The sequence below is a fragment of the Malaclemys terrapin genome, chromosome 2 (genome assembly GCF_027887155.1).
Source record: "Malaclemys terrapin pileata isolate rMalTer1 chromosome 2, rMalTer1.hap1, whole genome shotgun sequence".
Taxonomy (NCBI): domain Eukaryota; kingdom Metazoa; phylum Chordata; order Testudines; family Emydidae; genus Malaclemys; species Malaclemys terrapin.
Window position 1 is genome coordinate 246475078 of NC_071506.1, and position 53375 is coordinate 246528452.

General features: G+C 43.4%; 2 protein-coding genes across 5 annotated transcripts; one reads left to right on the top strand and one right to left on the bottom strand.

The window, feature by feature from the left end:
* Nucleotides 1–1089: 1089 nt before the first annotated feature.
* Nucleotides 1090–38356, top strand: PTER (phosphotriesterase related). 4 transcript variants are annotated; one of them, XM_054020591.1, is made up of 5 exons: nucleotides 1090–1231; nucleotides 25846–26327; nucleotides 28768–29033; nucleotides 32654–32794; nucleotides 34081–34234. In XM_054020591.1, the coding sequence occupies exons 2-5, from the start codon at nucleotides 25896–25898 to the stop codon at nucleotides 34232–34234; spliced, it is 993 nt and encodes a 330-aa protein (XP_053876566.1). In that variant the 5' UTR covers nucleotides 1090–1231; nucleotides 25846–25895. The 4 variants fall into 4 exon arrangements, with proteins under 4 accessions (XP_053876566.1, XP_053876567.1, XP_053876564.1 ...); XM_054020589.1 differs by lacking the exon at nucleotides 34081–34234 and adding an exon at nucleotides 36926–38356 and having other exon boundaries at nucleotides 1095–1231; XM_054020590.1 differs by lacking the exons at nucleotides 1090–1231; nucleotides 34081–34234 and adding exons at nucleotides 7566–7601; nucleotides 36926–38356.
* On the bottom strand, nucleotides 37929–48438 carry C1QL3 (complement C1q like 3). Its single transcript, XM_054020593.1, has 3 exons — nucleotides 46755–48438; nucleotides 40308–40937; nucleotides 37929–38330 (listed from the first exon to the last, which is right to left on the bottom strand). Exons 1-2 carry the CDS (start codon nucleotides 47340–47342, stop codon nucleotides 40758–40760), a joined length of 768 nt encoding a protein of 255 aa, XP_053876568.1. The 5' UTR covers nucleotides 47343–48438; the 3' UTR covers nucleotides 37929–38330; nucleotides 40308–40757.
* Between the last annotated feature and the right edge of the window lie 4937 nt (nucleotides 48439–53375).

Genomic DNA, 53375 nt, shown 5'->3' on the forward strand with positions numbered 1-53375 from the left:
CTCTACTAACTCTGCCCAGCTCTTGTTCCCAGCCATGTCCTTAAAACATCTCCTTTTGGGCATTCCCTCCCCCATATACTTCTTCATTACCTTTCAGAAAAGGTGAAAATTAAGGAAAATTATCTATGAAGCAAGCGCCATATCATAGAATCACATAGATGTAGGACTGGAAGGGATTTCAATAGGTCATCTGTCCGGAAGGTCCCTCCCGTGGCTTGCCTTCTAAAGGAGAGCAACAAAAACCGTTAAAGATCTAAAAAACGTGACCTATGAGGAAAGATTGAAAAAATTGTGTCTGTTTAGTCTAGAAAAGAGAGGCCTAAGGGGAAACATGAGAACAGTTTTCAAGTACATAAAAGGTTGTTACAAGGAGGAGGGAGAAAAGTTGTTTTCATTAACCTCTGAGGCTAGGACAAGAAGCAATGGCCTTAAATTGCAAGGGTGGTTTTGCATCCAAAGAAGTGGGCTGTAGTCCACGAAAGCTTATGCTCTAATAAATTTGTTAGTCTCTAAGGTGCCACAAGTACTCCGGTTCTTTTTGTGGATACAGACTAACACGGCTGCTACTCTGAAGGGTGGTTTAGGTTGCATATTAGAAAAAACTTCCTGTCAGAGTAGTTAAGCACTGGCACAAATTACAGAGGAAGGTTGTGGAATCTCCATCACTGAAAATTTTTAAGACAAACACCTGCCAGGAAGGGTTTAGTTATTACATAGTCCTGCCGTGAGTGCAGGGGATCAGACTGGAAGACCTCTGGAGGTCCCTTCCAGACCTACATGTCTATGATTCCCATGCCCTGCAAGGGGCTGCAATCCATTGTCACAAGGCTGGTAGCACCATACCCAGGGTGACACATCAGGAAGAGGCAGAGACACAATGTCTTCGCCCACAGGGCCCAGTCAGCAGGCACACTGAATTCAGGGGCAGAGAAGCGGCCCCAGGCAGCGCAGTGCCACTACAGGGCGCAGGGCACCCAGTGCAGTGGGCTCTCCATGCGCTACTGCTACGCCCGGGGCACATGAAGTGCGAGCACCCTGCACGGGGCGGCTGCGGGTGGGGACACCCGGCCTTGGCGGCTGTCCAGCCACCGTCACCAGCCGGGCCGCTCCGCAGCCGCCCCTGCCCAGGGCCTCCAGCTGCGGGGCGGGTGCGCGGACGGGGAAGCCACGCCCGGGCGGGGAAGCGGGACAGAAAGTCGGCGAGCGGACTGGCGCAGGAGCCCGCGCTGAGGTAAGCGGCGGTGGAGGGCGGGTGAGCGCCCCCCAGGAAGTAGAGGGCCCCGGTGTCTGCGTGGCCGCCCGCCCGTCAGCGGGAGCCAGCTCGGGGGGCGGCTGTCGGAGCAGCCCGCCCCTCCCGCCGGGCAGCGAGGGGGTCGGCCCAGGACAACTTCGTCCGCCATGGGCGGGAGCCGGTGCTGAGGCCCGGACTCGGGTGGTTCCGGTGTCGGGCCGTGGGTGCCTTGCGGCGGCCAGCGCCACCCAGTCGGAAGAGGGCTGAGCTCCGGTTTTGTTTTTTAAGTCCCGGTGTCTGCGTGGCCGCTCGCCCGTCAGCGGGAGCCAGCTCGGGGTGGGGGGCTGTGGGAGCAGCCCGCCCCTCCCGCCGGGCAGCGAGGGGGGTGGGCCCGGGACAGCACGGTTAGAGTTACCATATTTCAGCAAGCAAAAAAGAGGAGGGGAGGAGCCCTGCCCTAGCCCCGCCCCCATCCTGCCCTAGCCCTGCCCCTGCCCCACCCACTTCCCCCTCTCAGAACCCCCCAACCCTCCACCCGCTCCTTGTCCCCTGACTGCCCCCTCCTGGGACCCCTGCCCCTAACTGCCCCCCAGGACTCCACCCCCTACCTAAGCCTCCCTGCCTCTTGTCCCCTGACTGCCCCCTCCTGAGACCCTCCCCCAATCCTAACTGGCCCCTGGAACCCTACTCCCTACCTGTACCCTGGCTGCCCCAACCCTTATCCACACCCCCCAACCCCAGACAGACCCCTGGGACTCCCACGCCCCATCCAACCACTCCCCACCCCCTGACAGCCCCCCCCCGAACTCCCGACCCATCTAAACCTCTCTGCTCCCTGTCCCCTGACTGCTCCAATCCCTCTCCCCACTCCTGCCCCCTGACAGCCCCCCCCAGAACTCCTAAACACCCCCCCCGCTCCTTGTCCCCTGACTGCGCCCTCCTGGGACCCCTGCTCCTAACTGCCCTCCAGAACCCCACCCCCTACCTAAGCCTTCCTGTTCCTTGTCCCCTAACTGCCCCCTCCTAAGACTCCCCCCACCCTAACTGCCCCCCCGGACCCTACCCCCTACCTGTACCCTGACTGCCCAAAACCTTATCCACCCCCCCCGAAAGCCCCTCCGAACTCCCAACCCCCCCGTCTCTTGACTGCCCCCTCCAGAACCTCCCTGCCCCTTCTCCGACCTCTTGGCCCCCTTGTTGTTGGCCTTCACCTAATGTCTCTGTGAGCTTGCTCAGGCCTGAGCCATCCCGGCACGCTGGGCAGCAGTGGGGGAGGAGCTCCAGACTGCCGGAGGCGATCTCTGAATGCAGGGAGGGATGGAGCGGTGATCTCTGCTGCAGGGGGGAGGAGGGGTCTCTCTGGCTGTCGGAGCCCCATGTAAGTGGCACCATCCGGCCGGCTGCCCTGTTAGCCGCGCGTGCTCTGCATGGGGGGGGGAAGTCCGGACATTTACAAATTCCCCCCGGACGCTATTTTTAGCTCAAAAAGCCGGACATGTCTGGGGGAATCCGTACGAATGGTAACCCTAAGCATGGTTCACTAATTCCCTTAAACGGCTTGTTTCTTAACACGTCAAAGTCCAACGTCACGCACCTTCTTATGCCAGAATGAGAGGTATTTCCCATTAGCCCGGGTGTCATGCCGCACACAGTGAGTCAGTAGCAAACCGGAGATTAGCAATCAGGAGTTTGGCCTGCTCTACACTGGGGGGGTCGATATAAGGTACGCAACTTCAGCTACAGGAATAGCGTAGCTGAAGTCGACATATCTTATTTCGACTTACCTCCCGTCCTTGCGGCACAGGATCGATGGCCGCGGCTCCCCTGTCGACTCCACTACCGCCGCTCGCCCTGGTGGAGTTCCGGAGTCGACGGGTGTGCGTTAGATCGATCACTACCCGCCGATCCAGATCTGGACGTACACCGAGATCCCACTCCTGTGCTTGGACCACAGCCTGCAGAGTAACAGTTCCCTGCATGAAGTTTATTAATGTGTATATCCCTCTAACTGTGGGGAGGAAGCTAAGGGTACGTCTTCACTACCCACCGGATCGGCAGGTAGTGATTGATCTATTGGGGATCAATTTATCGCGTCTAGTGTAGTGTAGACGCGATAAATCGATCCCTAATCGCTCTGCCGTCAACTCCGGAACTCCACCGCGGCGAGAGGCAGAAGCAGAGCAGACGGGGGAGCGGCAGCCGTTGATCCCGCACCATGAGGACGGGAGGTAAGTCGAATTAAGATACGTCGACTTCAGCTACGCTATTCTCGTAGCTGAAGTTGTGTTATCTTAGGTTGATTTCCCCCCTCCAGTGTAGACCAGGCCTAAGGAGGACACAGAAGGATCGGGCATGTCTGATAGGCTAACGGGAAATACCTCTTGTTCTAGCATAAGAAGGTGCCTGCCAGTTGGACTTTGACGTGTTAAGAAACAAGCCATTTAAGGGAATTAGTGAACCATGCTGGGAGTACACAGAAGGATTGGAAATGACTGGAGCAGTAGAAGCCAAACACACAAACCAAAACTAATTGGCCAGGAGAGACGCAGCTCTGTTGGAGAGTGGAGTACATAGGTGTTTGAGGAACTGAAAAGGGTACTAACTGCAACCTGGGAGTTGGCATATGTGAGTACCTCTCTGCCCAGGAAATCAATGACAATGGGGTGGTAGCAGTGTTGTGACAGAATGAGAAATGGTGGTTGAATTATTGTGAAACCAATCAGAGGGAATTGCTGCACTGTGTGATCAAAGCGACTCACTGTCCTTAGGGTTTTGACACTTTGCTACTCATGCAGCACTGGCCCGCTAAGCATCAGGAAGGAATGCCCCCTCTCTAGTAGCTATTCAACTTTGGCACAGAGAAGCAGATAGTTTTTACAACCTAGGGCTGGTCCACACTAAGCCCCCAGTTCGACTTAAGATACGCAACTTCAGCTACGTAAATAACGTAGCTGAAGTCGAAGTATAGTAGTTCGAACTTAAAGGTACTTACCGTGGGTCCACACACGGCAGGCAAACTCCCCCATCGACTCCGCCTACTCCTCTCGCATAGCAGGATTACCGGCGTCGACGGCGAGCACTTCTGGGATCGATTTATCGTGTCTAGATAAGACACAATAAATCGATCCCAGAAGATCGATTGCTTGCCGCCGAACCAGCGGGTAAGTATAGATGTACCCCTAGACTTCCAGGTCAAGCAGTAGTCTGGTTGATAACCTGGGCAAGGCACCCCTGCTAATGTCATCAGGTTTGCAAGGCCATTATGCAGTTAAATTACAGTCAGCATACAAAGATCTGGATTATTATTCTGCTGTAACTCCCATGTGGAGATGACAAGCCAAGGAGCAGAGGTGAAAGTTCTGTGGGTCCCATTAAATAGTCTGGAATTAAAAAAAAAAATCTCAATATCGCGATAAGAGTGTGTCTAGACCATTAAATGGATAGTGTAGCATCTGGTAGCTCCCAGCTTCCCACAGTGGTGAGGGCATCTCCCAACTTTCCTATAGGAGGTTACTTTGGAAGCAGAAGACAGTTCTTCAGAGTCCCAAGGACTCTGCAGTGGAGGTGATCGGTAATGGCCACATTATAATGTGCGACCCTTATTGACATGCATGGCTATCAACATAGGTAAGTAAGCCATCTCAGCGGGGAACTCAGGTAAGGAGGGCTGGGCCTAGCTGGTACATGAATGCAAGCTCTTAAAGGAAACCTTAGGTGTTATGGGAAGTAGTGTTCTTCCTCTTTTATTAGGGCCTTTCCTGCAACTCAACCATACGCTCGAGCATATCAGTTTGATGCTCCAGCAGACGGAGCATTGCCTCTTGCCGTCTGTCTGCAAGCTGACGCCACCTATCGTCTTCAACCCGCCACCTCTCCTCTCGTTCATATTGGGCTTTTCTCCTCTCCGACATTGACTGCCTCCACGCATTCTGCTGTGCTCTATCAGCGTGGGAGGACATCTGCAGCTCCGTGAACATATCGTCCCTCGTCCTACGTTTTCTCTTTCTAATGTTCACGAGCCTCTGCGAAGGAGAAACATTTGCAGCTGGTGGAGGAGAAGGGAGAGGTGGTTAAAAAAGACACATTTTAGAGAACAATGGGTACACTCTTTCATTACAAGGTCGCATATTTCGGCTTGCAGGCAGCCATGGTAGGCCACAGTGTTTTGGCTTTTTTAACCTTCTTAACATGCGGGAAAGGTTGCAAACAGCAGCGCATTTCCCATATCAAGGATGAATTGGGTTGTCCATTTAAAATGGGGTTTCAATGTAAAAGGAGGGGGCTGCGGTTTCCCGGTTAACATGCGGCACAAACACAAGTAAACCACCCCCCCACACACACACACACGATTCTCTGGGATGATCACTTCACCCCTCCCCCCACCGCGTGGTTAACAGCGGGGAACATTTCTGGTCAGAAGAGCAGGAACGGGCGCCTCTGAATGTCCCCTTAATAAAATCACCCCATTTCAACCAGGAGAGCTTTCTGGAGATGTCCCTGGAGGATTTCCGCTCCATCCCCATACACGTTAACAGACCTTTCCAGTAGATGTACTGGCCGCGATTGCCAGGGCAAAGTAATCATTAAACACGCTTGCTTTTTTTTGGTAATGTTTACAAATATTTACAAAGTTACACTCACCAGAGGTCTCCTGTGTGCCCTGAGGGTCTTGGGTGAGTTCGGGGGTTACTGGTTCCAGGTCCAGGGTCACAAACATATCCTGGCTGTTGGGGAAACTGGTTTCTCCGCTTCCTTGCTGCTGTGAGCTACCTACAGTACCTCCATCGTCATCTTCCTCGTTCCCCGAACCGTCTTCCCTGTGTGTTTCTCCAGTGAGAGAGTCATAGCACACAGTTGGGGTAGTGGTGGCTGCACCCCCTAGGATCGCATGCAGCTCCGCGTAGTAGCGGCAAGTTTGCGGCTCTGCCCCGGACCTTCCGTTTGCTTCTCTGGCTTTGTGGTAAGCTTGCCGTAGCTCCTTAATTTTCACGCGGCACTGCTGTGTGTCCCTGTTATGGCCTCGGTCCTTCATGGCCTTGGAGATCTTTTCTAATACTTTTCCATTTCTTTTACTGCTACGGAGTTCAGCTATCACTGCTTCATCTCCCCATATGGCGAGCAGATCTCGTACCTCCCGTTCGGTCCATGCTGGAGCTCTTTTGCGATCCTGGGACTCCATCACGGTTACCTGTGCTGATGAGCTCTGCGTGGTCACCTGTGCTCTCCACGCTGGGCAAACAGGAAATGAAATTCAAACATTCGCGGGTCTTTTCCTGTCTACCTGGTCAGTGCATCTGAGTTGAGAGTGCTGTCCAGAGCGGTCACAATGAAGCACTGTGGGATAGCTCCCGGAGGCCAATAACGTCAAATTCCGTCCACACTACCCCAATTCCGACCCGCAAAGGCCGGTTTTATCGCTAATCCCCTCGTCGGAGGTGGTGTAAAGAAACCGGTTTAAAGGACCCTTTAAGTCGAAAGAAAGGGCTTCGTTGTGTGGACGTGTCCAGGCTTAATTCGGTTTAATGCTGCTAAAGTTGACCTAAACCCGTAGTGTAGACCAGGCCTAAGTGAATATCCCAGCATGGTTTTGGGGCAGTCTGCTGTTGAAAATATCATCTTTTGGATAGAAGCAAGGTTCTGGCTATTTGTGGTCATTAAAGATTCTCATGGCACCTCTTGCAAGAGGAGGGATCTTAGCCTGGGCTGAATTTCTGTTGGACAATTGTATTCTGCCTATCTAAAATTACCCCAGTAGTTTGTTACATATGGCATTCTTTATTTTCTGTCCTCATCTGTTCTGTGGTGTTAAAAGGTTGCAGCCTTCTGCCTGTGGGGTGGTTGTATTTGAGTGATGGATGAAGTGATCCCTGTAATATGCATTTTTGTATTATTCTGTCAGGTACTTTGGGATCATGGAATTAAAGACACTACATAAATGTCAGTTATTATTATTAACGCCTCTCTTGCATTTGGGGATTTAAACAGGCATAATGTTCTCCCTAGTGTCACCATTGTCATATTCACTTTTGTTGTTATAATCAGAGATGGCAACAATGGCATTCAGATGCTTAATTACATTTCATAAAGGTGACTAGTGCTAATTTATAACAAAATTTAGTGCCCAATGCAACAGAAATTAGCATTACTGCTTCCTTCATTGTTAAAAAGCAATCAATTTCCAGACCTGTTGAGACACTTGCTTATAAGGTACCTAAAACCAGAGTACACTGGAGGTACAGAATACTGAGTGAGTAGTGTACTATAAAGGGATTGGTGTCTCCAGACCGCATGAGTATTTTTTCTCCTTTGATTTAGGACTAAGATGGTATCCATACAATAGGGCAAGATCAAATACCAGTCAGAACACAAGGTAGGTATTTTGTAGTCTAAGAGGGGCAGGTTTTATCAGTTGATCCCAGATGTTGGGGGTCTAACAGAGTCCCACCTCTTTAGGATTAAACCAGAGGGGGGGGGAAGTTTCCCCACTTTTCCTTGCTCATAGTTTCAAGCTCAGCCAAATCTCAAGAGATAAGCATGTGAAAAATCACTCCTAATGCTACTCCCACATTTCACTCTCTTTGGGAGTTTAATACATAGGGCTTGTCTACACTACCGGCCGGATCGATGGGCTGTGATCGATCCAGCGGGAATTGATTTATCATGTCTAGTATAGATGCGATAAATTGACCGCTAAGACCGCTGATCACTCTAATGGCACCTTTGATACTCCACCTCGACAAGAAGCCAAGGGGAATCGACGGGAGAGTGTCTCCCATTGACACACCATAGTGAAGACACTGCAGTGAGTAGATCTAAGTACATCAACTTCAGCTACATTATTCACATAGCTGAAGTTGCGTAATTTAGATCGATCCTCCCCGTAGTGTAGACTAGCCCATAGGGTGGCATTTCTCAGCCAATTTCTCTGGAGAAAGTGGACCAAAGAACCAAGCTGTTTCCTGGTCTCAGCCCTGCTAAGGACTTATAAGGAACTGTGACTTCCTACTTCTGCTTTTTCAGAATCTGATCCCTTATATGGAAGTATAAGGAGAGGGTCCTTTCAGTTTCCCCAGCTGTTTCTGTTCTCTTCTGACTATCTCTGCAGTGACTCAGGGGTTCTCAGGACAAATTTTTTGGTGGCCTCAGAGTGCGGCCACCAACTCTTGCTGGTGGCCGCTCTCACACTTCTTCCTACAATACTTAATTAGCTTTAGGAAAAACTAATAAATATGTACATATACATGTCCAAATTATTGTAATTTATTTATTGCTAGCTAATAAGTCTGTTGTGAAAAGTAATATTAACAAGCATACAAGTATTGCTTTTCATAGCAGATCTACTCAGCCCTGTCAAGCCTGGGGACAAATTAAGCCGTGGATGGGGGATCGAGGGAGGCAGCGGGAGCCAAGGGCAATGGGGGTGGGTGGGGGGCTGGAGCCCAAAACCCTGTGGCCAGAGTCTGCTGCCCTGCTGCTGCGCTACCTCAGGGCTGAAGTCCAAAGCCTGAACCCCACTGCCTCTGGGAACTTGGGAAACTCACCGGTTGCCTGGTTCTCGAGTATTGTGCCCCAGGTGTCTCCACAGGGGGAGCAGGGCCCAACCACTGCTGGTGGCCTCAGCAATCAACACCAAGGCAGTGCATCCAGGAGCAACAGGGAGGGGCTGCTACTTTGCCCCTCCCTTCCACCCCCCATAACATCCCAGGAGGCTTTGGCCGCAAGCGGTGGCCGCATTTGAGAAAAGCTGGACTAGAGACAGCTGAGGCAGTATTCTAAAATGAAAGGCAGTTAATGTTTTCTTGCCATGGTCTGTATACCCTATGACAGATGGGAAGCTGAAAACTCTCCACTATCAATTAAAACTCTGGTGTAGATCTTGACAGCTGTAACCTTCCCTTACTGAAAGAGGTGGCTACATGTTATTCAGGTAGGCCTGAAGAGCAAGAGGTTCTAAAGAACCTTAGTCGGTCACAGAAAATTAACACTGCCTAGGACACAGAGGTTGTGCTACTGTACTCTTGGAAAAATACTTGCCTGTGTCATGAGATGTTCAATTCTTAACTTACCTTCCTCCCGCCCCCCATTTTCTTCCTGTCTCAAAGTTTTGGCCACCACAGTTCTTCTGTACTGCTTTTCTTTTCCATCCTGGAGTTCAGGTGTCCAAGCAAAGTGCAGTAACATCCGGTGATATGAAACTAAGGAGTAATAGTAAGTTTCCTTGGCCAGTTCTTGCATGAATACTGATGGATCAGGGATTCAACAATAACTGGAAAGAGGCCTGAAGACATGGGAAAGCAGGTGGCAGCCTGATCAGGCCAGCCTCTTGTTGTTTAGAAGCAGTGGTATTATTAGCTGTTATTATTAGTACTATTTATACTCCTGGTGCACCAATCAAAATTACTGAACCAGTACCAGGGCATTGTACAAGCGTGGGAAGGTAGATGTAATCCTTTCCCAGAAAAAGCTTAAAACCTAAGGCCCAGATCTGGCAAACTGTTCCATGTTGGTGAACCTCTGCACCTGTGTGGATCCCTATTGACAGCAGTGGAGCTATGCACAGACACAGGGCCTCCTCATGTGAAAAAGCTTACAGGAATAGGGTATAAGAAAGTGAATAATCATAGAATGGTAGGACTGGAAGGGATCTTGAGAGGTCATCTAGTCCAGTCCCCTGCACTCATGGCAGGACAAAGGATTAGCTAGACCATCCCTGACAGGCATTTCTCTAATCTGCTCTTAAAAATCCCCAATAATGGAGATTCCACAACCTCCCTAGGCAATTTATTCCAGTGCTTAACTGCCCTGATAGTTAGGAAGTTTTTCCTAATGTTCAACCTAAACTGCCGTTGCTGCAACTTAAGCCCATTGCTTCTTGTCCTAGCCTCAAAGGTTAAGGAGAACAGTTTTTCTCCCTCCTCCTTTTAACAGCCTTTGATGTACTTGAAAACTGTTATCATGTCCCCTCTCAGTCTTCTCTTCTCCAGACTAAACAAATCCAATTTTTTCAATCTTCCGTCGTAGGTCATGTTTTCTAGACCTTTAATAATTTTTGTTCTTCTTCTCTGGACTTTCTCCAGTTTGTCCACATCTTTCCTGAAATGTGGCACCCAGAACTGGACACAGTACTCCAGTTGAGGCCTAATCAGCGCAGAGTAGAGCAGAAAAATTACTTCTCATGTCTTGCTTACAATACTCCTGATAATATATCCCTGAATGATGTTTGCTTTTTTTGCAACAGTGTTACATTGTTGACTCATATTTGGCTTGTGATTCACTATGACCTCCAGATCCCTTTCCGCAGTACTCACTCCTAGGCAGTCATTTCCCACTTTGTATGTGTGCAGCTGATTGTTCCTTCCTAAGTGGAATATTTTGCATTTTTCATTATTGAATTTCTTCCTATTTACTTCAGACCATTTCTACAGTTTGTCCAGGTCATTTTGAATTTTAATCCTATCCTCTAGGCGCTTACAACCCCTCCCAGCTTGGTATCGTCCACAAACTTTATAAGTGTACTTTCTATGCCAGTATCTACATCACTGATGAAGATATTGAACAGAACTGGACCCAGAACGGATCCTTGTGGGACCCCACTTGACTGAACCACTGTTAACAACTCTCTGAGAACGGTTTTCCATCCAGTTATGCACCCACCCTATAATAGCTCTATCTAGGTAATATTTCCCTAGTTTCTTTATGAGAAGCAGGGGCAGATTAATAAATTTGCCGCCCCTAGGCCGTCAAAAAATTGCCGCCCCTCCGCCTCTCCCCCCCCCCCCCCCGCCAGCTCACCTCCGCTCCCCCGCGGCAAGCCGGGGAAGGAGGGGGGAGAAGGGGAGTTGTGGCGCGCTCGGGGGATGGCAGCAGTGGAGCAGGGGTGAGCTGGGGCAGGAAGTGGTTCCCTGCCCCCCCAAGAGTTACTCCCCGTGCCCGCCGGCCCCAGCTCACCTCCGCTATCCCCCGAACGCGCCGCTACTCGCTTCTCCCCATTACATGTTTTGAAGATCTAGAAACCCTGAAAATATTAGAGCCATGACCTGTGAAATGGATCTATGCCCCTTCTGGCTGGTAAAAGGCTGTGAAGACCAACTATGCCAACCATTAACTGTCCCATCTCCAACCTCCCATTCATGGACAAAGTAACTGAGAAAATAGTAACCATCAAGCTCCAGTGTCAGCCAACATTCCAGATGCCTGTTACCAAGGTTTCGGATCAGGGTACAACATAGTGGCGCTAAAAGACAACCTTCTTATGGCTGTGAACACAGGCTGCTGAACCTATCTGCAGCCTTTGACAAAGTGTACCCTAAGGTATTATTAACATGCCTACATGACGTAGCAGTTGTAGATGGCCCAACACAATATTGGCTCCAATCTTTCCTCTCCAGCAGAACTGAGGGAGTGGTGGTGGATAACTGCTCCTTCTCTCCAAAAGGATCCATAGTATTCCTTCTTCTCTTCAGTACCTATATGAGACTGAGGGAGAGCTAGCAAGATGCCCTTGGCCCAGCTGCCAGTGGAATGCTGATGATACTCAGCTATATATCCTGTTCTAAGCTGATGCAACCACTGCCACTACTGACGTGTCAGAAGGTCTAGAAGAAATCAACTTTTGGATGAAGAATGGTTGGCTGAAGATGAACCCAGGCAAGACTGAAGCAATGCTGGTCAGAAAGGGGAAACACTCAGAAGAACTAGTCGAGACGTAGCCTTCATCTTCCAGTGAAAGCATACATCCTGTGGGCATGGTTGCTAGAGGGGCCACACGGAATGCTCAGTCAGGGCAAACTATAAAGAATGAGGCAGACATACCCCAAAACTGGTGGTTATTCTAATAAGTAGATTCACTGAGTCAGCAACTAAGCAGCTTCTGCAATATCTTACAAAATACCCAGAAGCCAAAAATACAGCTCCCTTAAAGCAATCCAGCCCTGGGCTTCCACCCAGAAGCCAAGTTAAATATGATGAGGATTTCTGAAAATCTTGTTCACCACATATAAAGTTCTACTAATCCCAAGAAAGGGAAGGAATTAGAAAGGAGCATAAATGCTGCCAAATTAAGTGCAAGAATGTAATAAGAAAAGCCAAAGAGGAGTTTGAAGAACGGTTAGCCAAAAACTCCAAAGGTAATAATAAAATGTTTTTTAAGTATATCAGAAGCAGGAAGCCTGCTAAACAACCAGTGGGGCCCTTGATGATCAAGATACAAAAGGAGCGCTTAAAGACGATAAAGTCATTGTGGAGAAACTAAATGGATTCTTTGCTTCAGTCTTCACGGCTGAGGATGTTAGGGAGATTCCCAAACCTGAGCCGGCTTTTGTAGGTGACAAATCTGAGGAACTGTCACAGTTTAAAGTGTCCACTAGAGGAGGTTTTGGAATTAATTGATAAACTTAACATTAACAAGTCACCGGGACCAGATGGCATTCACCCAAGAGTTCTGAAAGAACTCAAATGTGAAGTTGCGGAACTATTAACTAAGGTTTGTAACCTGTCCTTTAAATTGGCTTCTGTGCCCAATGACTGGAAGTTAACTAATGTAACGCCAATATTTAAAAAGGGTCTAGAGGTGATCCCGGCAATTATAGACCGGTAAGTCTAACATCAGTACCGGGCAAATTAGTCAAAACCATAGTTAAGAATAAAATTGTCAGACACATAGAAAAACATAAACTGTTGAGCAATAGTCAACATGATTTCTGTAAAGGGAAATCGTGTCTTACTAATCTATTAGAGTTCTTTGAAGGGGTCAACAAACATGTGGACAAGGGGGATCCAGTGGACATAGTGTACTTAGATTTCCAGAAAGCCTTTGACAAGGTCCCTCACCAAAGGCTCTTAAGTAAAGTAAGTTGTCATGGGATAAAAGGGAAGGTCCTTTCATGGATTGAGAACTGGTTAAAAGACCGGGAACAAAGGGTAGGAATTAATGGTAAATTCTCAGAATGGAGAGGGGTAACTAGTGGTGTTCCCCAAGGGTCAGTCCTTGGACCAATCCCATTCAACTTATTTATAAATGATCTGGAGAAAGGGGTAAACAGTGAAGTGGCAAAGTTTGCAGATGATACTAAACTGCTCAAGATAGTTAAGACCAAAGCAGACTGTGATGAACTTCAAAAAGATCTCACAAAACTAAGTGATTGGGCAACAAAATGGCAAATGAAATTTAATGTGGATAAATGTAAAGTAGTGCACATTGGAGAAAATAACCCCAACTATACATACAATATGATGGGGGCTAATTTAGCTACAACAAGTCAGGAAAAAGATCTTGGAGTCATCGTGGATAGTTCTCTGAAGATGTCCGCGCAGTGTGCAGAGGCGGTCAAAAAATCAAACAGGATGTTAGAGATCATTAAAAAGAGGATAGAGAATAAGACTGAGAATATATTATTGTCCTTATATAAATCAATGGTACGTCCACATCTCGAATACTGCATACAGATGTGGTCTCCTCATCTAAAAAAAGATATACTGGCACTAGAAAAGGTTCAGAAAAGGGCAACTAAAATGATTAGGGGTTTGGAATGGGTCCCATATGAGGAGAGATTAAAGAGGCTAGAACTCCTCAGCTTGGAAAAGAGGAGACTAAGGGGGGATATGATAGAGGTATATAAAATCATGAGTGATGTGGAGAAAGTGGATAAGGAAAAGTTATTTACTTATTCCCATAATACAAGAACTAGGGGTCACCAAATGAAATTAATAGGCAGCAGGTTTAAAACAAATACAAGGAAGTTTTTCTTCACGCAGCGCACAGTCAACTTGTGGAACTCCTTACCTGAGGAGGTTGTGAAGGCTAGGACTATAACAGCGTTTAAAAGAGAACTGGATAAATTCATGGTGGTTAAGTCCATTAATGGCTTTTAGCCAGGATGGGTAAGGATTGGTGTCCCTAGCCTCTGTTTGTCAGAGGATGGAGATGGATGGCAGGAGAGAGATCACTTGATCATTGCCTGTCGGTCCACTCCCTCTGGGGTACCTGGCATTGGCCACTGTCAGTAGACAGGATACTGGACTGGGCTAGATGGACCTTTGGTCTGACCCGGTACGGCCATTCTTATGTTCTTATGTAAGAGATCGAACACATTACCCACCAGGTTTATGAGTATTTCAGATTTTACCCAAATGCACAGTTACAGCCAATTCTTATTAACTAAGATTTATTAAAAAGAAAAGAAAGAGTTATGGTGGTTAAAGAGCGTTACACATACAGATATGAGTAAAGTTCTTGAGTAAAGGTCAGTTTCATAGTAGTGATGGTGAGCTGTTGATTTGTAGAAAGTTCTTCCAGAATCAATTCCATAGATCATAATCCAATAGGCAACCCATGCGCAGAATCTGTTTAAATTCTTCCATGAGAAATAGTAGGGTAATCAGACTGGAGCTGGAGACCTCAGTCTTGCGGCTCAAATTTCCCCCTGGTAAAGTTCAAGCAGACTTGAGATGACAGGATCAGGCTCTAGAGTTCTTTTATAGATCTCTGGCAGGCTACTCTAGTCTCTTGACACAGATAACACAGTGGACATTCCTTGGGTGAAGAATAGGTAATATACATGGTTGCTTTGAAGTCAATTCCTATTTCCTGTGTATATACAGGTAATTAGTTGCATTGATTAGCATAAGGCAATTTGCCATTCAAAGGTTCATAGATAATTTACTATAAACTTCAAAGAGAAATAAAAAATGATTTTGTTACATCCAAGTTTTATCTAATTGCTAATGTTCCTTTTTGATCACTGAATCAATAGGCTATAGTAATGAAATATTACAGACAGGAACCAAAGTTTAGCATCTACATGATAATTAGACCACATTGCTAAACTCCTAACAGATATAGGTAAACATAGATAAATACAATCAGGGCTTGTCTATACTTCTGGCTAACTCAGCAGTGCTACGATCGATGCAGCGGTGTCGATTTAGTGGGTCTGGTGAAGACAAGCTAAGTCCATTAACGGCTATTAGCCAGGATGGGTAAGGAATGGTGTCCCTAGCCTCTGTTTGTCACAGGGTGGTGGTGGACGGAAGGAGAGAGATCACTCGATCATTACCTGTTAGGTTCACTCCCTCTGGGGCACCTGGCATTGGCCACTGTCGGTAGACAAGATACTGGGCTGGATGGACCTTTGGTCTGATCCAGTACGGCCATTCTTATGTTCTTATGATGGCAGAGCACTCTCCTGTGGCCATCTGTACTCACCCTCCGCCTCTAACAGAGGTGAAGATGGTGGGAGAGCGTCTCCCATCGACATAGCGCAGTGTAGACATTGCTGTAAATCGACTAAATTACATCAACTTCAGTTACATAACTTACTTAACTGAAGTTGCATAACTTAGGTGGACTTACAGCTTTAGTGTAGACCAGCCCTTAGTATTTACCTCTAACTCTCTAACAATACAGAACTCTTGTTCATTTAACATGGCTTTGATAATTATCTGCAAGGAATGGTCCTGTTTACCATTTCAGTACTTTCCTAATATGTTCTTAAAGGTTGATCTTTAGGCCACTTTAGCCTGCTGGTTGCCTAACCCTCGCTAGCTCAGTGTCACACATCCCTATTCATCAAAGTGGTGTGATGTCTTTGGATTCTGCTGAACTCTGCATTAAGCTTGCATGACCAGTTAGCATCAGGTCCCCATTTTCAAAGCAATAAATGGATCAAGTTCTAGATACATTAAAGACTGAATTTTAATCTGTGAACCACAGTGACAGCTATGTTCTTCTGGGACACAAAGCCCAGGATGAGGCATGTGAGAGCTGGGGCCAAAGCATTATTGGCGAAGGGGATCTGGCTAAGGAACAAACTTCCTGAAGAGAACAGGCAAATCCAGAGTTTATCCTTAGGAACTGCTGCAAAAACTTCCTCTTTGAGAAAGCCTTTCAACCATAAAAATGACACAATACTGACACCCTCTTCAACCCAATAAACCTTTACTAACCAGAGGGGAAAAAATAAGGAACGGGGAGAATTATTAAAATGTATATTAAAAAAATCAAAAATACAAACCCTACCCCAAGCAGATTTGTTACCCTGAAAAGGGAAAAGTACCAAAGACTCCATGAAGTTTGCTAGGGACTTCACTGTTGCTATTGATTTTACCTGGAAGGCACTCAGATACTACAGTGCTGGGCAGCAGTATAAAACTCTAAGATAGATATTGGGATGTGTGATAACTTCAGTAATTTTCTTAATGTTCTAAGATTACTCTGCTGTACTGAGCCAAATATTTAGGGGTGACTAAATGATATCAGATACATACTCCTAGCTACAAGAGATTCATTGATTCTGCTAGACTCTGCAGTAATGCAAACAATAGCATGCTTCTCTGTGCTGTTACATTTTATTTGTATAGTTTCCTACAGCAAGGGTGGGCTGCATAATTTGTTTATATACACACATACGATATTTTTAAAAGTGCCAGTAACACAGTGAGAACAAATAGTATTACAAAACTGCTGCTTGGTGTTAGCGCTAACTAGTATGCATGTCTCTTAAATTCTTCCAGAAATCTATTAGGTTAATTTATTAATCATGTATGAAATGTTTCTATATATTTAGGCTTCTCCCTATTGCACTGAAATCATTAGGTGCAGGATCGGACCTTTAAAGCATTTGCCTCTATTTGTAAATAAATACGTAACCTGTGTTACGTCACATTTCTTGTGTTTGTATGATTATGTAAGGAAAGATTCTATTATAATGCTCATGGTGGAACAGGCAACCCTTATTTCCAAACAGAGAGTGAATTGATCTTTTTTAAAATGTAACAAATAGCTACTGAGCCATACCTATTAGATTTCATACATTTTCTGTCACAGCAATCTGGATTTAGTGTTGTTATAATCTCACATTGTAATATAATGACAATAAAATGATTTCCGTGCGAGTCTAGAGAGACTCTGTGCAAGTACTGTTAAAATGTGCTTACTAAGTCAAAACAATTGCAGACATGTGGAAACTATGTTTATGTAATTATTATGTTTTAGCAATATGAGATTACCACAGGAAACAACCAATTCCAGCCTAGGGAGACTTCTCATTACAAGACTATTATAACGACACAATGACAGCAGTGCACGTTCCAGATGGGAAACCAACAAAGGTCCAAATCCTGCCATTGGTATTCAGGCAAAATGTCTGTTGAACTCAATGGAGGCTTTGCCTGGGTAAGGACTGCAGGACTTATTCCTGGTCTTTTTACCAGTGGGTCCCATAGCACTCAGTCATACCTCTAGGGACAGTAACAACTGCACTAGTGTTTAGTAGCAGAGTAAACATGAGGATGATATTTTGTGCACTGTACAGTCGATTGCTGTAAAGGTTCACCTAGAGTTACTATAATAAACTCTAGGTAGCTGTGTCAAGACGATAATGAAAAACTGCAGTCCTTAGTTGCACGTTATATAGAGAAATAATAGTTGCTGTATCAAAATGTGTATACACTCATTTAATTTTCAGAGACCATCATTTCTGTGTTTATACAGCAGCACAATAGGATTCTGGCCCATGACTAGGGCTCTTAGGTGCTACCGTAGTACAAAGAATAATTTCAAAACAATTTTTAGAAATTCCCATCATTGTTTCAATATCTCCAGACCAGAGCTTGCCTCTTCTCTCTTTCTCTCCATGGGAGTGGACATTTTACTGGTGCTTTCTGAAAGCAAGTTAGGATTCAGGAAATGCAGCCTGCCATTGGCACATGTAGGAAGTGCACATTCAAGTCGTATTATTTTAGCTGCTATACTAGTAACTATATGTATTTTTAAAAAGATTAGAGCTAACCTAATAATTTTGGCAAAGCTCTGATTCATTCATTTCCTGTGCCTGCTCCCTCAGTTTGACAAGTTGGCAGCTTTCTGCAAAATTTGATTTTAAATTATTCTTGTTCATTCTATTTAACACAACTTGTTTCTTTAGTGATTTACTCTTCTTTCTAATTAGTAGTAGTGATTAGAATGATATTATGAAGTAGTTTTCCTTCAGAAATTCAGTGTTCTCTACACTGAGGCACAAATGCTGTTTCTGGCTCTGTACTCAGCAGAACCATGCAAGCTGGGATGGGGAAGGAATCCTTTACTCCAGACTTCAGATCAGCATTTAAGTTGTTCCATGGCTGTTAGTGCAGCCTCAAAGAGGCACTTGGGAGATATTTGATTTTTAGATCTACTTCCTTCCCCAACTCCTCTTCGACACTAGGGCTCAGGGAATGGAAGTGTCTCTGTTTGTCTTCGAGGACTCCATCCATTGTATGGGATGGGGAGCTCAGGGAGTGTCCTCTAGTTTTCTTATCTAGGTTGGGAAAACCTACAATGAATTGAGTAGAGCTGACCAAAGGATGACAGTTCTGTTTTGTAGCAACTTTCAAACTTTCAAAATTTGTTTTCATTCTGCTTTGGAACAAAATCAACACATTTTGAATGTTTTGGAAAAAACGTTTGTATTGAAATGTCCATTTTCAGACCAAAATTTGAGCTTTTCAATTCAGGAAGGAGGGTTGGGGGAGATGTGGGCCTGGTGGTCAGGGCGTTGGCCTGGGATGTGGAAGACCCAAGTGCAAGTCCCTCTTCTGCTTTCATCCTATATCACTCTGAATCAGGCATAGCAAGGGTCTCCAACATCCCAGGCCAGTGCTCTAACCCCTAGGCTACAGAGCGTGAGGGAATGTCTTTCTCTGCCCTGATGAAAACTTTGATGAAATGATATTTTTCTGAAAATGTTCCAACCAGCCTTAGAATTGAGTCCTCAAAAGACAGACACTTCTATTCAGAGTTGTTTCCATTCTGTTTAACATGCCAAAAAACCTGGAATATTTGTCAGAACTTGAGAAGTCAATAGCTGCAGTCCCTTGAATATTCAACAGCATTTTTCTCCTTCTATCGCCCAATTCTATTCTTCACAGTATTTGTGTGTGTGTGTGTGTGTATCTCACAATGTAATATAATGTAGCTAAAATGACTTTCATTTTAGGCTAGGAAGATTATGTACATATACATTCCTTAGTAACGCCTGAGCATTGGCCAACACTTGGATCAGATTCTTCATCCTCTATTCTCATTGAGTAGTACATACTCCTGGAAGTAGACCCATTGAAATCAAGGGAGTAAGTGCTACTCATCATGAGTCAGGCTGCAGAAGAGGGTCCTTACTGTCAGTTGGAAAGGCAGGTCAAGCTAGGAAAGAAAGTTACTCCTTTGCAGGGAGTGCTATGGCTTATGTACACTGTAAAATTAGGCCTATTTAATTTAGGTCAGGCTACAGCCACCGCAGTAATTCAATCAGCTGTTGATGTCCACACTACCCTCCAGCCAGTGAAGCATGTCCTCACCAGGAGTGCTTGCACTGGCTGAAGAGGGGCATTATGGGGCACTGACAGCCACACGGGTCTCACAGTTGCAGCCCCCCTTGTCAATTTCACGCTGCTATTGTTTCCACTCAGAGCAACCACCCTCTAAGATCTCTGTGGGGAACTGGGAGCCCAGGCTCTCAGTGCCTGGCAGCCAGGCTTGGAGCAGAGAGCCTGGGCAGCATCTCGTCTGGGAGCCTGGGCAGCAGCTCACTGGGAGTCAGGGGCCTGGGGGGGGGGGGGGGGGCAGCAGCTCACTGGGAGTCAGGGGCCTGGGGGGGGGGGCAGCAGCTCACTGGGAGCCAGGATCCTGGGGGGCAGCAGAGCTCCTGGCAGGAAGAGGGGAGCCTGGGCAGCAGCCCACCAGGAGCTGGAATCTGGGGCGGAGTCCCAGGGTGACAGCCCAAGCTGAGTCAGGTGCAGGGAGCTGTGAAACTGACAAGATTTTAGCCAACATCTGATGTAAGTAGTGCAGTCTATACAGACACTGCGTCACCCTAACCTAACTACACCAACATAAGCCCTACGCCTCTCGTGGAGGTGCAGATACTATGTCGTAGGGCACTTACAACAGCGGGAGCAAAGCTGTAGTGTAGACACTGACATAGTGAGGCCAACATGAACTGCTGACCTAACTCTGTAGTGTAGGCCAAGCCCTAGAAAAGTACAGGTTGTGATTGCATTCATTTATACTTTTACTGATGTTCAGACTATGCATGACTGTGTATATAAATCTCATTGTCTTACCTAAGAGAAGAAACATGTTTTCATAGAAATGAACTGTATGTATCTAAGACATGGAATTTAGTTAATTAAGCCCCCATTCAGCAAAGCACATAAGCAGAAGCTTAATTTAAAGTCTGTGAGTGGTCCCATTGACTTCATTGGGACTGCTAACAGTTTAAAGTTAAGCACATGCTCTTTGCTGAATTGTGGTCTTAATTGCTGTTTGTAGGGTTAGTTTATATATACGAATTAGCTGTGGTACCATCAGGTGTTATCAAGGCGAGTATATCATTATAGCATGCTAGAATTATGGTATTTATGAAAGTCAATACAGAAGGTAACAGGATGGTGATTAAGATCTCATCCCAATCAGAATATTAAGTTAATTATATTTTCCACAATTCTTAATTGAGGATTGTGGGTTTCTAAAGCGGTTTTAGCTAGCAATTAACTGATGTCAATGAGAGTTACTTATATCTTGCAGGAAGAGAGCCCACTGTATGATCTTGGGCAAGTCACTTAAAATGTGAATACTTCATTTAAAGTGTGAATTTGTAAAGTAATTATAGAGCCTCAGACAAAAGGTGCTATAGAAGCATGTACTTTTATTTCTTTTAGGTTTGCATATATGCAGTAATACAAAATCTTAAAAGTCAACAGATTAATCCCTGCTACAAGAAGACTCCAACATTGGAGCAGATAATTCTAGGTTTTGTCTGGCAGAAATCAGCAGACAGCACCCACAGGCTATAAGTGGATCACACACATAAACATGGGTCTTCACAGAGGTCAGGCCAGATTAGTTGAGATTAATCTAATGTATCTGTGCCAGAAAGGAATTAGCAGAAAATTCATCTTGAAAATCTACATACATATCAAAATAGCTGTCTGAAAGCAAGCAGAAAGCCTGAATCAATGAGAATGGCGTTTGCTGAGTAATATATTATAACATGAGTAAAAATAAAATAGAAAAATGTAGAAAATAACAGGAAAATACCACACTCTGTTAATTAGCAATATCTAGTTTTACCATAAGAGCTGCTTTTTCCATTATACTCAGGGTCAGCCTTATGGGTGCACAACCACCCGGGGTGCCATGGTCAAGAGGAAAGGAGAGGGGTGGGCTAGGGTGCGAGGCTGCAGAAGGGAGCTTGGGGCAATGGGGGGTGGGAGGAAGGGAAGGTAGCCCAGGGAGGCAGCGGAGCCCAGAGGGGATGGATGCGGAGGCAGCAGAGGCGATGGGGGAGGGGTTGGGGGAGGCAGCAGGGACCAGAGGCGATGGGGTGGGGGCCAGGGACAATGGGGAGGAGCCCAAGGAGGTAGCAATTGGGGAGTGGGGATCCTGCGGGGGATGGGTGGGGGACCAGGGGAGGCAGTGGGCCCAGGGGTGCCAAAATACAAGTTCACCAAGGGCACTATTTTCCCTAAGGCCATCCCTGATTACATTATAATTACACCTCTACCCCGATATAATGCGACCCGATATAACATGAATTTGGATATAACACGGTAAAGCAGTGCTCCAGGGGGTGGGGCTGTGCACTCCGGCGGATCAAAGCAAGTTTGATATAGCGCGGTTTCACCTATAACTTGGTAAGATTTTTTGGCTCCCGAGGACAGCGTTATATCGGGGTAGAGGTGTACTTGTTCAAACATATTTATAAAAGGTAGTTTCATCAGGTTAAAAAGTGCATTTTGAAAAGAGGCTGTGCCAAAAAAAATAATTTGAAAGTATGGTTTTATATGGAGTGTAAATACCACTGGTTATGCTGCCAGTTTTAGGTTGAATGTGAGAGTATAGTTTTTTAGTGGGAAGAAAAAAACAGCAAGAAAAGGACTAAATATTAAAGACAATCATCTTACTCTCTTTGCCTGGACTATAGGAATGACAGGAATGACTCAGATCATTGAATCTTTTCCAAAATGGCGGGCTGGTCTACAGAACACCAACTCTAATCAAGAACATTCAGTTAATGATGAGGTCAGACAACTTGATTTTAATCACAACCAACCACAGTTACTGAAAGAGAAAGGTGTTTTGCTTCTAATGATTCACACAAGTGCCGTCCTCTTCGAAATCTTATCCCTTGTGACTTTATTTGACAAATACCAGCTCATTATATTAATAAATTAGGAGTCTGTCTTAGCAAAGCGACACTTCCTGTACTGTCGCAAATAAGTCAACACAATGACCCACCTGGAGCACTATTATTGTAATCCCATGTTATGGAAATGTCCCCAAGTAATGTTTTATATTAAGTCTACCATATACAGCACAAACACTTCTGCTGGCATTTACTCTTTCAATCCATAACAGAACAGTCCTTTCTAATTGGGATTTTCATACAGCGTCTGCTTATACACAGGACACACAAATACAGTAAATCAACCATATCTGTCTCTTAAGGTTGGCCAAGTTTCATAAATAGATTAACCACAGTCACTGAAAACTCTTTACTATACAGTGTCAGTCTCTATTCTGAGGAAGCTGGTATTTTATGCTTAGATTGGAACACTATGGGTAGCTATTGGAACTCTTTGTCGCTATGAAATGGGGTTACTGTCGTATTTTGTTTAGCCCTAAAGATCAGAGATCTAGACATTATTAACCTCTTTGATATCTAGAGCTCAATGCCCTTTTGATTTTGTTCTTCTGTCGCATTAATAGATAGAAAGTTAAACATAAAAAATCTGCTCTTAGGGCTTTACCAGTAACAGACCCATGTTTATGATATTATTCACTAAAAGGGAGATAGAAAGGGAAAGACCTCTCTCTTTAATCAATAATGTGTGCTCCAGTTAGTCCTATCCTTTGGACATCATTAAACATGTATTTTGTTTCATAACTCATGATTTTATTTGACTAGGAATTATAACTACATATCCTCAAGCCTTTGCAGCTAGAATCAGGCAGATCTAACCTGAACTGGGTAGTCAGCCTTGTTTAGTGTTAATACGGGAAGTAAACTTAAAAAGAGAGGGAGGGAGGGAGAGAGAGAGTTGCTGCTAATTCTAACCTGTAGAGATTCAGGCTACATTTTTACAGATTGGTAAATCTTTGACACGGTGCAATTGTAGGTAGTAGCCTTAAAGAATATCATAGTCACTGCCCATTTATTGTCTAAAGGAATAACATGACATTGTTTAATCCAAATTAGCTGAAGAAAAATAATATTGTAGGTTCAGCCATATAAAAAAAATGCTAGTCTAATCCCCTCAGGTAACAATATTTTCCCAGTGAGGCTTGGGAGAAGTAGAACTGGATCTGAATTTCTGCTGTAGGAATCCCTGCTCTTCAGGAGCCAAATTCCACTCTCAGTTACACTAATGTAAATCCAGAGGAACTGCAATGGAATTATTCCACATTTAAACCAGTGTAACTGAGATCAGAATTTGACCTCAGGTTACTAAAATAGGTGGAGATTCCAAACTCTTCACACAGTAGGGCAAACAAGGTGTCCAAACATAGGCAGATTCCTGGGTTTGGAAAGGGTATATTCAATCTCGGAGGATAATATTTTTTTAAAAAAATGGAAAGTATCAGGCAAGTACTATTCAGCCTTGATGCCAAGTATGTTCAGATGGTGGCTCAAGCTGACAAAATGTGACAGCTGCTGGGGAGCAGAGAATCCTAAATGAACATACAGTGGTTGCTATTAAAAAGGAAACATTTGTCGTAATGGGATATTGCGTTACCACAATAAATTGTGATGTTTTCCTTTAATTGGAATGAGAATTTTTTACATTGTAAATATCTTGATATAAATTTAACTTCGAATTTAGCATTATTTCTAATGTCAACCACCATACTAGAAATGACAAACAAAGAGCAAGGCAACTAGGACACAAGGGTCAGAACTCACAAATAATGTCAGACAATGACATGACAGGGTGCTAAATATGGTAGAAATTCTACTGGGATACTGGATGGCTCAGGGGGTGAGTAATGGAAATGTCTCTTTTCTCCTCTAGCGCAACTAGTGGACTCCATCACAACTCCAAAACTCCTTCCACACGTTCGGTGCCACAACCCCAACTGCCTCCTCCCTAATTGACAGAACCTCCAGTTTTTCCCCTGACAACTTCTATAATGCTGCTGCTTTTTGTCAATGTGAAAATCTGCACCACACTGAAAACTGAACATGTGTGAACAGTTTTAAATAATTGACGTTAACGAGAAAATAAACATAGTTGTGCCAATTGCATTTTTCATTTCCCTACATAATCTGATAAAAATTTCCATTCTGGAATGTATTTGGATCTGCCATTGAATTTCCAGCCTGCTGTAGAATCTAGGGGTTCTTCCGGCAGAATTCAGGTCCAGCTTTCTGCCAGTTACACAGGGCCTTGCCTAAAGTGGCTCAGAACACCGGAAAGGTTTTGGCAAATAGTCGATGAAATTCACAGCCACAAAAGGGTCTGGAGGGGACATGGACTAATGAAGAAAGAGTGAAAGAACTGGGCCAAATGGAACTACAATAACTGCTATGGGGTGTAAATGCTAAAGTCAAAGAGGAATTGTTTAGGGTTCCCTTTTATCAGCTCCATTAAGTTTAAACTTATTTTCCTTGCCCTCAGGTCCCTACATATCTGTGCCCCTCCCTACGTATCTGATCTTGTTTCGTATTGGTTCTCCCCACCATCACACAGCTCTTTCTTCACTTAGGCTGCGTCTACACTATGAGCTAGGGGTGTGATTTTCAGCTCGCATAGATGTACTCATGTTAGCGCTCATTGCGCTAGCACGCTAAAAACAGTAGTATAGCTGTGGTAGTACGGACAGCGGCGACACGTACTCGAAGCCCAGAGTACATACCCATTGTGTTCAAATGGGTTTGAACTCGGGGCTGCTAGCATGTGCTGTCCCTGCCCGTGCTACCGTGACTACTATTTTTAGCATGCAAACTCGGATGAGAGCTAGCACAAGTATGTCTACGTGAGCAGGGAATCACACCCCTAGCTGGTAGTGTAGACATAACCTCAGCCAGCATAACTGTGCCAGCAACGATGCTCCATTTTTCTGCCTTTCCTACTACCATCTCTTTGCTCTTTTGAGAGCCACCCCCTTTCTGAGCTAGTAGGCAAGGCTGCTATCTTTTCCTTGTTTGAAACACTCCTTACAAGTTCTATCTATCACTGTTCCTGTAGGATGTTAGTGTGCAAAGACATTTTTTAATCTTTTTTTTCCTTACAAGCAAGCAAAGCATGTTTGTGATCTTTTCCCCCCACTTTCCAAACAGCTGTCCTAAATATTAACAATAAGAGTGAGCCAGGGGAGGATAACTGGGAGTAACGGTTCAAAAGGAAAATGTAGGCTGAATATCAGGGAAAATTCCCTGCTAGGGAACTCTGCTAAACTGTGGGATAGTTTCCCACAAGGGAGTAAAGGAAACTCCATCTTAAAACTAGACTGGACAAAGCGTTTAAAAATATATTGTAAGGAACAATCTGCATTGGGAGTGAAATTCCTATATTTTATATGCGCTTTATTGCTTTTTATACAACTTTTTTCATGTTTTATTTCCCTTCCTCTTTTCCAGCAAATGCTTGTTTAGAATCTGGATTCTTTCCTTTTAAAGTAAGAAGAAAAATGCTTTCCCTGTGTGGTAAAGTGCAGACCGTGTTGGGCCTTGTGGAGCCAAGTCAGCTTGGCTGCACCATGACCCATGAACACTTGACAATGAACTACAGCTGCTGTTATGTCCCACCTTCTTCAGGCCAAGAAGCTTTGTCTGATGGGCCCATTGAGATGAAGAACTTGTTTTGGATTAAACAGAATCCCTACAGCCATAAAGAGAACCTTCTTCTGTATCAGGAAACAGATGCTGTAAAGGAAGAGCTATTACATTATAAGGCAGCAGGTGGTGGGACTATAGTGGAAAACACAACCATGGGTATCAGCCGAGATGTAAAGACTTTAAAGAAGCTTGCTGAGGAAACCGGGATCCACATTATTGCCGGTGCTGGGTTTTATGTGCATGCCACTCATTCTTCCGAGACACAAGCTATGTCAGTGGAGCAGGTAAGTACTAACGAGAAAATAGTAAAATACTGCCCGAATGATAATGTACAGATGACAGGAGATCAGTGACCGGTCAAGCACAACTTGATAAAAATCTAAATATACTCTTCTTGAAAACCTGTGCAAACAATGATAATTGTGTTCGTGTAAATTGTGTCTGCACCCAGTATTGCCACTCTGATCTCTCAGCATTTCCATTTTCTTTTAGGGGTTTATTATGACCTAACAGTGAAAAATGACTACATGTGTACAGCATCCCGGTACAGCTGTGAAAATTTTTCCTTTTTACAAAATATTGGGATGGAAATAGTCTAATGTCCCCTCTACTTTCCTTGTCCCTATTTTCAGCTAATCCATCCCAACTAAACACCCAAAAGGTTTTTTAAAAGGAAGTAAATAAATAATTGTGGCACTGACAAGCTATTTGCAAACCATCCCTCTGTTCACTCTGCCTGTATATTATATCCTTTTTCCCTACCCTTTGTCTGACTAAGGTCTTTGGAGCAGGGACCATCTCTGTGTTTGTACGTGCCTAGGACAATGGGGTCCTGAGCATGGCTGGGATCCCTACACCTCACCATAATAAATATCCACTCAGCTGTCTTTAAGATGATATGATGAAGGGAGAGGGGAACTCTCCGAGGCAGAAGAGAACTGAGCAGCCCAAAGAGTGTGAATGTACTTATCTGAGCTGAAACTAAAAACATCTGCTATATTTACAAAAGAGTAAAATTAATCTTAAAAGCACAGATAATGATTTATGTCAACTGAGGAGCAGCCCGAAATCATTTGCAATGGTGCCATTTCTCAATAGGTGGGCCAATTTGAATGGATCCATAGGGTAAAAGTTCTCTAACTGTGGTCCATGGACCAGTGGTGACTTAGAGAGCGCAGTGTGTGCAGTGTTGTTGAAGCTGTGTTGGTCCCATGATTAGAGACAAGGTGGGTGAGTTAATATCTTGTATTGGACCAACTTGTGTTAGTGAGAGACAAGCTTTCACGCTGTTCTTCAGAGTGCAGTGTAGTCTGCAGTCCATTTCATCAATGCTTAATCCAGTCCAGAATGTTGGCAGGTACCTGGTTGAATGTAGATGTCTGCAGTGACTGATCAATGGAAAATGTTCAGTGATTCCATAGAGACATTGATATGGACATTGTGGTCTATCTTTTTCTTAGGATACAGCTAAGTAAATGGAAAGTTTTGACACTAGCATTAGTTAAACAAGGGAGGGATTTAGTGTCTCCAGCAATCCATGCCATGATTGCTTAAACTGGAAATGATTTAGGTAAGCCCTATGTTGGGAACATTGCAACACAAATGATATTCTTCAGACCGCCATAAGGAATTCTAAGAACTGTATTCTGTTGCCCGTTACCCATTCTTGTTAACTGCTCAGTTGTATCCATGAATTGGAAGGTTTACAATTACTGTGCAGAAGTATTGGGGCAGATGCTCAGCTAGTCTCAGTTGTCATAGCTCTATTAACTTCAGTTTACCCCAGCTGAGGATCTACCCCATTGTGTTGTGTATCCATGTCCGAGGGAGAGAATGAGTAAGAATGAATGACAGACATGGAGTTTGTTTGTTTGCTGATGTTCTAGTTTTAAGGTACTAGCTTCTAGGTTAATACACTAAATTAGCCTTGCCAGACCTTTTTCTTTCCTCGTTTACTTAATTGTTAGTGTGCCCTGAAATCATGATTCCATATTAAACATTCAGGGCCAGATATTTAAAAGTCCTCAACCTCGGTTTTGCACACACAAGTGTGCGCCTGTTTTTGTGGGGGCAAATAATAGCCTCAAGAAGTTTAACTACCTGACCATATTTGCAGGTGTCTTCATGCCATCATCTGTGCCTGCAGAATTACAGGCTGCTTTAAAAAAAATCACCCTGATAGATTGTTGGCCAAATTTTATTCTTGGTTACAATTCAGAAGTCAGTGAAATTACGTCAGATTTACTCTGACATATTTGAGAGCAGGATTTGGCCCGATGGTTCCTCCTCAGGTCTTGACAACTAGAATCTTCTCCAAACTTTAAAAAATTTACAGTTTTGTCCCTTCTCTACTAATATGATATTTATTAACTTTCACCTTGAGACCTTGTTTAAGCACAGACGTTGCATAGGTTTAAATCGTTACAAATATTGGGTATAGACCAGCCCTTAGTTAAGCCAGTGCAAGCTTTTGTGTGGACACTCTGGTATTGGTTTAAACCTGGCTTATATTGGTTTAGGTTGCACTTGGCACAAGGTACACTCGTGTAAGCCAAGCTTAAACCAGTGTAAGAGTGTGTTCACAAAGCTGGATATATTTGTCTAAACAGATTTAAAATCACACCATTAGTTAGACCCTGTGCAACTTTGTGTGTAGACCAGAGCTGATACTTTGCAACACAAAGAGTATCAATAACAAAAGGATTTCCTTTTTATTTTTGTTAGCTTACAGACATTATCGTCAATGAGATACTCAGTGGAGCTGATGGAACCAACATCAAGTGTGGTGTTGTAGGAGAAATTGGCTGCTCATGGCCTCTGACTGATAGTGAAAACAAAGTACTGCAGGCAACAGCGCATGCTCAGTCACAGCTGGGCTGCCCCATTATAATCCATCCTGGCAGGAATAGTGATGCCCCTTTCCAGATTATTCGCATTCTGCAGGAGAGTGGGGCTGATATCTCAAAAACAGTCATGTCTCACCTTGACAGGTAACTTAATAGGCTATCCTGGTATCATATGTCTATGGTTTTCCTGGATGTGCTGTCTAGAAATAGTGGAATTTTGGGGAATTACATGGCAGCTTTAGACAGTTGGGTTTATCCAGTGATCAGATATCACTACAAGAAGCATTGCTTTGTGGTTAGTGATTTCAAGAATACAATAATGCTTATGTAGAATTCAAGAACACAATAATGCTTATGCTTATGCAATCCAAGAGGTTCTGGATCAGGCTTCTAGTCTACAAGCAATCTTGGCCAAGATTTTAAAAAGTCAGATCCTATGTCGATACATAGACACCTGAATAAGTAGCCTTGTTTTCAAAAGTGCTGGACATTCAGCAGGTCCCACTGATTTCAGTGGGAGCTCCTAGGTGTTCATCCCTTTTAAAAATCAGGTTGCTCTCCAAGGACCCGGTTCAGAGCTCATTGATGCCAATGGAAAGACTTCCTTTGACTCCACTGGACTCTGGATCAGACCCCAAACCAGGTTCTTCAGACTCTGCAACCAATTTAAAGCAATACAGCTTAAAAAATCCCAGTTAGATTTTAGATAGGTCCTGTCTTATTACAGAGAGCAATATGTTAGCCCCCTTTAAAACAAAAACAGCACAACACAGACATGGTGGGGAAGAGATAGTATCCTGCTCCTTGAATTGAGAAACACAGGCCATTTGGTGCACAGCAGGTTTATGTGACCTTGTGTAACTGGCGATCATTTGGCAAATGTCCAAGTATTGATTAATGTGGCTAGCTGCTGAATAATGGAAACTATTTGTGGTCATATGACTCTCAGCAATTCAATTGTTTGTCCCCATCAAGGGTGTAATATAGACATATAAATTATACCCAACTCTGTTACATTTATTGAAGATTCCTGTTGACTACATGTTCCACAACATTGCAATTCAAGTACAGATTGTTTATATATATACCAGAGCCCCAAATTATTCATGTACATTTTGGGTACATTTGATTAATTTTTAAAATAATGCTTTAGTGCTATAAAAATAAATGAAAAATCAATTATATACATCACACAATCTCTCTTCATGCATTAATATGTGATTAATCTTCTGTAGATTTATTTCTTGGACTTTCTAAAAAACATATTAACCCCCTAATCTGTGGATACAAGAGTGCTCAGCAACTTGCACAGGCAGTGCCAGAGACTTTCGTAACCACTTCGATAGAATGTAGCAAAACAAATTGTTTTTAAACATAGTGCTTGCCTCTCCTCTCCTCTGGTGTGAATTATACATGATTCCATTTAATTGAACAGAGTTACACTGGTGAAAAAAACAACAACAGTATAAGCAAGAGGAGAATCAGGGCCACAAAGTTCTAAGTGCGGCATCAGCTGAACAGCCATTGATACAAGTCATGACATGTTCTGATATTTATTATATCCTTACATTACACACTTGGAGATGGGCCCTCACCGGAACACAGGATCTGAATGACCTCGAATTTTGAAGTACAGTTCAGCATCTACAAGTGAATTTAGCATCTTAATCCCATCTCTATACTGGAGTATCCAGATCCCCTACATTTAGAAGTTTGTATGTAGATTTAAACTTCATGCCTGTCTTCATTCAACGCATAACAGTACTATTTAGCATCAGGAACGGACTATAATGGTTAACTCTATACTGCTAGTTACATCATGTTTTCCAGTACAGCTTTTTATTACATTCTATCTTAGGGCTCTGTAATAAAAGTGTGATACACAGGAGGGCTGTGAAGAGTCAACTTTTTATTTCCTGGCCCCTGTCACCTATCAGGGATTAAGGTTACAAAGGTGCCCTGTCATGACAGGGTTGAGCATTCACTGGTACCCATGGCTACTGTTACAATATCCATGGTGTATATGTCATGAAGGTATGTAATGGATAATGCTTTATATGTTAATAATCATCACATATATAGTCCCCTGTGAGCCCACCACTAACAATTGTTTTTAAATCATTTTTCATGCCTGTGATATTACTCCTATGAAATTTGGCATTGCGCTGGAACTAGCTTCATTCTCTTGGCTACTGCAGCCCCTCGGACTATGCAGGGCTAGCACCGTAAGCCACTCCTTCTTCTGCATTGCACTTTGAAAGCCCATTTGGTCACAAGCTCTTATCTTGTGTAAACTGTGAAATGTATTTACAAAGAATTTGTTTTTATTAATTACAGTTGACAATGCTGAGACTCCTGCTGGTGACAGGCTTGTCTGAACAAGGGTTTTCTTTCTTTCAGCCCATCTGTTCCTCCTACTTGATTCTGCTGTTAAGTCATAATATTGAATTTGTGACATCAGTCATTTCCATAGCAACAGACTATGATGTAATTAAACTGAGAAAAATAACTTTGTGGCATCAAAAAGAAGGAGAAGCTGTAGGTGAACATTCTTATTTAAATGCAAATATCTGTGCTTATAATAAAGGAACAGAGCACATTGTTTGCAAAGTAAATTGTTATTTTACTTTTTGTTTTTGCTTTTTGTTAAATCTTTTCTCTTCCGCCCCTCCCCCCTTCTCCCTATCCCTCCCAAAAAAGCTTCCTCCATGTGAGAATGTTCATGTTATGGGTGTATCGGTAGATTTACATTGCATCATTCAGAGGAATTTATCACAGATGGAAGAATCTACTCCGAGTTCTTCAGAGAGGACATTTCCAAGGAGGACTTGCTTGCTGCCAGAAGTCATTAGTTCACCAATTGTCACCCTTCCCCCTGAACTGGTGCTCCAGTGATGTGCTGTGTTTTAGTTTTGGTCTTGACTACTTCAAGATGCCATTACATTGTTTTGCAAGAATAGGGATGTTAAGTTAGGGCATCTTGGTGAGATTCCAGTATGAGCCGTTACACTCTGCCTACCTTATCTTTTGTCTCTATTGGGTAGGGTTTTCAGTCCTAAGCCAGTGTGTAGTGTTGTGTGTTAAACATTTGCAGCATTTTACCCCAAAGGGAAGGGGGTGGATCAGCATTCACGTCACACTCCCCATCGGGGAAGCCAACCAGCAGACCAAATTCAGTGATGAATCCTGGTCACGTGTTACCTGAGGCATGTTGCACATATGCTAAGAAGAAGACCCCAAAATATGTCTGCCTTTCAGTAGTGGATGAAATGAGCCCTATATGTAGTGCCTGATCTGATACCTCTTTTTTGGGCAAGTACTCCTTATTCACATAAATAGTCTCTTGGCTTTAAATAAATATCCCTCTGAATTTAAAAAAAAACAACAGCAAAACCTTCCTTCCTCATGAGTGTGACAGGACAGTTTCTGATATTAAGCATGTGTGTCTTGGTTCTTTTTTCTCATTGAAGTTAATTCTAATTGCACTTGTTATGCAACATGTTAACATATTTTAAAAGGCATGGAATCTCCAAATGACGTGGGAAAAGACTGAATAATACGTTGGTTCATTATTATTATTTAAGAACTTAAATTTCTCAAACAGTAGCTCAATTTCTCAGTAAACCTGATCAAATATTTTTAGTTCCTTGGCAGTAAGCTTTCCCCCAGTGATATATTTAAATGCTATAGTCCATATAACATGGTGCTCTGGAACCATTTCCAACATTTATGCACGTTTACACTGTGCTTTGTATTTTCTGCAGGACTATATTTGATGAGAAGAAACTGCTGGAGTTCGCTAAACTTGGATGCTACCTAGAGTATGACCTCTTTGGTACAGAATTTCTTCATTACCACTTCCATCCCGATATTGATATGCCAAGTGACAATGAAAGAATTGCAAGGTACCTAGTGCAATGCAATGAAGTATAAACAATAACACTGCTAGCTACTGAAAATGAAGATTATTGGTATGCAGGTTTCAAATGCATCACAGAATGGTCCTGCTCACTGCTCATACCGATATGCTAAATGATGGTAGTTTACTGTTGCTGGTACTTCTATCTAGTACAATAAATATAACTCTGTCTCTTACCTAGCTAGGTATGTATAATACAAATATTTCTTTCTACAGAAAACGCAATTATGAAAACCTAAGCAAGTAGAATATTTTAAAGATGTTTATTCATAATTATTTGTTCATTTAGTTGAATATCACCATGTGCAGTCGTTGCTCTTTTTTAGCATCCTGGTCTCCAAAGTGAGGGAATAAATGTGATTACATAAAGGTCTGGCCTTTGTTTATAGTCATCCCTGTATTAGGTGTTATTACTATCCATTGTCCAGTCTAATTGTAGTGTCTGATAAATGGGTAAAAGACTTTGGCCCAAATTCACCACTGGCCTTAATGGAGCTGCAGCCACTTACATGAAAGGTGCATTTGCCCCTTTGCTTCCACTGTGCAGCATGATCTGTTTATCTGCTAGGCCCTCTATCACTTCTCCCACCACCACCACATTCCCTATCTTTTCTCTTCAAAACTCTTTAATGATCTTCATGTTCACTTCTTCTTGTCCTCTTCCCTGCTTCTAATCAGTGTCTCCAATATCAGTTCAGTTCAATGAGATTTATTAGCATAGCACATTGTACAAGTGTTGCCAGAGGTTACAAAAGAGACAGACCCCTGAGGTATGTGTCTGAGGTGGGTACGATCTGCCCAGGCTGGGGCTTCCTGCTATGTTTGGAGTGGGATCCTCTGTGTCAGCTTGTCAGCAGTGTCATTCCTAATCGAGTGGCAAGATGCCATCCCTTCTTTCTCCCAGGGACAGAAACACTTTTTTCTCCTCACCTTTTGATGAGAAGGTTTTTACGATTCCCCATCATTTGACGAAATATAGGAAATATCTTTCTAGCTTTAACTCCTATTGTGGACATTACTTATCTGCCTGGGCTGCCTCTGTTACATTGGGCTGCACAATCTCTCTTGTCTGGTTTCAGACTGTTATCTCTTTTCTTTCTGCCAAGTTTTTATCTGATTCTGCACTTGACTTTCTCTGTGCCTGAAAGATCTCTGGTTTTACACAATAGGAAATCTTCTCTCTATTTATATTGCTTTTCAGTCTTGCACGCACTATCTCAAATCGTGTTCTGTTGTAACAACAGTTTTTCACACTTGGCCTTTCTAACATAGGCTTGCAAAACATTCACCCAGTGCTGCAGTTGTTTTGCACGTAGAACTCCTATTGAAAACACTGGGAGCTACGCATCCAAAAGGATTGCTCTACTGGGCCTGGGGAAAAGTGTCTCTCCTTAATCATGGTAATATTTTTTTGTCTCATCCATAATATTCCCCCTCCCTCTCCCCCCACCCCACCCCCCGTCCCCCCAGCCACAGCTGTTCCTCCTTAGCTCCCTGGCATTGAATGAGTGTGGCAGCAGGCTTTTTATAAAAAGAAATACTACAAGATTGCCTTTTGTTCTGGTTGTGTGTGTGTGTGTATTTGGGTTGGAAACGCCATTAAACTATTTCTTGTACTTTCAGAGTGTTCACGTTGGAAACACCATGACAATAGCAGCCTCCTGTTTTTCTGCAGATTCCTAATAGGCTGACATTTGATTTGTATTCCACACAAACTAATACATATCAACTTGACCCCTACATTTGTTTGTACAAGTATTCAAAGAGAAGAACATTTTCAAGCATATTCAGATCCAATACTTATGTATGAATTAACTTACAAACATGTGTATGTCTAGTCACACAAATACAGCTATAAATATGTATGTGTATGTACATATAATATAGGTCTATGCAAAGGGTATGTTGAAAATTATTTTTTTAATGAGAAGGCGTGTAGATTTATTGTAAATTTTTAGGAAAGTTATGGAGTGGGAGAAGTTGTGTTTCTGGGACTGCCTGGATCTTAGACTGACCCAGTCATCATCTCTGACATAATCTCCTTCAAAATTTGTGTTTATTCATTGGTTTGGGAGTTTTTTTGTGGCACATCTTACCTACTTTTTCATTTATCTGGTTTTCCTTGCTCAGATCTGGTGGTTTGGTTAGTACTAAATTTTGATTTACAGACCCAGCCACTGTCATCTTATCCTCTACCAAGTACACAATCTGGCACTGGCATGTAGTTTTGGGAAGGAGGACGTACTTTCACTGTGGCAGACCTACAGTATTTACAACGTTAGCATGTGTATTTTATGAAAAACCTCCAGTTTGGCACTAAGTCCCCTTATTTACCAGATTTAGGCTGATTATGATTTTTGCCCAGCTGCATGCACATATCTCCCTATAACCAATCTTCTGTATAAATCCTGCCCTCCCCCACCCCAAGCTGACAGTAAGAACTTTCATATTGCTGATGACAAAATAATATAATGTTCCTTGTCCAGGATCAAAGCACACTCAAATAATGAAAAAATCAAAATTGCAAAGTGCTAGTAAAAATGGTGGAATCGAAAGGTTTATGTGAGTGATAAGCAATGAACAAACACCAGTTTTGCTAATATTCATCTCTTCCACTTTAATGTTGCAAGCTATTGGGAGCTCAGGACTCTTGGTAACATTGTCACCTCTTAATGCAGCAAGACGTACACCTGGGCAAAACACATTGACAGTCACTTCTGTGCCAGTAGATGCTGTCAGAGAAGTACGTTGAACAACCTTCAGATATAGTAGGCTCTTATCATGAAGGTATATCAGCCAGCAGAATTCCACCTTTGTTCTCTTAGGGGGCAAATCATGCCCCACCGCTCCACATTTTGCAAGCGTGGAAGGAACATGCTAAAAGGAGTGGAACCAAAGTGGTTCTGCTGACTGGAAGAGGGTGGCAGGATGCAGGAAGGTTCATGAAGCTGCTTCTGCACTGCCACAGAAGAGGTGATCTTTACAGATCCACCAGTCAAACTTCACCCTCAGAGGGAAAGACATTAGCCACCGGCTTATCATCTGTCCCAACTTGGCCCTCTCTCTGATTGTGCAAAATCTGTTTACAGGGACTGTGGAATTAGCCCTTTACACCTGTGATATTGCTGACATTACTTTTTATTTGTACAGCAATAGCAAAGACAGCTGCTGCTAGACTAGCCATTTTAATTGACTTTCTCCAGAGATAAGCTGCTGAGGGTGGGATGTTATCTGTGTGATTTTGTCTTCGTGGAAACTGGTGACTCTCAAAGACTTGAAATGTCTATAGCCCAGTTATTCCAGATGGAAATTCACTAAAGAAATGTTAATATTTGCATAATCCACCCATACTTTATTCTGTGAATAAACTTCAACAATCTGGGTCAGATCCTCAGAAGCTTGATTGACTTCAGCAGGGCTACAGCCATTTACACCCATGGTTTTGCTTTTCCTTGTGTCATTGCAAAATAATAAACCAGTATTGTTAAGAAAGGCTGTGTAGAGTGAGCAAAAATCCTCCAGGAGATTTGCTTCTTCAGATGAAAGACCCATGGTTGGAAGTTATCTAATCCCTGTGCATTACCATGTTCTTTGTGGAAATCCCTCAAAAAAAGTGTGTAAATGCAACTGAACTACTTAGCAGTACAGGTGTGGCAATGGTTTATATTAGGTTAGAGGCAAGAATTAATCCTGTTAAATGATCATTTGAAGAACAGTGTATGTAGGAAGTGATTGTTTAGCCTTGTGGGCCAGGCCTACTTATGTTGAAATCCATGAATTTTGCCATTGACACTGATGGAGCAGGACTGAAAAACAGTGTAATAAATCCTGGCAAAGTGGATTTTCCCCACTCATCACTCCAGATGTGTCACACTGTCTTGCTTCCAAAGGGATTTCTTCTCTCTAAAATGGATCTAGGAGAGTTTAATCTTTTGTGTATATTTAAGAAACAAGCCTGCTTGTTTCTTTTAAAGATGCTGAAATAGTTCATTTCATTTATAATACAGACTAGAGGTACGGCCCTGTAAAATATTTAAATACTAATTATTTCCGTATTACTTCCAGAATTGTATGAACTCTTAACTGACAGACATACTTCGTATTTACTTTTATACAGGATTCGGATGTTAATTGACGAAGGCTATGAAGACAGAATTGTAATTGCTCATGATGTGCACACTAAGAATCGATTGATGAAATATGGAGGTCATGGATATTCACATATCCTCAAAAACATTGTTCCTAAATTGCTAATAAGAGGCATACCCCAAACTATAATCGATAAGATATTGATCGAGAACCCAAAACAGTGGCTGACTTTTAAATAGGGCTCATGATTAGATATTCACATCTTGTATGTGAAGCTTGCTGAGAAAAGTCAGATTTGTTTCAATAGAGTGGTCATTTTAAAGCTAGGTTCTTTTGAGGAAAACTTGTGTGATGTTCATAAGACCCCCAAAGAGCAGGTAATCACTTCCCTTTTTAATTAGAACAAAAAATATTGTGTATTATCTCTCCATCTGATTACCTCTAATAATCTGGTCCTGAATGAGTTATTTGTTTTGAGCATAACTACAGAATCTTTCCAAGTAAATATTGAAATAACTGCTTCCAAAGAGCAGATTTAATACTAAAGTTAGTTATCATTCAGGATTATTTTTTTTTTAAAGATGCATCATCTTAACTACTTGAGGAAATTTAAAATGTTTCCAGTTAAATAGCCCCCTTCTGGAGCGATTTGATGTTCCTTGTAATATTGATGATCCTGTTAATTATCCTGCTGTTCTTTAATTAATGCTTGAAAAAGAATATGGCATTTTTAAATAGCTACTGTAGAAAACAGAATAACAGAAGGAAGACAACGTGATTTCAAAAAAGGTACTGTATCTCTCATGATTACAACTTGTAGAGATTATTTTTAAATGAAAATATAAAAGAATACATGGAAAATATATTTTTAATAAAGCAATTTGTAGACCACTAACAACTTTATGTTTTAGAAGTCTTTTTTTTTAATTACGTTAAATTTTGAGTTGAACTTTTGGAAACTTGCAAGTGAAAATATGAAATGTCATGCAAATCAGCTTGATGTTGAAAAGATGAAAATCCACAAGGCCAAATATATTACATAATACAATTTAATGAGTTGTTACAATTATAACAAAGGCCATGATTTAATCAGTTTACAAATCAGTTTGTCAAGATGTGATTCAAAAAAGAAATGTTTGCCTTATATATGTTTTTCATTTAAATATTTGTTCTTTCCTCTAGACCACAACAGGGGTAAATATTTATTTATCAAAAGAAAAGATTGTGTGTTAGCAATGCCAATCTCATTTCAACAGCTTATTCTTTCACGTGTCCAGCTTTTGATGTCCTGTGGTAATGAAGTATTCCTGGTCACTTCTTGGTGAATGTGCATTGCTAGTTATAAATGATTTTTTGCTTGAAACCTTGTTATTTGACACCTACATGAGAAATCTCCAAGGCTTTGCTGCCAACCACTCTGTAGCGGTGGTCATCTGCAATAAAAGCAATTGTGATATGAGTAGATGTTAAGTCAACTATGTGTCTATTATAAAATATATTGCATATAATCAGTACAGTCCATTAATATGGGTTGTTGTCTTTTTTACAAAGAGAGTAGTAATGTTTAACCAAACTGATGTGATGTAATGAGGGAACAGAAAAAAAAAGGCAGTTATGAAGCACAATCTCCCTCTTGAGAACCAAGATTTGTTACATATGAGATTCTCTTTTGAGCATAGACTGATGGCACATCATGTCTTTTGAATTGAACAGCTGTCCAAAGGAGGAACAGACCAGAAGAATGATATGGTCTGTGTAAGAAATGCCTTAACCATGTAAATAAATGCTTTTTAGGGGGATTTTTCTATCTTTAAAATCTCTATCTTACAGTTATCAAAAAATCAAAGAGGAAAATATTTTTCTTTAATTATGGCAGATATTTGACACTTTAGTATATGACAAATCTCAATTTGTCCCATTCCCTTGGTAGTTTAGAGAAGGTTGCATGGGGCAGATTATCAGGGCCGGCTCTACTATTTTTGCCACCCCAAGGAAAAAAAAAAGCCGCCCGAACTGCCAAAGCAAAGAAAAAAAGCCACTTAGACTGTCGCCCCAAGAATGGATGGAATGCCGCCCCTTAGCATGTGCCGCCCCAAGCACGTGCTTCCTCCGCTGGTGCCTGGAGCCGGCCCTGCAGATTATGTAAAACAGAAAAACTAGGTCTGGCCTCTCACTACTCCATAGCAATTTATACAAATAGTATTTTTATTCTGCCATGAATGTCACCTAAGATCTATACTGCATCAGCATGACAACAGGAAGCTATGTAATTATTTTGACCCTGCCGTAAAGGTTCTGTTATGTATTCCTGCTATAATTTTGCTTTAGACTTAAACTTGCAAGTATCGTTGTGGGAGCAATTAAAAAAACAAAAACATAATTTCTAAATAAAAATCCTTTTTATAGAGGTATTACTGATATTGCTGCTATTACTGATTGTAAAAGATTTTTGTAGAACTATAACTGAAAAGCATGTTTTTACAATGTAATTCTCCAGGCTATTAGTATATTATACTGAGTAAGCCTTTTTGAGATATAGATAGATATAGATATAGATATATATAAGAAAAATAGGTTTTAGTACACAGTTTTTTGCATTTGAAAATCTGTTTCTCTCTTTGCATAACTGGTTTTCATATTTGGTAATATGCTTATCTGTTAATTTCAGTCACACCATACTACAAATGAATGCAATACCTTGTAACAGGTACTGTGTGATGGCATCATTACATGGGGTCCAAATCCCACTCTCATGCAAGTATCCACACTGACTTCAGCAAGACTGGTTGCATAAATAAGCGGAGCAGGATTTTGACCAGTGGTTTTCTCACACTGTTCTATGTAATGACTTCAGTTGACTCTTTGTAGTATGTCAAATCATAAATAATCTTTTGTTAAACAAAAGTAGTAACTACAGATTTACACTGAAGACTAATTGCAGCAAAAAAATTATTCTGGCCTGGCAGTGTGGATGTTAGATTTGCTAAAACAGTATTTACACAACAAACCATCAAGAATGGGTTTGTTAAATTGTCTAAATATATGTATTTACACATGTTTACAAATTAAGAGCCAAATCTGTTTACATATTAAAGGCCAAATAGGAGTTTTGCAATTGGCTTCAGTGGACCCAGGATTTGGTCCAAATATAGGCAGTTTGTTATATCATCTCTTATATTTTTATTGAATTGTTTCTTCTGTCTTTCTCTCTTAGAATACAATTAAGGGGAGGGAAAGGAAATTTAAACTAAACAAACAGGTGGAAATAATTTAAAAGGCCTGACCTACACTCACAAAGCAGGGAAATTAAGAGTTAAGGCTTGAAACTTATTAGTTTCTAGTTCTAGATAGAAGGATAACAAAAGTACAAGGCAAACAATTCCTTTGGAGAGAAGAAGCATTTCAATTACCTCTTCCTTTTATTGTAAACTCATTCCTCACTATGAGTGGACTCCAAGCATCATAGTTAGCGGGTAAGTCACAAGAACCAAAGCTGACGTATGGATAAAGCAGCAAGATCATAATACATCGAAGTATCGTATATACTGAAGAAATAATTCAGTGTTTTTAGATTTTCCTATAAAAATTTGTGATCTATATAGGACTTCATTCACATCGACACTAACAATAAGTATTTGCTTTGGCGGTAGTGGATCACACATCTGTTTAACTTGCTTTATATATATATATATATATTTTAATATAAGGTTTCTGTGTCATACAGATGTGAGTCAGGTAGCATTTGATTTTCCCCCACTACTGAGGTGTCCCATGGTCTGTATCCGCTAGATTCTTGATTCATTGACTTTTGCCACGTGAATCCATCTCTCAGAAGAACAAGCTTAGTTTTTAACTCATAATCAGTCAGCATAAATAATAAATCCAGAAAATGTGCTGTATTTGTTGTTGTTTCCTCCATGTGCTTTTCCTCCATCCAATTTTATGTAAACTTCATCTCCTGGCTCCAAATGAAGAACCACGCTGTTACTGGCATAGTCGTAGTTCTGATCAGCATCCTGAGCAATTGCACTAGCTCGAACCTATGTAAAACAAAAACAAACATCAATGTTTGGTTATGAAACCTGGACATTCCTCCTGCATGGTGTAATTAAAACATGTCGTAAAAAGGAGATGCACACATTCAGTGCCACTTTAAATATGCCTATACACTTCTCAGCTGTAGTTTTCCCCTAACAATATCATCACTATTTCTGCCATTGCTAGAAATGGTTTACAGTGTAGCAGCAAGTTCTCCCAGAAGTAGGCTAAATATTTTAACTCAAATCATTATCACATGGCTTGTTTGCCTCTGATAATACGAAACTGCTCACTCTCACATCTCCAGCTATTTTGCTCCTACTGACTTTTTTTTTTTTTTTTTTTTTTTTTTAACAAAAAAATAGCTAGACTCCAGGGACCTGATCATGGGCTCACTCCAGTTTTAGATTCATGTAACTCTAACTCCAGTGGAACTACTCCCGGTTTACACTGGCATGAGATCACTATCAGCCCCAGGTATTAAGGTAGAGTTTTTCAGAAATGTTCTGATCATCATAGTTACCAGATCGTGTTGCAAAAACACAGAAATAAAATATCTTTCTGCCAATGAACTTTAAACCCTTGTAGTTGATTTATCTCCAAATAAGTAATCAAAATCTAAATGAAATGCTGAAGAACAAAAAAATACTAGTGGGTAAACAATCCAATCTGAAGTAGGAAATTCTGTTCTTGCCACATATTTCACTTAATCATTTAACTTCTGTACAGTCTAAAAGATATAAATTTTAAAATTACATCAGCATGTACTTTAAGATGAATTATGGAGATTTCAGATATTTGATTTTTTTAAAAAACTGAATATACTACTTTAACGCAAACATTTTTCCCTTCTTACTGTTTGGCTACTAATTGAGTTTGTCATTATTAACAAAGAAAAAGGAATTTATTAGCAAACTGAAAGGAATTTATAATCAATATCAAATTGTATGTCAGTTTTGAGCTGCGAATATTCTGTCGCATCCTCAAGTAAAGGTAATCCTTCAAATCATTTCACTATAATTTAGTTCTGCTTTGTAAAATATTTAAACTGATTTGTATGTGATTTATTTTAGTATAGCACATCATCTTTGTTGCTTGGCCCTATTCTAGAATAGTTATACAGAGCAGTAAGTGATTTAGTGGTTTTGCAAACCAGAAGTAAGTAATAATGCATGACTTGACTTACAATATGTGCGATTTTTATCTTCAGAATTGAAAAAAAAAATTATAAGTCTAGAATTTCCATGCATTCCTTTTAAAGTTTAAATGATAGGTTTTCAGATTAAATTTTCATGTGGCATGATCCCATGTTAATACTGAAATGTTAAAAAGAAAGGCTCTTTAGCACTCCAGATCTCAAGGTATTTCATTATGAAGCTTAAGCAGCAAAAATTCTCTATGCATCACCTAGCAGGAGTGAGACCGGCTTACAAGGTTTATAATTGCATAACAATGTGCAAATTTAAAGGAATACATTAATATAGGAGTCATTGGTTCACATGTATAATGTTTATTGAGATGATCTGTTTTGACCATTATTTCAGCAATAACTATCAAGGCACGGGACATTTCTTAGGGATTAATGACCATCAGGGCAGAATTGATGGCTTTGGGCCATTAACTCCAGAAATACTCCTCCATAGAAAATAGAGGTTGTTATTGCTACTATAAACGGAGGAAGAGGTAATAAATATGTGGCCATGGTTAGTTTGTTTTTTAATATCTGTGAAACAAAATGATTTTTCTAGGGAATTAATGCCCTGCACATTGGTAAATTGAATTGTTTAAATTACCACCACCACCACCACCACCACCCCCACACACACACAGACAAATTCAATTCATGCCACAATTAAATTCTACTTGTTGGATATATCTAATATTTATACCTGTGTTGTTATGAATAAGTTAATCTGCTGTACATTAACAAACTATTGGGGCTATTGGCTTTACCATTAAAGGTGTTCATTATGAAGACTTTATGGGTGATGAACATTCGCTACAGCAATGGACATTTCATTGCTAAGACTCTAGGAGTACTTATTGGCTGTACTGAGAGAATGATTTAGACACTGAGAACCTAAAAATAATCTAGCAGATTGTATTAATTTGTGTATAGCCACAAAGCCCTGTAAATGCATTAACTTGGTCGCACAATCCAGTGTGTTACCCTTAAGGGTTTTTCTTCCTTTGTTTGGGAAAGCCAATGTAATTTCTTTTTAAAGCCTATGAAAATAGTCTCAGAAGACTCCTAAGTGTACTGCCCTAAGAGTGTAAATGTATTTCAAAATTAAACCATTAATGTAGTATCCATTTTATAAGTTGCATGACTGCCCACCTCATCATTTTATACAGGTACATTGGGACACTGAAATTGCAAACACATACCGGCTAAGCAATGTGATCTCAGCACTTCTTGTGTTTAAGCTCTATAACTATTAAGGAAGGCAATGTGTTACACTGGAGACCATGAACTTCCTAATATACATTGCTTTGGGATGATTTTTCCTATAAATCATGCCCTCTCCCCGTAGTAATTTCCTCCCTTAGAGAATACTATTGAATATATAACAGCATCTAGGGCAGACACAGACCCCGTCTTAACAATTTCATTTTATAATGTCTAGGCTTTTTCACAAATACCATAGAAAGTTAGCTACTATCACATTGCATCACCCACCAGTGTTTCACGAACAAATCACACTTTTAAAAAAGGCACCCGTGCACTAAAACTAATTAATTTCAAAGTCCTGCTATTTAAGCTTAACCACCACTTGTCATCTTACATATAAAGATAAAAAAAATTAACATCCCTTGTACACAAGACTCTCCTTTCATTCAGCGTGAGCTGTGTATGTGTAGTCATTCTAGGGGGTTGAGATCTTAATTGTTGGGATCTTTTCGGTTAGTCTCAGGCTCAATTTAATATTTATAATTAGGTTTTCTCAAATGCATGCCTCACTTCCTTTGTAGTGGTATTTTATTTTACTTCTAGCAGGTAGTGGGAGAAATACTTAATACGTTTTAATACCCAAATATAGGCTCATGATTTAATCGCAGATACGGTAGACTCACTACACAGCATTGCTTTTATAGGAAGAAGTCAGCGCGGTTGTACTACAATTTAGCACTGTTTTAATAGTGCAGGCTCAGCTGCAGACGCAGTATTTATGGTCGACATTTGCTAATTTAATTAATTGCCGCTGACGTCCTCATAACTCCATTCCACAGTACTTCTGAGAAACCATAAACAAAAGGTTAAGTGGCATATCAGATTAATTTACTGGCCTTTGCTGCTTCCATCTGTGCGCCTGCATTCAACACAGTGCCTAAGTGAAATGGCTCGCGTCTGGTTACAGTACAGTGAAATTGCGCTGTACAGGAGTGTTAAGCATTTTTAAACTTCATGTTTGTGCCTTTCAGAAGGGGGAAGGGGGAACGTTAATCCGAAAAGCGACACGGAATAGTGAACATGGCATAGTGACATGGAATCCCAAATTTCAGCTTTATGAGAACAATCCCTAGCCCTGTCAGTCCAAGAAAACCTGCCCAGCACATGGGTTAGACTGGAGTCTTACTGCACAGAGAGCAGCAAAGCTGCAGTGTGCGCTTTCTGTTAGCTGACAGCATCAACCTTGCAACATTTTCAATTTACTAGAGGGAAATTCTTTACATAGTGGTATAGAATTTTTCAGGTACGGTGTCGGTTGGCTTTCTAGTCCCAGAATAGGCCTGGGGTAGGAAACAGTTTATAGTTATTGAATTACTTGTGGAACAGTAGTAACGCTTGTAAGTTTCCCTGTGCGTTAGTTCATATAAATAGTATTTAGAAACTACAGGAGAATCTTCGTATCTGACCAATTTAAAGCTTCAGCAGCCACCGGTAATTCTGGCCACATGCCAAGCGCCTCTGATCATTTCAGAAAGCATGACAAGCTTCTTCTACCCACTGTCCATTAACCAGCATAGCGAAATGCTATAGTAGTTAGTTCGAGTGAGTGTGTGTGTGTTCGGCGTACAGGAAAGAGGTGCAAAGTTACAGGGAACATTTCCACAAACTCAGCAGTAGCAGCATTTAGACTAATTAAAATGGATTATTCCTCTGTATTGCATACTGTAACATCTCAAGATCTTTCATTATGTCGAATATTTCGGTGTTGCTGCGAAAAAGATGGCGAATCTCAGACTCTGAGCCCTAAAAACCAGGGCTCTTTCATGTTTGGTTTGGCTGTTACATTTTGGAAGAAATCCACAATTCTTGCTCTATCTGTACCTAAGAGAGTACTAATAGGGAGTCTGTAGATAATATTAATGTTCTTAGTTATAAAAGTGCTTTAACAGGGGAATTATGCCAGAATAATAAATTACCCGTTCTGTCAACAGTGCCTTAAAAGCCCCTAGCTGCCAGCCTATCACCCCGATATTGTGTCCAGTAGTTTCTATTGATGGCATGTTTCACACGGGAGATTCGGATTGCCTCTTGGTTACTTAGCTCTTAGTAGAATGAGTAAGTGGCCATGTCTCCTGCTGATGGGAGTTCTGCCCCTTCTAGTCCCCAGCTGGGCCATGTTCCCATTACCCTCTTACTGCGCGTTGGCTTCCCGTGTATTTCGCGTCTCCCTCAACCCCTTGCCCAGTGTAATCTTACAGAAACTCTCAGGGCGTCTGGCTTCTCTGGCCACCCCATTGGGCCCCGCCTTTCTGTGCCCCGGCCTGGGCGCTTGAGAGAGGAGCATCCCGTGTAGGCAGTGGGGGGTTAACCGCAGCCCTCCAGGGTACAGTTCAGATCCGCTTCCCCGCGGCGACCCCCATTTTGAGGCCGTGCTGCTCAGGGAACAGAGCAATTCCCGGCCACAGCCGCCCCCCGGGGGCGGGGAGGGGAGCGCAGAGGGAATCGCTTCCCCCCACGTGCTTGTCAGAGTCTCTCAGCTGTGCACGGCGCTGTCTCCGGGTGCCCCGCGGTGCTTTCCAGCTCACTCCCCTGCAAGCGCTGTCACTTCAGCACCCTACGGGGTGTTACTGAGCATCGCTGGGCCGGGGCGGCGGCCTCCCCCCCTTCCTGTGCAGACGTGCCCAGGGCGGCCCGGGCTGGACCGGAGAGGGTGGGGAACATGAGGGCAAAAGGAGCCAGACAGCAGCGCCCAGGTTTGGCACCGCCCTGCTACTGCTGCAGGGCCCCCGGAGCCCCCGCTCTGCCCCGCCCGGCCGGGTCCCGGCTCCCCAGAGCAAAGCCGGATTGACTTGCTGGGAGAGAAGGGACGTAATCCCCGTCCCCCGAGGTCATCGCAGGGCTCCGAGCCTCCTCCCCGGAAGCCAACGGGGAGTTTCCCCATCGGCCTTAAGGGGGCGGGACAGGCCCAGCCCGGGGCCGCCTAGCTCCTAACGCCCCCAGTCCCGTGTCCGTCCCCTCCCCGCCAGGCGTCCTCTCGGGGCCAGTCCCCTCCCCCCCCCCCCCGGCTGCCCAACACCACCCCTCCCCCGGGGACCTGCCCTTGCGTACCCCCTGCACACCCCCGTGTGCTCCTCTCCACCCTCCCGGGCCCACTTCTCCCCGGCCTCCCACTGCCTCCTCTCCTCTCCCGCCGGTGCTTCCCCGCGTCTCCCCTCTCCGTGATCCCCCACATCTGGTTCCTCTGCCTTCGGGCCCCCTCTATGTCCCATCCAGGTCTGCCCCGCTCCTTCCACCCCATATCCACCCCGGACTCCCCCGGCACCTGGTGCCCCCGCCCCGGGCTCCTCCCCAGCCCCCTGGTACCCCCGGGCTCCCCCCCGGCCCCTGACGTCCCCGGGCTCCCCACCCCCGGGCCCCGGCCCCTCACCTGGTTGTTCTTGCAGAGATCTGCCCACATGCTGGTGCCGTCGCCGCCCCGCATCAGCACGTGGTAGGTGAAGAAGTAGATGCCGGGGATGGAGCACGTGAACTTGCCCGTGGTGGGGTCGTAGTGGTTGCCCAGGTTGGTGACCACGTCGTCGAACTTGAGCACCTCGTAGCCCTCGTGCTGGCGCTTGAGGCCGGCGTAGAAGGCGATCTTGGGCACAGTGCTGTAGGTGGCGGCGCTGATGGCCCCGGCCGCGTTCAGCCCCGGCGCCCCGGGGGGACCTGGCAGGCCCTGGCGCCCGGGCTCGCCCTTCTCCCCCGGGGGCCCCACCGGCCCGGGCGGCCCCGGCTCCCCGGGCGGCCCGCGGGGCCCCGCCTTGCCCGGGCGGCCGGCCTCGCCCTTGGGTCCCTGGATGAAGGTGGGCAGGGACTGCATGAGGCCGCGGTCGGGCGTGGCCGCCGTGCTGGGCGCCTTGGTGCCGCCGTAGGGGTCGCAGACCATGCGGCAGGTGCCCAGCATCTCGTAGTGGGCCGAGGTGCCGGCCGAGCTCACCAGCACCGGGATGAGGATGACCAGCAGCAGCACCATGACCACCCCCAGGGCGCCGGCCGCGATCAGCCGCCGCCTGCTGCCCACCAGCCGGCTCAGCGCAGGGCGATCCTCCTGCCTGCTTTTGGACAAAATCTTGCTGGTTGGGCGGGGACCTTCTCAGAGCCGAAAACACCCCGAAACCCCTGGCGAGCCCGAGCCCCCCGGCTCCGCTCCTGCGGCGATGGGGCGAGGAAAGTGCCCGCGGCCTCTCCACAAGGCAAAGTCTGAGCCCCGGGCACCTGTGGCTGTCGCTGCTCTAGCGCGCAGGGAGCTGCAGCCCCGCGCCGGAGCCGCTCACACTTTTATGCTCCTGCTGGCGATCGACTTTTTTTTTTTTGCATACGGTGCCACTTCGAATCAACTTTCCCTCGCGCCGGCCTCTTCGCGCCCCTCGCGATCGCCCCGCTTTCCTGCCCCCCTCCTTTTTTTTTTCTGCAGCGACAAGAAGTCTCCCAAGGCAGCGCCGGCTGGTGAAACTTGCAAGGGCGCACGAAAAATCCCCCCTCGCGGCAGCGGCCCCGTCCCCTCCTCGCGGTTCCTGCTTTCTTCCTGCAACGCGCACCCGCGGGCGCTCTGCGGGGCTGCTGGCTGGGTGCGGAGCTGCCGACAGAGTGAGCGCTGGAGCCTGCCCGCTTGCCACCTGCCAGGAGAAGAGGAGGCTGACAAAGGCGCCGAAGCAATTTATAGGCACCCAAAAGCGCAGGGGAAAGGGGAGCTGCTTTGGCATCTCATTCCAGCAGCTGCTCCGCTCTTCCCACTCACACCGAGTTTGGCATCACCCTGCCAGTGTGGGGATTTTTCCCTCCCTGCAAACGGATGAACAGTGAAATCGTGGGCACTCCCTGGCGCTGAGAGTCTCTCCGGAGCAGCCCGAGGGGAAGAGCAGGGTTTGGATACCTGACGGGTCACCGAGCTAGGACGGAAAGGTCACCTCCACCTCCTGGTTAATGGGTCCCCGAGCTCTCCCCAGCCACATTAACATGGGATTGGAAATATCACTTTTCATCTCAGGACCAGGCTTCTCACTTCACCTGATTGTCCGAGTGAAAGTTATTTGAAACCACACCTCCCTCCGCTCAGGCGAAAGGAGATTAGCTGCTCCCACGGATTGTAGAGCGCGGGCATGTTCCTTATGACACCCCTAGAAATAGCTCGTGGGAAATGTCTCGCTCTTGGAATTAAAATTAAACCATCTACTGGTGACTTGTCCAAGGCTGCTTCATATTGTAGCCAGCTCCCGTTTTGTTCAGAATATGGCGTTGTGATAAAGAAGTTTAAGAAACCAAGCCAGTGAAAAGGGCTCCCGCTCATGCAAATCAGCCTAGCCCAGGACTAGGGTAAAGATAGGGACTGCCCCGGGTAAAGATAGGGACGGGAAATAAGTTTTGATGGCAGGGTCCCTTCCTCCCCTCCTCTTCCCACTGGGAGCTGGTGGGCACCTCTGGTCTGAGTGGGTAGCTGAAAGACCAGCCTGCATGTTACATTGGGGCCAACTCCCCACAGAGGCTGTTAAGCAAGTTACCCAGTTAACAAAGCTACAAACTGCACAAAGCGCTCTTTAAATAAATAAGCAGAATTGATTCCTAAATCATACTTCTGCATGCAAGAGCAATGGACGTCAGTCAAAGGCGGGTGACATTTGCCTGTCAATACGGGGATGATAGCTGGAAAGCGTATGACTTATTACAGCGGGGCGAGAATCCGAAATGAGCCCCAGCAGCAACTAAGACAACAACCAAATAATACCATCTCCAGCGACGATCAGAGGGGCTGCGATCTTGTCTGGGATTTTGTTAGCACGAATCGCCTCCCCCCCGCCCCCTTCCCTTTTCTTTCTTTTCTACTCCGCAACACAATAAGGTCAAACAGGCAGGCGGTGGGAAACAAAGATTCATCGATTCTTCCTTTTAAGCAGAAATGTCAGCAGCTCCTTTTGCTCTTTCCTGGGAGACTCGAAGGCAACGAGTGAGTCCAAGCGGTGCAGAGATGGGCCAGCCCAGCTGCTTATCTCCCCAGCAGGCTGCTGATAAAGCTTCCGCTTCCCGCCCTTGTAAATATTTCCCCCTTTTCTGTTTTTTGTTACCGTTCTACTTCTTAAAAAAAAAATCTTTATCTGGCAAAGACACAAGCTAGTCAGTTCCCTTAGCTATGAGCTCCCACCCCAGCCCTTTGGAAATCAGCTGAAGCCACTTGTTTAGACCACATCGTTCGCCTCCTCCCAAAGGACAAGCCATACAAGTCTGCTTTTTCTTCTTTGCAAGGAAAAGTTCTGGTAGGAGCTATAGGGCAGTGTGAAACTATTCCAGGCCCTGCATCCGCTTCATTCTTCCCCAGCCCCAGTAACATCATGATCAGGGCTGCTTGTAAAGCCCCACTTCAAGGGCATCAGGCTGCAAAATAAATAAATAAATCGTCTTAAATGCTCATCCTGCCTATGTGTGGTTCGTCAGGGACCATTCAGTGATCTTGGTGGGTATGTGTAAAAAAAAGTATTGCACATAACAAAGATCACCTTCCTCTGGATTAGAACAGCCCTGGATATATAGAGGCCCCAATCCTTCCATCTGGCAAGTTATTCATAGCTCAGCACTTCCACAACATGTTTAAGGGGGTGTGAGTGTTTGATATGTTACTGGCTTCTGGAGGGGTTGGTTGCACAGCGGTAGCTGAAGTCAGAATTTAGTCCTGTTTATCAAGTAATGAAATGTTTCAAATCTCTTCATTATTATTATTAGGTTACACAGTTGCTGATCCTCCTTGTCCTTGTCTATACTGGCCACCCCCATTTAATATTGTCCACACACCCATCAGTGCTTTTCCCTAGCCGTTAGGACGAAAGATTATACAAATGGAAAAGGTTTACTCATCCTTCCGGCTAATCAAGGCTTTCTGATACTGATTCAGCTCTCAGATTCCTGTAGTCTTTCCTAGTGTTTTTGAAGCCCTCTTCCTGGTCTGCTTGGCACAGCAACAGTTCGCCCAAAGAAGGGATATCAAAGTCAGAGAGAGAACAGTTCGGGCTTGATGGGAAGAGGCACTGAAGAGACAGGCAATAGGCCTATTTCAAACTCCAGTAGTTGACAAATGGCAGTTTTTCATACTAGGAGGGAAAATGAATAAAACCCAAACAAGACAAAGTACTGCGTATGGCTAATAATCTGTTCAGATAGCCCACCGCACCACTGTACCTAATTACTTCCAAAAATATTATAAGGGAGTTTGTGCTCAGAACGTCTGTGAGCTAAAAGTGTTATTAACCTCTATTTTTCAGCTGCGACACAGAGAAATCTTGTCCAAGAGCACAAAGAAATGTTGTGCAGAGCTGGGCATTCAACCCAGATATCCTGAGCCCACAGCCTAGCCCAGTACCTTAACCACAAGACCATCCTTCCTTTCTAATAGAAAAATGCACACATATAAGAGAGGTAAGACTGAGCCAAAGGGGCCAAACGTTACCCTGAAGAATCCAACAATCTGAGACTAGAACAAAGTCAAGGCACTGTGAAAAATCAGATGTTTTGGGCTCACTTATCCTTTGGCTAAAAAAACTGGGCATTTGTGTACCTGTCGTGGTACTTTTGAGCACTGATATGCTGTAGTTAAGGCTGGAGTAGTGCTTACTTTATTAGCCCCTCTTCCAAGGTAAAGTCTGGGTTGACAGCCCATTTTTAATTTATCCCATTACACCTACATTAGATGTTGCTAGTCTTACAACAGTGATCGTCCTTACATTTCTTTGTCTAGGTACACCTCTACCCCGATATAACGTGACCCGATATAACACGAATTCAGATATAACGCAGTAAAGCAGTGCTCCGGGCGGGCGGGCTGCGCACTCCAGCAGATCAAAGCAAGTTCAATATAACGCAGTTTCAGCTATAATGCGGTAAGATTTTTTGGCTCCTGAGGACAGCGTTATACAGGGGTAGAGGTATTTTTACAACCTCCTGTGGCCTAGTTCTCACCTTTTTAACCACTTCCCCCCATCTCTCTGTTTCGGTATAAGAGGCCTACTGTTCACACAAGGATACTGCTGCTGGTGCTTGAACTTGGACACACACCTCCCGCTCCCAAGCTCCTGCCATTTGCAACAACCTACCTACAGCTCTTTTCCTTACTGACTAGTTGGTTAACGTTGATATAGTCTCGAAGGTGTAAAGCATAATCTGAGTGTTATATCTCTTTGTGAGGATATACCAACACCTCGGTAATAAGAAAAGGGAAAACAGACTAGCTACTCACTAGCTAGAAGACAGGGAAATATGGCCAGCAACAAAATGGCTACTTTAGGACTACAACTGCCTCCTTGTTGCTAAATGTAAAGTCTTAGGCCCAGAAGAGCACGCTAGGAAAAAGTTCTGCTAATAAGGCAGCCCGGCACACTGTAGAGTTAGTAAGAATGAGGCATATGCCAAACAAGGGGTTGATTTGATGTTGTACCGAGCACCATGATTATATTTGAAATTGCCTGTGAAGCCACAGCTTTTCTTCCTTGTCCACAGCTGCTTCTCTTTTGTTCAGATATTATTTTTAACACTTGCTGCTTTAAAAACCATAAAAAGCATTTTAGGTTACAGCTGGTAAGAAAAAAAACGTATAGAAAATAAAGTTGTGTTGGCTTGTATCTTTAAATTGCTGGTTTAATGGGATACATCTCAAGCTTAAAGTTAGGAGCCAAAGTCAGTGCTGGGGTGTCCCAAAGAGTTACACGCACTTACACTAACAATGAACCGGGTTCAAAATATGTACTTTGAAATACAATATGAATAGGGGAAAGGAGCACATCTGAATGGCTGGCCTGGAGGTACCACTACGAACTATCACATGTGGCACCTGAGTTCTGCTTTCTGGGCTTTTCTATTCTTGCTACATTCTTATGCTTCACCCATCACTGTAAAATCTCAGCACTGGCAGATTTGTGGTATCCTGAGTCTGGAAGGCCCAGTGCCACTCAACAGCATCATCTGGTGGATAAAGAACTGTTTAGCTGAAAGTTGGTGGAAAATCAGTAATCAGCTCATCTGAATGGATAATATATTTGTAGTGATGCAAGTCATGCGCTGGATTTTTTAACCGTACTAGATTTTCTGTATACCAAAGATACTCAGTTTCTGTGTTTAGGAATCCTGGTGCTCTGCTTATCATTTCCCCCAAACATTTTAATTTAGCATTTCTGTTGGCAGGATATTTTCTAAGATTTGAGCCACTTTTTTGTGGTCAATAATTCTCCAAATTAAATCTTACCACAAAGAAAAATGACCTTTGACACATCGATCAGGATGGGTTTGGTACCAGAAGAATGTATGTATCAGAATAATCTGCAAAAAATTAAGTTTAATCTTGAAAGGATTACAACCAGTTTTCAAATCAAAATCAGGGTTGAGTTCAAAGAGGGCTGTCACTCAACTGACAGGGCTCAGCAAGGGGAAATTGCAAATAAATTCAACATCTCTCTTCCTTTTTATCTTTTAATCTGAAAAGATCAGTAAAATATGACTAGTTAGGAGGGGGAAGAATTTTTAAACTGCAAGATCTATAGTCAAGTCATGTATATAGTGTTTTGACTGATGAATTATTGCAGATATAAAATGATTACTGCACATATAAAATTAGTCTTAATCAAATAAGAGTGAACATTTAACTGACCAAGTTTAAGGATATTAAATGATCACATATAACTTGATAATTGCACACATAAAGATCAGTAACTAACCATATACAAACATTCATAACCACATCTGTGCTCATGCATTGCAAAAATTAAATTGCTAATTGCAAACATAAAAGTCAGTTCTTGTAGATCTCCCCTCCCCATTTAAATCTGTACTTATCATTTTCCTATGTGCTTCCATCTCTGCTTTTACTCTAAAATGGAAGTCAACAAGCTATATTCTCCTCTTAAATTAATTTCCACCCATAACTCTCTAATGTGTACAATATAATGTTGACGTGAGGCACATGAAAATTACAGTGAGCCACTGGAATATTTTTAAAACCAGTGAACATATTAAATATGTTTTAAAAACAATA

Bases quoted from the DNA above. Each gene is read 5' to 3' on its own strand.
- PTER (XM_054020589.1), top strand. From the start codon at position 25,896: ATGCTTTCCCTGTGTGGTAAAGTGCAGACCGTGTTGGGCCTTGTGGAG. The intron at 26,328-28,767 runs GTAAGTACTAAC...TATTTTTGTTAG, and splicing joins AAGCTATGTCAGTGGAGCAG to CTTACAGACATTATCGTCAA. The intron at 32,795-36,925 runs GTACCTAGTGCA...ACTTTTATACAG, and splicing joins GACAATGAAAGAATTGCAAG to GATTCGGATGTTAATTGACG.
- C1QL3 (XM_054020593.1), bottom strand. From the start codon at position 47,342: ATGGTGCTGCTGCTGGTCATCCTCATCCCGGTGCTGGTGAGCTCGGCC. The intron at 40,938-46,754 runs GTGAGGGGCCGG...TGTTTTACATAG, and splicing joins ATCTCTGCAAGAACAACCAG to GTTCGAGCTAGTGCAATTGC.